At 43.2% G+C, this 66,393-nt stretch overlaps 1 protein-coding gene across 2 annotated transcripts; it reads right to left on the reverse strand.

The window, feature by feature from the left end:
- Positions 1–5,268: 5,268 nt before the first annotated feature.
- On the reverse strand, positions 5,269–36,254 carry LOC149437853 (uncharacterized). 2 transcript variants are annotated; one of them, XM_089660511.1, is made up of 8 exons: positions 36,150–36,254; positions 30,278–30,546; positions 29,514–29,681; positions 27,930–27,982; positions 23,334–23,616; positions 20,528–20,704; positions 17,935–17,969; positions 14,804–15,040 (listed from the first exon to the last, which is right to left on the reverse strand). In XM_089660511.1, the coding sequence occupies exons 1-8, from the start codon at positions 36,182–36,184 to the stop codon at positions 14,945–14,947; spliced, it is 1,116 nt and encodes a 371-aa protein (XP_089516637.1). In that variant the 5' UTR covers positions 36,185–36,254; the 3' UTR covers positions 14,804–14,944. The 2 variants fall into 2 exon arrangements, with proteins under 2 accessions (XP_089516636.1, XP_089516637.1); XM_089660510.1 differs by lacking the exons at positions 23,334–23,616; positions 27,930–27,982; positions 29,514–29,681; positions 30,278–30,546; positions 36,150–36,254 and adding exons at positions 5,269–6,183; positions 8,664–8,894; positions 11,662–11,838 and having other exon boundaries at positions 14,661–15,040; positions 20,528–20,628.
- Positions 36,255–66,393: the final 30,139 nt, after the last annotated feature.

Consider the following 66,393-nt stretch of genomic DNA (forward strand, 5'->3'; position numbering starts at 1 on the left):
TACATAAAGGGGATATGATCTCCATGTGTAATACATAAGGGGGGATATGATCTCCATGTAAAATACATAAGGGGGGATATGATCTCCATGTATAATACATAAAGGGGATATGATCTCCATGTGTAATACATAAGGGGGGATATGATCTCCATGTAAAATACATAAGGGGGGATATGATCTCCATGTATAATACATAAGGGGGGATATGATCTCCACGTATAATGCATAAGGGGGGATATGATCTCCATGTAAAATACATAAGGGGGGATATGATCTCCATGTATAATACATAAGGGGGGATATGATCTCCATGTATGTTACATAAGGGGGGATATGATCTCCATGTATGTTACATAAGGGGGGATATGATCTCCATGTATAATACATAAGGGGGGATATGATCTCCATATATAATACATAAGGGGGGATATGATCTCCATGTATAATACATAAGGAGGGATATGATCTCCATGTATAATGCATAAGGGGGGATATGATCTCCATGTATAATACATAAGGGGGGGATATGATCTCCATGTATAATACATAAGGAGGGATATGATCTCCATGTATAATGCATAAGGGGGGATATGATCTCCATGTATAATACATAAGGGGGGATATGATCTCCATGTATAATACATAAGGGGGGATATGATCTCCATGTATAATACATAAGGGGGGATATGATCTCCATGTATAATACATAAGGGGGATATGATCTGCATATATAATACATAAGGGGGGATATGATCTCCATGTATAATACATAAGGGGGGATATGATCTCCATGTATAATACATAAGGGGGATATGATCTCCATGTATAATACATAAGGGGGATATGATCTCCATGTATAATACATAAGGGGGATATGATCTGCATGTATAATACATAAGGGGGGATATGATCTCCATGTATAATACATAAGGGGGGATATGATCTCCATGTATAATACATAAGGGGGGATATGATCTCCATGTATAATACATAAGGGGGGGATATGATCTCCATGTATAATACATAAGGGGGATATGATCTCCATGCATAATACATAAGGGGGATATGATCTCCATGTATAATACATAAGGAGGGATATGATCTCCATGTATAATGCATAAGGGGGGATATGATCTCCATGTATAATACATAAGGGGGGATATGATCTCCATGTATAATACATAAGGGGGGATATGATCTCCATGTATAATACATAAGGGGGGATATGATCTCCATGTATAATACATAAGGGGGATATGATCTCCATGTATAATACATAAGAGGGATATGATCTCCATGTATAATACATAAGGGGGGATATGATCTCCATGTATAATACATAAGGGGGGATATGATCTCCATGTATAATACATAAGGGGGGGATATGATCTCCATGTATAAATACATCAGTGGTTCATATAGTGAACTCGGTGTAGTTATTCCCCCTGTGGTCATCACAGAGGACAAGGGGGCACTCTTACGTCTGGAGGAAAAGAAATGTAATCTCCAAACATGGAAAGGTTTCTTCACAGTAAGAGCTGTGAGAATGTGAAATAGACTTCCTCAAAACTTGGTTCTGGCCAGCTCAGTGGATTCAATTCAAATGGATACTATGCTATGTGAACCATTAAAACTCTGTGAGCACTATAGAGACCTTCACACCTCTGAAAAGTGTTAAAAATTTTAAAATAAAACACTGTAATAGTTAAATAAGTGCACACATATGCCCTATTAAGTCCCTCATCCCTCTGAAGGGTGACCAAAATAAAAAACAAATGAATTGAATAAGCGGAGTGAGTACGGTAATCATAAATACGTGCAAAAAACTGTGATATGTGGTCAAATTAAACTAAAATTTTATGCATTATCTATGAGCCCTATGAAGACCCTCACAGCTCTGAAGAGTGACAGTGGTTTAGGATAGGTCAAATCTCAATGTGCAAAAAATTCACCTCAAGTAGAAAAATTTCAAAAACAAAAAAAACCACAATAACAAAATGTCCATGTAGACATAAACCATAGTCCATAACTATGAGAAGACAAGTCCACAATGGATGGAAGTATTGTAGACAATGCTATAGGTGCATATGTGAGTAGACTTGCTTCAACTGGTCACCAGAGTTCACACCACCACCAAAGTACCGAATGGAGGCTTACCGGAAATGGAGACCCCTTAATTACAGGGGGTCCCAACCAGCTTTATAATGTAGAGCACTGGCAGGCTTCCCATATCACGCCCCAAAGCATGGAACCCTGAACTCCAACTCGAATGTGAACTCAAAGTGCAGTGCCAGACAAGGAACACTTCATGGAAGAAGAAACATGCCTCTCATAGTGCAAGACGTATCAAAAACTTCTTGCACAAATAGGATTCTACAAGCTGTAGAACAATCAAAAGCATTCACATGAACCGTAACCTAGATGGCCGAGAGCGCGATGATGTCAGAGGGAGGCTCTGCTTGACATGTTTCATCATTAAAAAGCCCCTAGAGGACGTCTTTTGATGATGAGACATTAGTGTTTTATTTTTAAATTTTGATCACTTTTCAGAGGTGTGAAGGTCTCTATAGTGCTCACAAGGGTTTAAGGGTTCACCTAGCACAGTATCCATTTGAATTAGCCTTTTGCTCTTATATACTTGCAGCTTTGTGACTTCAGTTGATTGGGGATTTGCTCGGTTTGATCTTACAGCTCAGTGGATTGCTGTAGGAAAGTCCTGGATTATTTCTTAGATACACAGAATATAACTGGATACTAGCATTTATAGGTAATGTTGATCCAGGGAATATCCAATTGCCTCTCTGTGGATCAGGAAGGAATGTTTCCCCTGCAGGAGCAAATTGGATCGTGCTTTGCTGGGTTTTTTTTGCCTTCCTCTGGATCAACTGTGGGTGTAGGTGTCAGAGTCTGGGTCCGAACCTTGTCTTTCTGCGGTGAGTGGCAATGTTTCTTCTTGCTGAGCCACCTGAAATGCTGGACAGCTACCTTGACAATTATCTGGATGATCCTACCTTTACCTTGTTTATCATGAACCTTGAACCCCTTGCTCCTCCCATGAACTTCCTGATATAAGCCCTGACTCTGTCTTCCTGTTTGCCAGATTATTGTGCTCTCCAGACAGCATCATGCTTCTTATCATCTCTGCTGTTATCCGTATTTTGCTACCACTTGTTATTGGCCCCTGGCTTGTCCTCGACTACGCTTCTGCCTGATCCCAACCTGCGACCACTCATTACCGACCTTGGCTTGTTCTTGACTATGCTTCTGCCTGATCCCAACCTGCGACCACTCATTACCGACCTTGGCTTGTTCTCCACTACGCTTCTGCCTGATCCCAACCTGCGACCGCTCATTACCAACCTTGGCTTGTTCTCGACTACGCTTCTGCCTGATCTCAGCCTGCAACTGCTCATTACCGACCTTGGCTTGTTCTCGACTACGCTTCTGCCTGATCCCAACCTACGACTGCTCATTACCGACTTTGGCTTGTTCTCGACTATGCTTCTGCCTGATCCCAACCTGCGACTGCTCCTTACCGACCTTGGCTTGTTCTCCACTACACTTCTGCCTGATCCCAACCTGCGACTGCTCATTACCGACTTTGGCTTGTTCTCGACTATGCTTCTGCCTGATCCCAACCTGTCACTACTCATTACTAACCTTGGCTTGTTCTTGACTACGCTTCTGCCTGATCCCAACCTGAGACTGCTCATTACCTACCTTGGCTTGTTCTCGACTACGCTTCTGCCTGATCCCAACCTGCGATTGCGCATTATTGACCTTGGCTTGTTCTCGACGCTTCTGCCTGATCCCAACCTGCGACTGCTCCTTACCGACCTTGGCTTGTTCTCAACTACGCTTCTGCCTGATCCCAACCTGCAACTGCTCATTACCGACTTTGGCTTGTTCTCGACTATGCTTCTGCCTGATCCCAACCTGTGACTACTCATTACTAACCTTGGCTTGTTCTCGACTACGCTTCTGCCTGATCTCAACCTGAGACTGCTCATTACCAACCTTGGCTTGTTCTTGACTACGCTTCTGCCTGATCCCAACCTGCGACCGTTCATTACCGACCTTGGCTTGTTCTCGACTATGCTTCTGCCTGATCCCAACCTGAGACTGCTCATTACCGACTTTGGCTTGTTCTCGACTACTCTTCTGCCTGATCCCAACCTACGGCTGCTCATTACTGACTTTGGCTTGTTCTCGACTATGCTTCTGCCTGATCCCAACCTGTGACTGCTCCTTACCGACCTTGGCTTGTTCTCCACTACGCTTTTGCCTGATCCCAACCTGCGACTGCTCCTTACCGACCTTGGCTTGTTCTCGACTACGCCTCTGCCTGATCCTTACCTGCGACCGTTCATTACCGACCTTGGCTTGTTCTCGACTACGCTTCTGCCTGATCCCAACCTGTGACTGCTCATTACTGACTTTGGCTTGTTCTCGACTACGCTTCTGCCTGATCCCAACCTGTGACTGCTCATTACTGACTTTGGCTTGTTCTCGACTATGCTTCTGCCTAATCCCAACCTGAGACTGCTCCTTACCGACCTTGGCTTGTTCTCCACTACGCTTTTGCCTGATCCCAACCAGCGACTGCTCCGTACCGACCTTGGCTTGTTCTCGACTATGCTTTTGCCTGATCCCAACCTGAGATTGCTCCTTACCGACCTTGGCTTGTTCTGGACTACGCTTCTGCCTGATCCCAACCTGCGACTGCTCATTACCGACCTGGGCTTGTTCCCGACTATGCTTCTGCCTGATCCCAACCTGCGATTGTTCCTTCCTGACCTTGGCTTGTTTACTGACCACGCTTCCGTTTGATCCTTACCTGTTCATACGCTACCGGACCACCTCTTGCTCACCTCCTGGTGGGGTGATCCCGGAGACCGCGATCTGGTGCCAACACGCAGCCAAATCCATCTCCACCATTAGGAGCTCTGGTGAACACCGATTGGGATTAGATTCCGCACCTCAGGTGATCCCACTCCTCCGCCACAGTGACCTACCTGTGTACCCATCCTGCTGGTTCAGGTAAGCCTTTCCAATGCTATAACAACTGGTCTTTGAGCCTGACCCCTGATCGTGACAGAAGGATTATAACTTTTTTTTTTGTTGAACTGGATGGACTTTTGTCTTTTTTCAGTCAGACTAACTATGTAACTATGAATAATACAGGTTTTATAGTAACTGTGTCATTTTCTCATCAGAACACTCAGCGTGCACCAGGTGATTACAATGAACCAGACCTCTCATTCAGAATTAATCTATACAAGAAAACAGCTGTTTATTCAGAGCAAGGTAGGGTAGGAATCTGATACAAAGTTTGATAAAATCCCTCCATAGTACATTGATCATCCAGAGGGGACTTTATTGTCAACAACTTTTAATCTTTAACTGAAGCAGCACAAAATATTGTCTCCTCCTCTGCCATGCAGGGCTGGACCGTGTGACTGAGCTTTGTAATTATCAGGACGGGATGGACGGAATGGATGTATATAGTGATGATTTCACAGAAAAAAATTGTTCCCTTATGGGAATTTCATCTGGGTGTTGCAGTGGTGTTTGGCTGTTTCCCCAAAGTTCAAAGGTCTGGGTTGTGGTAACACCCACTATATCTACTTTACTTTTCACTTTTTTGGCATGTGCATTTCCCAAGAATTTCATATTTCTCCTTGCTCAGCCTCTCTATCATCAGATCCTTCTCATTTATAATTTTCTGAATTTTGGGTATTAGCTCATCCATATTCATATCCTTGAGACAACTTGAACCTGCTGTTTCCTGCAGATGTTCTTTCAAATGATTTCCTTTGTCTGGGAACGTCTCCTGCCTTCTGGGTAGAGTCTCATGGCCATGTGCCCCTTCCCCTCCCTCCTGGGATAATATATCCAGTCCTATCTCTTTTCTTTGGGTTTCTTGCTGTTGTAACACATTTTCTCTCTCCCCTATCTCCTTTCTATGCCCACTGAAATTTAGTTCTTCCCTCTGAATGATTTTCTTCATCTCTTCTACTGCCCTATCTTTGTCTAAAGTCAATGACTTGACTCTGTTCTCTAGTTCTTGGTTTTTCTGTTGCAATTTCTTGTTGATCAAGTCAGGATGGAGATCTTCTGGCAGATCATATTTTTCTTTCATGGGATTGGTTTGGCCACTGGATAATTTCTTGAATTGGTGTTCTGCAATAAAAAAAAAAAAAAAAAATATATATATATATATATATGTTTGGGGTTCTAAGTAATTTTTTAGCAGAAAACAAATTGATCTTTACATGCGAGAAGTGTCAGAATTTGCCCGGTGAGAAAGTAATTAAATCTCACGTATTTGCTAGGCAGCCATAGATGGGGATTGTTCATCTTAAAGTGTTACTAAACTCAAGACTCTGCACTCACTATATCCGTTCTCCCCGGACCCCGCATTCACTATATCTGGTCTCCCCGGACCCCGCATTCACTATATCTGGTCCCCTTGGACCCCGCATTCACTATATCTGGTCCCCTTGGACCCTGCATTCACTATATCTGCTCTCCCCAGACCCGGCATCCACTACATCTGCTTTCCCAGGACCCCGCATTCACTATATCCACTCTCCCCGGACCCTGCATTCACTATATCCGCTCTCCCCGGACCCCTCATTCACTATATCCTCTCTCCCCGGACCCCGCATTCACTATATCCGCTCTCCCCGGACCCTGCATTCACTATATCCGCTCTCCCCGGACCCCTCATTCACTATATCCGCTCTCCCCGGACCCCTCATTCACTATATCCGCTCTCCTCGGATCCCGCATTCACTATATCCACTCTCCCCGGACCCTGCATTCACTATATCCGCTCTCCCCGGACCCCTCATTCACTATATCCGCTCTCCCCGGACCCTGCATTCACTATATCCACTCTCCCCGGACCCCACACTCACTATATCCGCTCTCCCCGGACCCCACATTCACTATACCCTCTCTCCCCGGACCCCGCATTCACTATATCCGGTCTCCCCAGACCCCACACTCACTATATCCGCTCTCCCCGGACCCCGCATTCACTATATCCACTCTCCCAGGACCCTGCATTCACTATATCCGCTCTCCCCGGACCCCGCATTCACTATATCCTCTCTCCCCGGACCCCGCATTCACTATATCCTCTCTCCCTGGACCCCGCATTCACTATATCCTCTCTCCCTGGACCCCGCATTCACTATATCCGCTCTCCCCGGACCCCGCATTCACTATATTCGCTCTCCCCAGTCCCTGCATTTACTATATCCGCTCTCCCCGGACCCTGCATTCACTATATCCGCTCTCCCCGGACCCCGCATTCACTATATCCGCTCTCCCCGGACCCCGCATTCACTATATCCCCTCTCCCTGGACCCTGCATTCACTATATCTGCTCTCCCCGGACCCCGCATTCACTATATCCACTCTCCCCGGACCCCGCATTCACTATATCCAGTCTCCCCGGACCCCGCATTCACTATATCCGCTCTCCCCGGACCCCGCATTCACTATATCCGCTCTCCCCGGACCCCGCATCCACTATATCCGCTCTCCCCGGACCCCGCATTCACTATATCCGCTCTCCCCGGACCCTGCATTCACTATATCCGCTCTCCCTGGACCCTGCATTCACTATATCCGGTCTCCTCAGACCCCGCATTCACTATATCCGCTCTCCCCGGACCCCGCATTCACTATATCCACTCTCCCCGGACCCCGCATTCACTATATCTGCTCTCCCCGGACCCTGCATTCACTATATCCGCTCTCCCCGGACCCTGCATTCACTATATCTGCTCTCCCCGGACCCCGCATTCACTATATCCGCTCTCCCCGGACCCCGCATTCACTATATCCGCTCTCCCCGGACCCAGCATTCACTATATCTGCTCTCCCCGGACCCCGCATTCACTATATCCGCTCTCCCCGGACCCTGCATTCACTATATCCTCTCTCCCCGGACCCTGCATTCACTATATCCGGTCTCACACAGTACACAGAACATGGAAACTGCTAAATCCCTTTTCCCATCAGCAATTAGAACAGTCTTGTGACTTCTATCAGCAGAGTACATGTTAAAGCTGGTAGGAGGAGTTTTCATTTTGCTCTAGGAGGATACAGAACCCATGATCTGTGTCTGGAGAGTGCTGATTGGCCCTGTGCTGATCACATGCACTCTCCCTAGAAAATAAAAACAATCTAGCAATACACAAAAAACTGAGCATGTGCAAAGTGTCTCCACACAATATGTCTTATCAGGAGAGCAAGGCACTGGAAGAAGGGGAGGATCAGAGAAGACAGGATCAAACAGCATTTTTACACAATGTAGAGGATTAACCCCTTATTTTCCACAGTGAGTATAACAAGCATGCTTTCCTGCATCTACAGACTGATTGTACTGTTGTGGGTTTAGTAACACTTTAAGATGCATTTGACAAAAAGCAGATGAGCTAAAAAGGGAATTTGAGTCATTTGATTCTGTAAATGTCCCGTCATAAACAGCCTGGTCAGCAATACCCATCTGTGAGTTTGTTCTTTCACCTAAAACTGAACTTCCATACATCTGAAGCTGCCATTTGTGTTTCATATTTCACAACATAAATAGACATTGGCCGATTCTGGCAGATCACGTTTTACTACCATAAAATTGGTTTTCTTACCGGACGATAATGTCCTGGATCTCTTGGATTCCGGTTCTGCAGTATCAGTGTTCTGAGTCTGATAACCAACAGATCCTGAATATGAAGATGGAGAATCCTGGGAGACCGCAGGCTTTGGTGGTGTTTTGTTCTTATAACTGTCAGCAGATCCATCATTTTTCATGGAGGATTCCCTTTCTCTGGGAGGTGCTGCTTGATGTTTTTTGTCCGGGCCATTTTGTTTATATTTACCTAAATGAAAGGAAAGAAGAAAGAATCAAATGTATCGATCTGTATCAGGGATACTGAAAGCAGGCGTCCAGTAGCAGGCATGGCCAGATCAGTGTAGCTGCTCTCAGGAAACAGAAAACCAGACTGTGTGTGTTTAATCCTCCTGGAGGTATTCCCGAGTGTAGCTCGGGGTAGAGTTTCAGTACCAGAAGCGGTAACCCCGAGCTACACTCAGGAATACCCTGCGGTGTTGCTCAGGGATTCCCTGCAGTGCTTACCTTGTCCTTCGCTCCCCTGCAGCGTCCCCGACCATCTCCTCCGGCTGATGCCGGCATCAAACTTCCAGGTTCCGTCCCCTGCGAGCGTCGGGATGTACGGGGGCCGGAACCGGCAGCAAATTTAAAAATTTTATAAACTGTCATTTTCTAATAAGCGCATATTACATAGTAAAACATTCCTGTATCAAACAATTTCACATACATTTTGTCCCGAGTGCTTTGTCCGGCGCCCTGCCTGCATTGTTACTGTTCTTTCTGCCTGGAAACTGAGAAACGTCCATGGCGTCCAAAAAGCGTCCCTTTAGGTCAGACGCGGTTTTAGACCGGCTAGAGAACAGCGATAGTAAATCAGAACCACTTGCAGAATTGAGTGATAATGATTTGTGGGGGAAATTCCTCATCAGACACTGAAAACGATTCTGCGACTTTGCTCAGCGATGTGCGAACTTGGCGCTATATTTCACATTTCAGTGTTTTTTGTTTGATTATATTATTGAATTACATTTATTATTATTATATTATTATTTTTTATGATTATTTATTATAATATAATTTATGATTTCATGTTTCAAGTTTTATCCTCCCCGGGATGTTTACTAGACTCTTGTTCGGACAGATTTCAGGGAGTTAATCCTAAAAATTACAGGCCGACAATAAAACAAATACATATTTCCATGCAAAAAAATGGTACCGCTTTCAGCACCAAAAATCTGAAATAATCATACTGCCAGGGAGGTTAAAGAATAAGTTCACATTTTAAAAAAAAAAATGATAAATGAACATTATATTGCAGGTAAAAAAATTTGCATTTATTATTTTTTGTTTCTGGAACCTCTAAAGTATTGCACCAGTGATCAGATGATCGCTGGTGCCATGCAGGTCTCCTGCAGACCTGACAGTGTATCTGTGTGCCTGTACATTCCATATGGGCAAGGAGATAATTACTGACAGGAAGACTCAATGAACTACCCCAGTGCCATGATAATTCATTGAGAACTACAAGCCGACAGCTGCAAAGGCTGCCGGAACTTGTAGTTGTTTCATTCACAGAATGCTGTGATTGAGTGATGTGGCCAGGTGGGCGGAGCCCCACATGGCCTAATTTTTTTTAAATTGGGACAGCTAGTGGGGGGGATTCCTCTGCTAGCTGTCACAATGGGGATCGGGGGGAGCAGAGACTGGTCCATTCGTAACGTGTTACGTGTTACACACTGAATATGGGTGTAACATGTTACAAAAGGTGAACTTATCCTTTAAATACGCTTATTAACAATGAAACAAAACCAATCCAAACACCAGCAAACAGAAAACACAGCAAATACGAGAAATAAGTGAATTTTAAATCAAGCGATAAAATACCCAATTAGCAACCTAACTGGGTTACAGAAAGCCTAACTAGCAAGCTAACTATATACAATACATACAGAATGGGAAGCACTGATGAACAGGGTAAAACTTAAGGTGTAAGAAACAGATAGGAAGGGGGAACCAAGACTGGGATCAGGTACAAAGCAAGGTACAAGATGTAGGTACAAGGAAAAAGCAGGCTCAATCAGGAATCATAGTCAGGATCAATAGCAAGCAGTATCTGGCTAGCAGTAATGGAGGAACTAAATACCCTCCCAGTAGCCAACATCAGGTGATGACTGATTCCCGGAGTATGATGGCTGCTGGGAGATACCTGCTGGTGGAGAACAGAACTATGACCTTCTGCTCTGGAATCCACAGCGCCTCCAGCAGGTGGTCCAGGTCCTGATAATCCAGCCATGTGACAGTACAGAGGTGGGCCTTACTCTTGTATGCCCTCAGCATTGTGACCACTGTTCAGAGACAGGTGATCAGGCATTGATCAGACAGACATATTGATCATGTGATCACTGTGACAGATAATCACAGTGATCACATGATCAGCGAGCCCATGAAATGCCTCCCCTAGGTTCAGGCTTTAAGATTTCTTTTAATGACCAATGGGAAAGAGGTTAAGGGTGCAATGGGCTTTTAATGGCTCCTGAAGGTTGGGGAAGCTCCTATAGGCTGGAACAACATCAATGTGACAGACATACATTTGCACTGCAATGCCTGTTATATTGCACTTTGCATTGCATGTGTGTAGATATCAAAACACATCAAAGTCAGATATTATTCATCTGCTGTTCTTTTAACATTTTTAAAAAACATTTTTTCAGAGTATTTTTCTCCTAATAAAATGTGAAATAACATACATAAAAATACCCGCCAGATACAAAGAACACTTTAACAAGCAATATGGGAAAGTTGTTTTCTTTTTTTTTCAGTTGAATTTCACCTACATCAACTTCTTGGCTAATTGTGGCAAAATTCCAGTGAAGGCAAAATTGCAAATTTTGATGTTAAAATCAATTTCAATGAAATGACTACTTCACCCCTATCCAGTAGCATAGAGCAGATGAGATATTCTGGCAGTAGGATGGAGGACACTGTATCTAGCTATATAAATACAGATTTAAAAACAATTCTGTCTGAAAACTCACATTTCCATATCATTTCTCTTATTGTCTTCAGGTTTGCTTTGGCTTTCTTGTGTTCTGTGAATAGGAACAAATCCTTTGCAAACTCATGAATTCTGGGCTGGTGTTCGAATATCCGTTCCTTATCTTCAGGCCCGCTGCTCCCCAAGTCATCGGCTACTACAATCACATTTTCTTTTCCTGGAATAAAGAAAAAAATAGTTTTTTTTTACACTCAGTACAAAATAGAAAACACCTTGAGGTTCCAGAGGATATGTGGATGACCTCAGCATGAGCAGCTCCAACAACTAATCCGACCAGCAATGAGACATTAGCACAAAACAATAAAGGAGCGCTCCCAACCCTGTGGAAGCCAATAAAATCACAATCCCAGGAACAGATAAAATCGAAATACATTTCAATATTGGGTTAAAAAGCATGACATGTAGGAGTGCCCAGACTGATACATCACCAAGCCAGTGGAAAGGAGAAACGCATATTCCCAGAAGCTGGGGGATGACACATGATCCTGGACCCAAAAGTAGGTTGCTCAGCCCAGGAGCCTCAGGATAATGAGAAGAGTGTGTGGATGGCAGCCATTCGGATCACTAAAATGGCACATTTCCCAGAGATAATGTGTCCCAGATCTGGTTGTAATGTCATACTCCTGGTGAGAAACCACCTGAACAATGGCAGGTGAGGGCAAACTGGAAGTGTAGGAGAGCACTCAAGCCATATCAAACCAAGGAGGGAAGCCAGTCATCATGATACAATGTTTTAGGGACTTGCACCTTCCTCAGATCAAGGGCTCCTTTATTTGTTGTTTAAAATTTTTAGCATGTAGCTCAATTTAAACAATATGGAACACCTTGTCCCAGACTCTGATGTTGCTCTACACTGATGATAGCCTAGAGAAAGGGGAAAACGAGGAGTTGGATACAAATGTTTGGCAGGTCAGTCAAATTAGCACAGGGAACAATAGCTCTGTTTTGGCCGCTCTACACAACGTAGGGGCACCCTTTGGGAAGGGGGATAACCCAAAGTTGAGAATCTCTGTCTATACAGTCTAAAAGAGAGCGCCAAACAAAGGTCCAAGAGTCCAAAATCTATAAATAATAACATTAGGGCACAGCAGTTGTGACACTTAAAATGGAGTCAGACCATCATATGCCATAGAGATTCAAGGTGTACTTCATCCTTCATACCATTATGAATTATCCCTGGTGGTTGTCATCTTAAAAGTCTTCCCACTTTCAAACCTGAGCCTTAAAGAAGGGGGAGCGTATTTGACCCTGGGAACATGGAGACTGTTTTGTTCTTTCCTGCTGTGGACACATTTTATAATTTTCCAATTCTAGACTCTTGGACGTTTGTCATGCTGCTCTTATATTTACATAAAGGGTCCTGATGCAAGACTGATGACTTGACTGATGAAACAGCAGGGAGAAATAAAATCAATTTATTACATGTTGGGTTTCTGACAAAGGATGAAGGAAATTCCTACAGAGGACTTCCTCTGAGGAAATGATTACCACCTTCATTACCTCCCTCTAAATCTGGGGTGTCAAACTGAGGGCCCTCCAGCTGTTGCCAAACTACAAGTCCCATGAGGCATTGCAACACTGACAGTTGCAAGCATGCCTCCCAAAGGCAGAAGCATGATGGGACTTGTAGTTTCACAACAGCTTGACAGCCGCCAGTTTGACACCCTCACAAGTATGGAAGCATGCAGAATTTCTATGCTGATGACACACAAATCTATCTTTCTACTCCTCAGCTCACCCCATCCGTTTCCTCACATATCACCGATTTACTAACAGACATATCAGACTGGATGTCACACCACTTCCTAAAACTCAAACTATCCAAAACTGAGCTCATAATATTTCCTCCCCCATGTGCCTCTTCCCCTGATTTCTCGGTCAGGATCAATAGCACCACTATAAACCCATCTCTGCATGTCAGGGTGCTAGGGATAACTCTGGAATCTGAACTATCAGGTCCACATCCAATCCCTGTCCAAATCATGCAGCCTCAACCTTCGCAACATCTCCAGAATACACCCCCTCTTAACTAATGACACCACAAAGCTCCTAATTCACTCCCTGATTATCTCTTTTATCTCTCACCTCGACTACTGTATCTCCCTCCTCATTGGCTTACCTTTACATAGGCCACCCCCCTCCAGTCCATCATGAATACTGCTGTCAGGCTCATCCACCTTACCAACTGTTCAGTATCTGCTACCCCTCTCTGCCAATCCCTCCACTGACCTCCATTCAGTGTCCTCCACCCCTCTCTGCCAATCCCTCCACTGATCTCCACTCAGTGTCCTCCACCCCTCTCTGCCAATCCCTCCACTGGCCTCCATTCAGTGTCCTCCACCTCTCTCTGCCAATCCCTCCACTGGCTTCCACTCGCCCAACAAATAAAATTCAAAACACTAACAATAACATACAAAGCCATCCACAACTCTGCCCCCAGCTACATCACCAACCTGGTCTCAAAATATCAGCCAAACCACTCTCTTCGATCCTCCCAAGACCTTCTGCTCTCTAGTTCCCGTGTCACCTCCTCCCATGTTTGGCTCCAGGACTTCTCCCGAGCTTCTTCCATCCTATGGAACTCCCTACCCCAATCTGTCCAGCTATCTCCTAATCTATCCACCTTTAGACAATCCCTGAAAACCTTTCTCTTTAAAGAAGCCTATCCTGCTTCTACCTAGTAAACCGCCATTTATTTCCTCCATCAGCTCACCCCCCCCACAGCTATTACCTTTTGTATCACTCAACCCTTCCTCCTAGATTGTACGCTCTAAAGAGCCGGGCCCTCCTATTCCTCTTGTATCAAGTTGTATTGTAACTGTAATGTCTCCATTCATTTTGTAATGTGCTGTACAAACTGTTGGTGCTATATAAATCCTGTATAATAATAATTTTGAATTTGCAACTACTGAAGAGTGCTGGATAGACATGGGGAGGTGAAGACTTACTTACATTTTTGCTAGGACAGTGAGCACTCACCAAGGTAATTTGACATGTCCCGGAGCTCATTGTCATACAAGGAATTTTCATCATTGGTAATGTTGAGTCGTCCGTGGTTTAGCGTGTGATACAGAATAGCGAACCGGCATGTTTGCAGTGCTGAACTGAACGTGTTATTATTATTAGTTATGCGGACTGATTTGATGTCAAGCGATCCCGTGTGATCATCTTCCTTCAGGCTATCAACAAGCCATGTGTAACTGCTTTCTGCTGACCTTGAGAAAATGCCGATCTGGTATGGCTGAAGTGGTGATGGACTTGGCTTACTTGATTTGCCCTGATGTAGAACCAGCGGCATAAAGCCCCTCATGTTTCCCTTTAGAATTGTTTATTGTGTCACGATGCTCAGTATCACCAAACTATATGAAGGGAAAAAATATGTTAATGTTTGAATAATATGAATGGATACAATTATTAAATTATCTTCCTACTACAAACTTGGAGAAGAAATGATATCAGTGTCAAAGCAGCTTGATGACATCATTGTCCTGCACCTAACGTGGATCTGAACTCAAAAAGTTTGCTGTGTTATAGAAATCTTCTAGTAGTGTTAACTGTGCATCAGCAGACCATGAAAACCTTTGTTTTTTATCTAGAATTCCATCTGAAAAATATCAGTGCATTTCCTGTACCTAGGAACTTCTATTCCATGGTCTCACTGCTGTTTACATGCAGTGTGAGGTCATCTAAGACACTGCAACATTGTCGCACCAGATTTGGAGTGAGATTTGTGAGATCGCTCCCAACCCTGTGGAAGTCAATAAAATCACAATCCCAGGAACAGATAAAATCGAAATACATTTTAATATTGGGTTAAAAACATGACATGTAGGAGTGCCCAGATTAATACATCACCAAGCCAGTGGAGAGGAGAAACACATATTCCCAGAAGCTGGGGGATGACACATGATCCTGGACCCAACAGTATGTTGATCAGCCCAGGAGCCTCAGGACAATGAGAAGAGTATGTGGATGGCAGCCGCTGGGATCACTAAAATGGCACATTTGCCGGAGATAACGTGACCCAGATCTGGTTGTAATGTCATACACCTGGTGAGAAACCACCTGAACAAAGGCAGGTGAGGGCAAACTGGAAGCGTAGGAGAGCACTCAAGCCATGTCAAACCAAGGAGAGAAGCCAGTCATCATGATAACATGTTTTAGGGACTTGCCCCTTCCTCAGATCAAGGGCTCCTTTATTTGTTGTTTAACGTTTTTAGCATGTAGCTCAATTTAAGCAGCATGGAACACCTTGTCCCAGACTCTGATGTTGCTCTACACTGATGATAGCCTAGAGAAAGGGGAAAATGAGGAGTTGGATACAAATGTTTGGCAGGTCAGTCAAATTACCACGGGGAACAATAGCTCTGTTTTGGCTGCTCTACACAACGTAGGGGCACCCTTTGGGAAGGGGGATAACCCAAATTTGAGAATCTCTGTCTATACAGTCCAAAAGATAAATTGTGGAACTTGCAACTACTGTAGAGTGCTGGCATTATATATACTGTATGTGAGATTTGTGAGATCGTTCTCATGCTGCTCTCTGTTCTCCTTGCTGGATAGAAAGATACACCTGAGTAGCTGTAGTGCAAGGATTCTCCTGTTTCTGTTCTGTGGATCTGTACTTCCTCCATCTCTGTCATTGCCCCACCAATAACCAGATTACCAGTCATCAGGGGAAAGGAAGGGGAGCTCTGACATGAGGAAGCAAAGCCCTGCCTCTACCAAGATGGCCACCTCCACAAAGAGGCACAGTAAACCACGAATCATGGTAAACCAATAATAGGGAAAAGATCAGCTGCACGTAGAACTCAGCAAATACTGGTGACTAGTTCTTTCTGTCTGGCTTCTTTATGGGCACAGCTTCCTCAATACAGATCCACTTTAATGTTGCCCATTATTTCCATTCACAGTGAGGCACTGCTACATTTATTTTGTTTGACTTGGCTTGGGAGGAAGGAAATTGTCAATTCTGGGCCCATGTTTTGCCAGTAGCCAGCACTCCGGCCAGTAGTGGGCCTAGTGAGGAAAATAATGAGGACAGGGGCTACAGACATACGCTGATTCCTATCACCAATGCACCTTCTTAACCCTTGTACATTGCAGTGCATCAAAAGCATCATAACAAAGAATCATGCACTTTGATGTGGAACATTTTTAAAAGGTGCATGCACTACTTTGGTGTAGTTGTTGCATGTTGGGCAGCCAATTGAAATAAATGGGCTTCCCAAAGATGCTCCACCTAACACATGTGTATCAACCCTCTAGCTAGCCAGGGGGAACTAGCTAAGTCTTTAGTTTGAGGCTGAATATCAGCCGCGGATGAGGCAGCCTGGGTATGAGTCACCCAAGTCATTTTTAGGACATGACTGAGGGCTCTACAGATCAGTTCCCTGCTACTTGATATCTTGATACTTGAAAAGTTTCTAGAAGGCAGTGGGGGGATGAGGAGGGGCTGATCTGCATACTTAAGGGATCTTGGCCAATCCCCAAGCAAGAGGCTTAGCATGGGGCTAGGACAGCCCTTAAATATGAGCAGAGCCTGATCAGCATTAGGAGTAGTGTCAGCTGGAAGATGGAGTTAAGGCTGGAGTGTGGTGCCTGGAAGGGAGCCCAGGAGAGGGGCCTATCTGCAGACAGGAGCTGGAAGGGAGGATCTCTCAGCCTCAACCATCCCCTGAGAGAGGACAGCCTGGGAAAGAGGCAGCTTAGTGTAAGACCTGAAGGGAGCTACCAACCCACAAGCTTACAGGAGAGGACTGAGTGAGTAACCCTGGGTCAGATAATTGGAGAGGGCAGTCAGGTGGTCAGCCCAATTAGCTCCTCATCTGGAGCTGCTCGGCTATAGTGACAGTTTCTGGGTCCCCTTTGCTCAGGGATTCCCTCAGGCAGCTCGGTGAAGAGGAGAATTCATCTGAGGTCTGAGGTACTACACCAGGAGGGCTGGAGAGCTCTCAAAGAAAAGAATTTTTGTCTGTGGACACACATGTAAAACGTGCATACACCCACACATGTGGGAACCCAGGCTAATAAAAGGAAAGAAATATAAAAAATGGCAGCAATCTTCCTGAATGACTGCTTTTGTCTGGCATTTCTGTACTAAATGGGGCCTGAATGTGTTTATCAGGGATGGGTAGCACTGCACTTTGATGTCCTGCATTAAATATCTGAATGAATTCTGTTCTTTATCATAATCTCATCACACTGCAATTTAGAGTCCTTATAAATAAAAAGGCTGAAGTCTGATACATACAGGTCCGTATCCTTTTGAAGAAGATTTCCTCGCACCTAATATGGACAAACACAGAACGATCAATAACACGGCAACCTCAGCAAGCAAATACAATTTTGGCTTGTTCTACAATGTTAAAGCTGATGTTTAATTCTTGGCTCAAAAGCGCGCTCAGAACTCTGGTTTGACAGCTCTCCACTAAACAAGGGCACCAGTTGGGATGAGGCTAAAGGAATCACTTCAATCTTCAACCACAAAATATAGATATAGATATGCCCGGTGCTTAAGAAACTTTGTGTGTCATCAGGCTGGAAGATTTCTGCACCCGAGCAGATAGGGAGGTCTAAGTGTAAAAGTGGTTAGAAGAGGGCAGATGTAGGGGAGAAAGATAAGTTGTTAATGATTATAGACGAAGATTTAGAGAGAGAAGATGAGGTTATAGCATGAGTGATGGAATTCTAATGCTGGGTACGTAGGATGTTTGTTGATGTCACCTGAATATCTGCCACCAGCCTACCGATAAGGATAAGTGTAAGTAATAAACGTAGATATGTAACCGGGGGCTGAATAAAAGTATAGAAAAAGCAATGGGTGTATAGAGGGAAAGGTGTTGGAAAAGGGGAAGAGAAGAGGGGATTGTGAAATAGGGAGATCTACCAATACAAAGGAATGATGAAATCAGGGGGGGGGGGGGCAAATGAGAAAGCCGAGGTTTAAGTTAGGAATGAAGAAATACAGAAGAAAGGGCAGGAATGAAGGAAGGGAGGCAAGGGGAGCGCAAAGGAAAGGTCAAATGTTACCCGGGGATCCCGATGATCTGGAGAGGGATGCAAGAAAGGTAGTGTAGAGGGTATGCAAGGTAGAGGTGAGTTCAGAAAAGGAGTAGTGAATTGATTGGAAGCAAAAAAAAAGAAAGAAGAAAAGATGCAGGAAACAGAAGTCAGACCTTAGTGGTTCCGGGTTCCACTAGGGGCCATGTAAGTGGAATGTCCAGCTCTCGATGTCCTGTGTAGACCTATGTTGTGTGAAGATTTAAGGCTCAGCTTGCCCAGTGTTTGTAGTCATAGGAGGAGCTTTTTCATAAAAGAGTAATATACAGAGAGCGCACACGGCAAGGAATAAATGCTCATTAGGTTTTTTTGGGTAAGGAATAAGGTGTATTGGTAATCCTATTCCTCACTCTGACAGGCTTCCAGCACTCAACTCTTCTCTTTGATGAGCCGGGTTGAGGGTCAGCCATAGCTGTAGTCACACACAATGCAGGACCACAGGTCCTGCACTATCTATGATGAGGTCGGAGTATGACCACTGGCTGGAGCACCAAAGAGAAGAGGCTTCTAGGGAATGGTGGCATGATGTGGAGGAAGCCTGCTAAAATGACTGAAAAGGTAAGAATACCAGCCAATTCCTGCATCCAAAGACTCAATGAGTATTTACACCTGCAGAACAGGGAGGCCTGTTACAGCAGAATGAAAACTCCTCCTACAAGCTCTGCTGGACACTGATAGAAGTCACAAGACTGCTGTATACTGCTGATGAGAAAAGGTATTTAGCAGTTTATATTTACTAAACTAATTGCACTTCCATGTTCTGTGGGGGACCTGATATAGTGAGTGCAGGGTCCAGGGAGAGCAAATATAGTGAGTGCAGGGTCCGGGGAGAGCGGATATAGGGAATGCGGGGTCCGGAGAGAGTGGATATAGTGAATGCGGGGTCTGGGGAGAGTGGATATAGTGAATGCGGGGTCCGTGGAGAGCAGATATAGTGAATGAGGGGTCTGGGGAGAGTGGATATAGTGAATGCGGGGTCCGTGGAGGGCGGATATAGTGAATGCAGGGTCCAGGGAGAGCGGATATAGTGAATGCGGGGTCCGGGGAGACCAGATACAGTGAATGCGGGGTCCGGGGAGAGTGGATATAGTGAGTGCAGGGTCCGGGGAGAGCGGATATAGTGAATGCGGGGTCCGGGGAGAGCGGATATAGTGAATGCAGGGTCCGGGGAGAGCGGATATAGTGAATGCGGGGTCCGGGAAGAGCGGATATAGTGAATGTGGGGTCCAGGGAGAGCGGATATAATGAATGCAGGGTCTGTGGAGAGTGGATATAGTGAATGCAGCGCCCGGGGAGAGCTGATATACTGAATGCAGGTTCCGGGGAGATCGGATATAGTGAATGCAGGGTCTGGGGTTTAGTAACACTTTAAGGCGTCCTCAGGGTGTTTGGTTCATTAGTTTTGAGGAATCCTATGCTGCCATCACCCCATCCAAGTTCAACATTCCAATAAAACCCTAAAAAGACACCCCTAGACTGTACCTTGAAGCCAGTAAAAGAGTAAAAGATGCTGTGTGCCTGGCTGTGTGTGCTTTAACTGGGGGAATGGAACAAAGTTCATCGGCGGCTCTTTAGGAGGTTAGGCTACAATAGGGAATTTGCTTTTGTATGACTAATTGGGGCTAATTTTTCCAAAATCTTGCATCACAATCAATCCCACTGAAATCACTGCACTCACCCCTTCCAATGGTTTTTTCCAATATCATAGAGCAGATGAGATATTCTGGCAGTAGGATGTATCGGTTTATATAAACAGTATGAATGATTTATGTCTGAAAACTCACTTCTCTGTATGATTGCTCCTATTTTCTCCAGGTTTTCTCTGTGTTTCTCCTTTTCCTTGAATAAGAACAAATCGTTAGCAAAGGTATGAATATGGGGCTGGAATTTCAGAATCCGTTCCTTATCTTCAGGCCCGTTGCTGTTCAAATCATCAGCTACTACAATCACATTTTCTTTTCCTGCAATAGAGAAACAAATGTTTTATTCCATTCAGAAAGAAATAGAAAACAAAGTTATTAGCATGCAGCTCAGTTCTGAACAAAATGGGACACCTGATCTGGGACATTGGATAGGTCCAGCCCTGGAATATCACAGATGGTAGCCTACAGAAAAGTGAGGATGGCTCGCTGGTATTCCATTTTCAGTGGGTCATTCAAATAACCCTTGGACACAATAGCTCTAGTTTAGGAGTTCTCCACAAAACAGGGGTACCCATTAGAAAGTGGGGTAACCCAGAGATGGGAACCCCCATATATGCAGTCTAAAATAGAGCACCAAACAAAAGTCCAAAAGTGTTTTAATAAGAAAATTAGTGTGCAGCAGGAAAACACCAAACATCCAACACATTTCAGGAGTTAGAATACAGTGGGCTTGATTACTAAAGACAACCAGACTGTGCACTTTACAAATGCAGTTGTTCCAGAGCTTAGTACATGAGGAGAAGCTTCAGTTCACAAAAAATACCCAATCACAGGCACGGAAAAGAAAAAACAGCATTTTTTTGTGATTGGATGATGGAAGTCATCAGAGCTTCTGCTCATTTACTAAGCTGTGGAGCAACTGCACTGCTGTGCAAAGTGCACGGTCTATTTGTCAATAAATCAAATATATGTCATATTGGTCAGCCAAAATACCACTGGTCACAATAGCTCTGGTTTGGCTGTTCTCCACAAAACAGAGACATCTGTTGGGGAGGGGGGTAACCCAGAGCTGAGAATCCCCATACAGTATATACAATCAAGGAAAGTGCCAAACAAACATCCAAATGTCCCAAAACTATTCATGAGAAAATTAGATCACAGCAGGAAAACACCAAACATCCAATACATTTTGGGGGTCAGAACACCATGGGGGGGATTTACTAAAGCTGGTTCAATTAAGCTTTAGCAATAAAACTTTGAAGCTGATTGGTTTCTATGCAGAAGTGCACAAGATTCTGAGTGACTCAACTTTAGTAAATAAACCCCCAAATGTCATACAGATTCAAAGTGTTCTTCAACCTTCACACCGTTATGAACTATCCCTGGTGCTTATCAGTGGTACATTTAGGTTTTGTGCTGCCCTAGGCAACACAAAAATTGTCTGCCCCTATGGACACTGACCAACACCCCCACTTCCCACTCTTGGCCTGACATTGACCAACAAGACCCCTGCCCCCCACCTGGGAGAGTCTTCCACTACCCTTCCCCCCTCGGCAATAGAGAGACGCTCATCTTCACAGCTCCAGACATCCCTGGGAACAAGAGTCAGGCTCTTCATACATCATGAAGCAGCCCACAGCCTCTCTCAGATCCCACCTGATTCCCATATCCCTTCTTTCATTCCTTCTTCTGGAGAGGAGGTGCTGCCCCCCTAAAAAAAATACCACCCTAGGCAAGTGCCTTGTTTGCCTTGTGGTAAATACACCCCTGGTGCTTATGGCATCTTAGGAGTTAAACCCAAGTCCTGAAGAAGCAGGGGTTTGTTTGATCCCTGAAACGTGTTGTTGCTTTTGTGTTTTCCTGCTGTGGACTAATTTTAAAATTTCAAGATTCTGGACTCTTGGACATTTGTTTGTTTGGCTCTCCCATTTAGATTGTATATGCTGATGGTAGTAAGTCATGATGCTCTTATATATACATAAAGATTACAGACTATCACTGCACAGAACCATTCTTGTCCTGTGTACTCCCTTCTCATTGATTGACAGCTAGATTCAGTAAAACAATTGACCAATAAAAGAGCAGAAGAGAAAGGATTGGGTAGTAAGAAAATCCATCTTTTACATGTTGGATTTCTAAAAAAAATCAAGGAAGTCCCTACAGAGAACTTCCTACAAGATTATTATATCACTCCCTTTAGATGGTAGCACCACCGTTATTTCCCCACCTTAAACTCGGCCTATGGATATATTGTAAAGAGCTGAGCAAACTGAGCAAAACCCTATATAAATCCTGTATAATAATAATAATAATGGATAATATAACATATCAGTAATGCAAATGGTAACAAAAATGACCAAGTATGGAAGAAGGCACAACTTTGAACTTGCAATTGTAGAGTGTTGGCATTAAAAAATATATACAATTTAGCTCTGCTGTAATGACCCGGGTATCTTGAAGGTTGGACATAGATTTTGAATTTTGGACAGAGATTTTGAAGATTGGACAGAGATTTTGAAGGTTAGACAGAGATTTTGAATGTTGGACAGATATTTTGAAGGTTGGACAGACATCTGGAAGTTTGGACAGAGATTTTGAAGGTTGGACAGACATCTTGAAGGTTGGATAGACATCGTGAAGGTTGAACAGAGATTTTGAAGGTTGGACAGACTTCTTGAAGGTTAGACAGAGATTTTAAATGTTGTACAGAGATTTTGAAGGTTAGACAGAGATTTTGAAGGTTGGACAGATATTTTGAAGGTTGGACAGACATCTTGAAGGTTGGACAGAGGTTTTGAAGATTGGACAGAGTTTTTGAAAGTTGGACAGACATCTTGAAGGTTGAATAGACATCTTGAAGGTTGAATAGACATCTTGAAGGTTAGATAGACATGGATGACTCAGAGGTGAAAATGCTTAAATGTTTCCTAAGATAATGAACACTCACCAAGGAAATTTGCCATGTCCTGGAGTTCCTTGTCATACAAGGAATCTTCAACATTGGTGATGTTGAGTCTTCCTTGCTTTTTTGTGTGATACAGAATGGCGAAACAGCATGTTTGCAGTCCTGAACTGAACATTTTATAATTATTCGTTATGCAGACTGCTTTGATGTCAAGGGACCCCGTGTGGTCATCTGCCTTCAGATTGTCAATAAGCCAGGAGTAATTACTTTCTGCTGACCTTGAGAAGATGCCGATCTTGTATGGAGGAGGTGGTGATTGAATTTGCTTAAACGATAGTAAAAATATAATGATTTTGGAGTCACTATACGCTCAGTATCACCTGACTTAATAAAAGAAAAAAAAGTGTTAATGTTTGAATAATATAAATGGATACAGTTACTCAACTATCCTCTTACTACAGACCCGAGGAAGAAAGAGTATCAGTGTGAAAGCAGCATGATATCATTATTGTCTGGCACCCTAAAGTGAACTAAAAAATGATATGAAAAACAGGCAGCAGAGGTTCCTGGGACATCTCCAACTGGTAATATGGAAAACATACAGAGGGCGCACAGCTAAGTGTAACACTCTGATTCGGTCCATTCGGTCCGCATTTGCTCGGGCATGGTAGGCCATTCATTTGAATGGACTGCTGTGCTTCGTTTCCCGCAGGAAAAAGCCCATGCACTTTTTAAAAAATGCAGCTGCAGGGAAACCACATGGTGTTTTTGATTATGTGGTTTCGCTGTGGTTCCCATACCCACAATTGCACTGTGGGATGAGATGTGTAGGAGTGAATGAATGGTAGCCCCATGCATCTCACAAGTGCAGCGTGATTCAGCTGTGGGAGTGGGCAGAGCTGCTGTTAGAAACCATACAGGCAACCTGAAAGGACCTTCCCAAATAAACACAGCTTACAATGCTTCAGTTATGAATGAACATTGTGAGTGTTCGAAACAGATCACTCATTGAGTTCATTCAGGAAAGGAAGCAGCTGGTAAATGTGCCATATTTACCAGACCCTTCCCCCACTCTCCATCCTGAAGGAACCTGTTGTGTGCTTGCAGCTGCCAGTGGAAAGGAGAGGAGGGAAGCCGAAATCCCTGTGGGGGTGAGAGGCGCATGGGGGCCTGGGCAGCAGGGGGAAGCATATGGTGCACAGGGAGGGTGATTGGTGTGGTGGGAGGGAGAGGAGAAGCCAGCTTTCAGTTGCAGCAGAGAGAGCCCACCCCACAATGGGGAGGGGAATTGCCCACCCCACAATGCCAGTCACCCTCCCTGATCACATCCAATTGACCCAGCTGCTTGGGCCCCCCTGCTGGCCTGGACCCATACAGGAGGACAGGTGGTACCCACTTATATACAGCCCTAGGTGCAGGAACAGAACCGATTCCCCCTAAACATTGCTGGTTTATTATCAGAGTAGGCAGCCTCAGCACTCCAGTTGTGCTAAAACTACAAATCCCATCATCCTTCTGTCTCTGGGAGTCTCTGGGAGTCATACCTGTAGCTATCAGAGTCTTGCAATGTCTCATGGGACTTATAGTTCCACAACAGCTGGAGTGTTGAGGTTGCCTTCCCCTTGGCCTAGATAAACAGACTAATGCAGGCCATACATGGGTCAAATTCCGAACAAATTTTCTTTAGAAAATCAGAAAATGTGTGCATTTTGTAATGTGATGGTGCCACCATTGATTTCTCAATTCAACCAAATAAGCCTTCTATTTTACCTCATGTTGCTACAGAAAGGAATTTTCGTGACCCCAAGAATTTTATATTCTTTCCAGGTCACAGGTCACGCTCATTTATTTTTTGTTTATATTTCCTGCACGATTCTCCCATCACCATCACCCTCAGGCTCACCTGCCCTCAGTCTATCCATTATGATACGTGTGCTTCTACTATGGAGGCTCTCAAAATGTATAGAGTATAGAGACTGCTGAATATTGGGTGCCGTGAAGAGGCTCTGCAGCTTACACATGTATTTGCAAATGTGTGCAAACTAAAATCCTGTTTGTAGAGCAAACTGTTAGACAGGACAATTCGGTTGGTTGCAGGCTGGTCGGTACGTTGAGCTGGGAATTTTTCTTTTTATTGTTTGACAAGCATCACCCTTCCATGTGCTCCTTGCGGTGAAGGCCAGTTATGGATTAGGGCAGTGACCATTTCTTAGTACTGTTCCAAAACTGGTGAGGGGGCGCCCTGGACACCTTGGCTGCCATTGTGCTGTATGCTGGCTGTCCAGTGAGCCCCATGTTCCTTTAAGCAGGGGTGCCTCAGTCCCTCAGTCTGTCCATTATGATACATGTGCTTCTACTATGGAAGCTCTCAAAAGTTCCAGAGCTAGAAACTGCAGAATATTGGGGTGCCATGAAGAGGTTCTGCAGCTTAGGCATGTATTTGCAAATGAGTGCAAACGAAATCCCTGTTTTTATCGCAAACAATTCAATTGGTTGCAAACTGGTTGGTAAGTAGAGCTGGGAATTTTTCTCTTTCATTGTTTAGCACCATCAAGGCATGAATAGTGATTGGTTTAAGTAATCATTCACACCTGTGAATATCATCCTTAATGGTACCAAAAAGGACTGTTTCATGCATTTTTACTATGGCATATTTTTTAAATCTTCATGCACTACTTTTGTGCTATTGTCACATGTTGGGCAACCCATCAAAATGAGTGAACTTCCCAAACATGCTGCACCTAATGCATGGAAATTGTACATAAACACTTACATGTGGGAGCCTAGAATAATGTACTGTAGGAAAAATAAACATGAAAATAGCTGCAATGCCCATATGGAAGAAACATATATTTGAAATACTACAATTTTGGCCATATTCAAGATATTTCAAAATAATTTCAATAAATATATATATATGCATATATATATATATATATATATATATATATATATATATATATATATATATATACTCTGTATGTTGAGTTGCGTTTTTATTACAAAATATATGAAAAATATATGAGAAATACATTTCCAATATACTGTATGCCTTTAAAAATACAAATCTACATTTTTGGAATGTATTTACAAATATATGTAAAAATATATGTTAAAATTTGTTTTTTATATGTTAAAAAAAATTGGAAGAATATATTTAAAAAATATATATTTTTAAAAATATTTTCATGTAGTTTGTGATATATAAAAAACACATTTCAACGTGCAGTGTATATATATATATATATATATATATATATATATTGAATATATATTTTTAAATATATTGAATATGGCCAAAATTGTAGTTTTTCAAATATATGTCAATATATTTGGGAAGAATATTTTTAACATATATTTGAAATATATTTTTCTTCCATGTATGTCTGTACTGATTGAGGCCTGATGGTATTCAGCAGGGATAGGTAGCCATGAGGTCATATAAATATAATATGATAATTTTTAGGACTGTACTGTGAACCCCTAGACCACTCACAGAGAGGAAAAAAACACAAAACTAACAGGTAGGTGCCATTCCTGATGGAATCCCATTAAATGAAGAAATCTATACATGTGGAACAGCACTGCTCACTGATAGCTAATCCAAAAGATGAAATATCTAAAAAATCTATAACAAATTATATAGAGAAAAATTCCCTTGTGAAAAATGTGCAACAAATTTTGTGCAAAAAGCTGATAAAATGTAACAAGCCTTCCCAGGGGCGGACTGACCATTCGAGAACTCGGGCACTGCCCGAGGGCCCTGGGTCAGTAGGGAGCCCCATGAAATGCCCCTGGTACCTTTTATAAGCTTTTTTTGAGCTTGGGCAAGGACACAGGGGCCCCATGATCCCCTATTGCCCAGGGGCCCCATGAGTTATCAGTCCGCCCCTGAGCCTTCCTAACCTCCACTACACATATGGTCTAACGCAATGTAATCTGTGACTGATACATGACATTCTATCTCATCACACTGAAAATATATAGAACACATTTCTGAATTATAGAGTGATTAGTGCAATTTATTCTATAGTTCTCAAAACTTTATTAAAAAAAAACAATTTAAATCCAAATCTATATTTAACCCCTGTGGACATAAAGTTCTTAATTCAAAAATCCAAAAGATCTCTCTTTTAGACACTTCCTTCCATATCACTCCCCCTCCAATTATTTTTTCAATACCAAAAACTCTTAGCAAACTGGGATCCTTATTACGTTTCATCTGGAAATGTCCAGAGACATCATGTTTCTCAAATCCATTTTAATATTATTAATATGTTCCCCAATTCTCATTTTTCATTTCCTTGCGGTTCTTCCCACATATTGCTCCAGGCAGGGACATTCAACAATGTTAGACCATATGTGTATTGGAGGTTCGGAGGGTTTGCTACATTTTATCGGCTTTTTGCACACAATTTGTTGCACATTTTTAACAAGTTGATTTTTCTGTATATAATGTTTTAATATTTTTTAGCTATTTCATCTTTTGGATTAGATATCAGGGAGCAGCGCTGTTCCACATGTACAGATTTAGCCATGAGGTCATGCCTTAAATATTTGTATGAATTTTGTCTTTCATCATTTTACACTTTATTCTTGTTATCTTCATACATGATAAGGGTGACGTCTCATACATACATGAGTTATAGGTATTACTCCGGTGCTCTTCTTCTTCTGAGATGTCTTCACACCTAATGTAGACAAACACAGAGCTATAAGTCGCACTACCACCTCAAAGAAAAACAATACTAGACTTTTACTCCTGCAAACTCCAAGGAGGTGGTGCCGTGACTGGGATTTGAAGGGACAACCCTAGTGCTGCTAGGCGTAAGTGTGAACTACGTAGACACTGTGCTGCCCCCTGTTTGCATAACACCCAGCGTCATTCACCCCAGAGAATCAAGGCCATACAGTGAATGAAGGAAATCACCGCAGTGGTCATAGTGCATTCGTAGTGCATGCAGAAAGTGGATTTGATGTCATCATATTAGCACCGCTCTATGTGGTCATATCAGGATCATGGATGCAGCTGTAGCCCTGATTCTGGTACCTTTTTCTTCAGCTGGAGATGGGCTGCCAAGTGAAAGTAATCACATTTACAGCTTTTGGAAGCCCCTTCCTGCACCTCTGCAGGAAGTGGATCCTGGGCTCTGCTGCTCCTCCCAGGAGCCTAGGGCCACAGTCAATTGCCGGGATGGCTTCCCACAGAGGAGATGGAGGAACATCTCTTCCCCATCCCCTCTGTGACAAATTATGTCAAATGTGAGAAGGATGTTATCATTTCCAGTTTCAGAGCAGTCATTCCCTGGCCAGTACAGCCAGAGAAGTAGCTGATCAAGCACAATCTGTGTTTGATCAGCTGCTTAGGAGGGCAAGGGGGGCATCAGGGGTCTAATAGAACCCATTGTCTCCATAAAGAATGCCTGTCACTGCCCAAAGCTATCACAAGGGGGCTTGTTGCTTGAGATAGCAATAAAGTTAAAAAGTACAAAGAAAATAAACATATAAAGATAACAAAGCAACAAATTTAAAAGCACCCCATTACCCCACCCCATCCCGTACATACATGCAAATGCAAACATGGATGACAACTGTTCCATACAAGGGGGTGGGGTTTCCTAGGTGATATCACCATGTATGGTCAATGACATCACTGCCACTTGCGCTCAGATCAAACCATTAGCTCATCCCTTCTGAATAACCGGGAATTTTTAGCACTTGTAAAAGGAGATATTCCGAATAGAACATTTCTGGTAAAGACATGCTGGGAGGTGAATTGGCTCCTGTATAAATTGTCCCTAGTATGTGTATGTATGTATGTGAGTTAGGGATCTTAGATTGTACGCCCTTGAGGGTTAGGGACTGATGTGACTGTACCAAATATCAGGGGCAGACTGACAACTCATGGGCCCCCGGGAAATAGGGGATCATGGGGCCAAACTCAAAAAAGCCTATGAAAAAGGTACCAGGGGCATCTTTTGGGGCCCCCTACTGACCCCGGGCCCTCGGGCAGTGCCCGAGTTTCCAAATGGTCAGTCCGCCCCTGCCAAATATATGATATATATATAAATGTAGAGAATTGCGCAAATTGCCAGCGCTGTACAAGTACCTGGAATAAATCAGTAAAGAGATAAAATGATGTAGCTGAAGAAGATGAAGATATCTCCAATCATTATGAATCAGCGCCATTGTTTGTTCAACACCTTCAAATATACATTTTACCTTTTGAAACAGCCTCAAAGAATTCAGTTAGTTCCTTTTTTGTGGCTTCAGATTTGTTTTTTTCAGGAATGAAGATGAGATGAGCGGACAGGGATTGCGGTGTCTTCGGAATTCTGCATCTCTCCTCTTCACTGATATTATCCAACATGACCAGCACCTTCTCTCTGCCTATAGGAACACAGCATGGGGGGGATGTTATCCATGATGGCGGGATTTCAGTGCTGGGGAGGAGAAGAGAGGAGGGGAGGGGATGGGAGGGGAGGGGAGAGGAGAAGCGAGGGGAGGAGAGGAGAGCAAAAGGAGAGGGGAGGGGAGAGGAGAGGAGAGGAGAGGAGAGGAGAGGAGGGGGAGGGGAGGGGAGGGGAGGGGAGTGGAGGGGAGGGGAGAGGAGAATAGATGGGAGTGGAGGAGAGGAGCAGATTGGAGGGGAGGGTTTGGGGAGAGGAGAGGAGGGGAAGGAAGAGGAGAGGAGGGGAGGAGAGGAGAGGAGAGGAGAGGAGAGGGGAGGGGAGGGGAGGGGAGGGGAGGGGAGGGGAGGGGAGAGGAGAATAGACAGGAGTGGAGGAGAGGAGAGTAGGGGATGGGAGGGGAGGGTTTGGGGAGAGGAGAGGAGGGGAGGGGAGAGGAGAGGAGGGGAGAGGAGAGGAGGGGATGGGAGGGGAAAGGAGGGGAGAGGAGAGAAGATCTAGCATTTTCAGAATGAGTAGTCAGCCTCCAAGTTTTTCTCAGGAATTAGTTTCCTTTAAATAAGAAGCATTTCTTACCCAGAATAGTATTCATGTAATATAGTTCACTGTCATATAAGACTCCATCTACATCGGTGATATTAAACTCTCCTTGGTGTTCGGTGTGATAGAGAATGACGGCAGAACACAGTCCCACATCCTCCTCCCATTCTTCTCGGTTGTAGTCGGAGATTGGAAGATATTTCACTTCAAAGAGATTTGAATATTTCTGCGTGAGAAAGAACTTCAACCATGAGAAGTCACTTTCAGGTCCTCTGGATGTGATCCCCAACACCTTCATCTTCCTGCTGAACAGTAAATGTATTTATTATCATATACACTGCTCAAAAAAAAATTAAAAGAAGATTTTTCAGATCTCAATGGGGAAATATATCATGCTGGATATTTATACTGACATGGACGGGGTGATGTGTTAGGAACGTAAGGACGCCCCATCGTTTGGTGGAAATGAAAATTATCAATCTACAGAGGACTGAATTCAAAGACACCCCGAAAATCAAAGTGAAAAAATGATGCAGCAGGCGAGTCTATTTTGATTGACCAAAAACATATTATCCCAGAGGTGGGGGCCATCAATTCCTTCATCTTCCAGGAACTGCCTGAATACTCTAACAACATGAGGCCGGGCATTGTCATGCACCAGGAGGAACTCAGGACCCACTGCACCAGCGTAGGGTCTGACAATGGGTCCAAGGATTTCATCCTGTACCTAATAGCAGTCAGGGTGCCATTGTCTAGCCTGTAGAGGTCTGTGCGTCCCTCCATGGATATGCCTCCCCAGACCATCACTGACCCACCACCAAAACGGTCATACTGAACTATGTTACAGGCAGTAGAATGTTCTCCACGGCTTCTCCAGACCCTTTCACGTCTGTCACATGTGCTCAGGGTGAACATGCTCTCATATGTGAAAAGCACAGGGCGCCAGTGGAGGACCTGACAATTCTGGTGTTCAATGGCAAATGCCAATCCAGCTCTATGGTGCCGGGGCAGTGAGCAAAGGGCCCACTAGAGGATGTTGGGCCCGAGGGCCACCCTCATGAAGTCTGTTTCTGATTGTTTGGTCAGAGACATTCACACCAGTGGCCTGTTGGAGGTCATTTTGTAGGGCTCTGGCAGGGCTCATCCTGTTCCTCCTTGCACAAAGGAGCAGATACCGGTCCTGCTGATGGGTTACGGACCTTCTATGGCCCTGTCCAGCCCTCTTAGAGGAACTGCCTGTCTCCTGGAATCTCCTCCATGCTCTTGAGACTGTGCTGGGAGACACAGCAAACCTTCTGGCAATGGCACGTATTGATGTGCCATCCTGGAGGAGTTGGACTGCCTGTGCAACCTCTGTAGGGTCCAGGTCTGGCCTCATGCTACCAGCAGTGACACTGACCCTAGCCAAATGCAAAACTAGTAAAAACAGTCAGAAAGATGAGTAGGGAAAAAAAATGTCAGTGGCCTCCACCTGTAAAGCCATTCCTGTGTTAGGGGTTGTCTCATTGTTGCCCATCTAGTGCACCTGTTGGTAATTTCATTAACACCAAAGCAGCTGAAACTGATGAACAACCCCCTCTGCTACTTACCTGACCAGATCAATATCCCAGGAGTTTCATTGACTTGATGCTAGACTCTGATCAGGGGCGGACTGACAACTCATGGGGCCCCCGGGCAATAGGGGATCATGGGGCTCCTGTGTCCTTGCCCAAATGGTCAGTCCGCCCCTGACTCTGATTAAAAAGTCTTCCTTTAGTTTTTTTGAGCAGTGTATATACACTTCTGCCCACACACCAGCTCCTCTGGGAAATGTAGTTCTTTACTACACTGTTCCTCAGCAAAGTCCTGCGGTTCAGCATACAAGTTCCATGGGGATGCTCTACAAAGCTTGAATGCCATTGTTCTGCAGGACACTGCCATCTTGTGTTTGTTGTAACATCCTGCACCCACTTGTAAAAGGGGTTACACATAGGTGAAAAGAAAAGAAAAACCAGACTAAGGCTCAACCTCAGTGTATCTGAGTCTCTATTGTATCCCTAAAACACGTATGTGTACAGGAGACCCAGCAGGAAGCCAGCAGTGTTTTTGCAGAAAAATGGCTGACATTTGTAAAAGTATCTAACACTTTTACAAGCGTTTAGACATGTTTACAGGTGTCAAGCGCTTTGGCATTAACTGGATTTTAGTGAGTTTTTGTATTATTAACAAAAAAAGATCTATAATTTCGAAAAAAAAAATATATTTTTTTTATTTTCTACTATAAAACATATCCAATAAAATGTTTAAAATTAATGGGGGTGGGGGGGCAGAGCCTAGCCATGGGGCAGTATGGCTGCCTAGACAGGGAGATCTGGAGGGGATCAGCTACATCAGAGCGGCGCCAAGCACCGGCCACGAGCACACACACCCAGCGCAGCTCCCTCTCACAAGTGCCGATCGGTGGGCTCTACACATCCTAAAATCGGTCATACACGGGTCGAATTCCAAAAGAATTTTCTTTCGAACATCTTTCCTAAGAATTTTCGCTTGAATTTCGCACCATTAGTGGGCCACAGCAACGGCCGATTTTTTAGCGCCAATCCAATATATGTTGGAAATTTTTTTAAATTAACAAATTTCTAATCAATGATGGAAATTGTGAGAGAAATGCTATAAAAAATGAAAGTAGAGTGAGCTGTGACCTGGAAAGAAAAGTAAATTCTGAACACGAAACTTCTTTTCTGCAGCAACACGAGGTGAAATTTTGTTGAATTTTGAAATCAATGGCGGCACCACCAGATTACAAAACACACAAAAATTTCCAATTTTCTAAAGAAAATTAATTCGGAATTTGACCCTTGTATGGCCTACATAAGAGGCTCACAGATTTCTTCCTAGGTGCCAGCAACATGGCGGCCCCAGGAGGAGGAGAGGAGTCAGGCATGGAGCATGCTCCCTCCGCACAGCACTCTCCCCAGAGCGGTCTCGGTCACCAACACTCAGCAGCTTCTGTACAATCTCTGTATAATGAGGATAAAGGCTCACAGAAGCGCCCTGCTTTCTCCCCAGCTGCCTCTCCGAAATATAAAGGTTTGGTGATTAAAAAGCTAATGTCAAGTAATGGGACTCAGAAACTGTTTGCAACCCTGAAACACTATAAACCAGGGGCGGACTAACCATTTGGAAACTCGGGCACTGCCCGAGGGCTCGGGGTCAGTAGGGGGCCCCATGAGATGCCCCTGGTACCTTTTCATAGGCTTTTTTGAGTTTGGACAAGGACACAGGGGCCCCATGATCCCCTATTGCCCGGGGGCCCCGGGAGTTGTCAGTCCGCTCCTGCTATAAACTTTAGCAGAGTTTCCAACCAGCCGGCATCTGCTAACACTACCAAAGAGATGCTGCTTCCTCTCAAACATACAAGAAGATCAATTGAAAACCTTTCCAAACCTGAAACACACATTGAGCGAGTGGAAGAACGGGTGGACATGGAAAGAAAAATGGGGGATTTGCAGAAGCACATAATAGCTTAGTGGATGGATTGAAGAACAGAACTCTGACATCCAATGGTTGAAAACAAAAATTGGGGATCTTGAAGATACGTTGAGATGAAATAATTAAAAACTCCGAATCCGTCTCCACAGCCGAGCTCATCTCCTTTTTACAGCAATTACTAAAAGCTCTTCTTCCAATGGAAAATCCCAAAGACTTTGTCATAGACTGAGCCCATAGGCTGATTAAACCGACCTCATTACCATACGCAATTCCCAGGGATGTAAGTGTGAGGATACACTTTTTCCACATTAACCCCCCTGGCGGTATTCCCGAGTGTAGCTCGGGATTAAAGTTTTAGTACCACAAGCGGTAACCCCCCCAGCTACACTCGGGAATACACTGCGGCGTTGCTCTGGGATCTCTTCTTCACTTACCTTGTCCTGCGCTCCCGCAATGTCCCCCCTGCAGCGTCCCCGGCAATGTCCTCCGGCCGATGCCGGCACCCTTCTTCCGTACGGGACGTACGGAAACTGAAATGGCGGGAAATTTAAAAATGTTAAAAAGTGACATTCACTAAATACAGTAAAATCACATAGTATAACATTCCTGTATCAAACCATTTCACATACATTTTGTCCCGAGTGCTTTGTCCGGTGCCCTGCCTGCACTGTTGCCGTTCTTTCTGCCTGGAAACTGAGAAACGTCCATGGCGTCCAAAAAGCGTCCCTTTAGGTCAGACGCGGTTTTAGACCGACTAGAGAACAGCGATAGTAAATCAGAACCACTTGCAGAATTGAGTGATAATGATTTGTGGGGGAAATTCCTCATCAGACACTGAAAATGATTCTGCGACTGAACTCAGCGATGTGCGAACTTGGCGCTCTATTTCACATTTCAGTGTTTTTGGTTTGATTATATTATTGAATTACATTTATTATTATATTATTTTTTATGATTATTTATTATATTATAATTTATGATTTTGTGTTTCAAGTTTTATCCTCTCCGGGATGTTTACTAGACTCTTGTTTGGACAAATTTCAGGGAGTTATTCTTAAGAATTACAGCCGACAATAAAAAAAAATACATATTTCCATGCAAAATAATGTACCGCTTTGAGCACAGAAATACTGACATCATCAGACCGCTAGGGAGGTTAAGGAATGGGTTTTCCTAGTGGCCAAACAAATGGGGAAATTATCAGACCCCTTCGCCAAATTCCAAATCGGCAACAACGCAAACAATTTCCCCCATAACTACACAATTATGGGAGCGCAATATCACCCGTCAGCGGGGTTTTCCTACAAAACTTACCATTACTCCCCAAGGTCACACATACGTGCTACGATCCCAAGAGGAAGAAACCAAACTTCTGAGCCAATGGGGTATCAACACAATTCGCAGCCATAACCTGACCCGCACTGAACCGCTTACTCGTGTTTCTAGTGGCTGGTCTACAGCCGGCAGCGATGGCAGATGAATCTGGGACATAATTGTTCTCTAACATTTGTATATTGAGTGCCAATCAACGTACCTTAATGGCGCACATTACAATATCAGAATCCCGCCTGCCGTGATCCGTATTCACTCCCCTCCTCCAGTCACATGGATTATGTGCCTTTTTTCAACAAGTTCAGCTACGTATGGCCTATACATTGCTTAAAATTGCCTTATGTAAAGTCTGTATGTACTTTGTTTCTCATCAGTGACTGTTCTACAGTATATAATGATACAGAATGATACATTGGAGAAGTCACTGTTACTCTTTCTCCTGCCTTTCTGTTTCCTGAGTAATCAGCAGTGGAAAATCAGCAGAGTTCCAAGCTGAGCTGTGTCCTGGGGAAGATCATATAGAGAGGACTCTGCTGGGAATTCTGTGGAATATTCCTCATTGGAGCGGCGGTGAATGAAAGGAGCAGAGTTTTTACTGTTTTGGTGGAGCTCAGTCTGTGTTTCTCAAGTCTTCACAAATGTGAACTGAGCGTCATGGAAATGTTGGCAATAAAAACTCCGCTGTCCTTGTTTACCTTCATTGTAAGGCCCGTGATTGTCTCTGCGCCTGATGTATATATATATATTCCAAGACATGCTGGGAGGTTAATTGGCTCCGGTCTAAATTGTCCCAAATATGTGTATGTATGATGGGAGTTGTTATTATTATACAGGATTTATGGCGCCAACAGTTTGCTCAGCACTTTACAATATAGTGAGGGACCTTAGATTGTACGCCCCTTGAGGGTCAGGGACTGATGGGAATGTACAACATATATGTAAAGCGTGGCATACATTGATGGTGCTATATAAGTACCTGAAATACATTATATATACTGTGAACTGAGTTCTCTCTCTTCCCCTCCCCCTCTCTTCTTCTTCCTGCTCCCTCCCCCCCCCCCCTCCTCCATACACAGTAATACAGATAGGAGATACAATGTGTTACCTTGTCTTTTTCTTTCCCCAGGGCGGCCAGTCCATCTCTCGGGGAGATCTGTCAGATCTGTGCTCTTCTGTCGGATGTCCCCTCTATAAGGATCAGATCTCTTCATCCACTTCTTTCACTTTCACTTTAGTTTGAAAATCTGCGTCATGTCTGCCCCTCCCCCATAGAAGGATCTGGAGTGTCAGTATGACAACGCTCACTGATCACTGACAGGGGATGACGGTGTGAGCCCCCCTCCTGTCCTTATATATTAGTATTATGTATCACTAAATCATTGTTTTATTATATTGTTATATCATTATATCGCTTTTGTCAAAGCTTCATTGAACGAGCTGAAGTCAGAAGCTGATTGGCTGCCAGACACAACTGCACCAGATTCTGAATCTCCCCCCCCCCCCCATTGTATCATTATATCATTGTATTGTTATATCATTATATTGTTGTATTATATTATATTATATTATTACATCATCTTACCATTGTATCAATATATAATTATGTCCTTGTATTATTATGTTATTATAATGTATTATTATTATTATTATACTGTATTGTATTATATTGTATCAATATATCATTATACCATTGCATCATTTTATTATTACATCATTATATCATTGTACCATTATATCCTTAAATCATTGTATCATTATATTTATTTATTTCAGGTACTTATATAGCGCCATCAATTTACGCAGCACTTTACATATATATTGTACATTCACATCAGTCCCTAACCCTCAAGGGGCGTACAATCTATCTTTGTATTATTATTTTATTTTAATGTATTATTATTATTATTATTATTATTATTCCGTTGTAACATTTTATTATATCATTGTATTATATTATATTATATTATTACATCATTATAACATTGTATCATTATATCTGTGTATTATTATGCTATTACAATGTATTATTATTATATCATTATACCGTTGCATTATTATATCATTGTATTATTATATCATTATATTATTATTATACAGGATATATATAGCGTCAACAGTTTGTGCAGCGCTGTACAAAATGAGGGCAGACATTACTGTTACAATACAATTTGGTACAACAGGAAACAGAGGGCCTGGATCTTTAGAGCTCACAATCTAGGATCAGTATAACTTTGTATTAATATGTTATTATAGTGTATTATTATTATTATTATTACTATTTTATAATTATATCATTTTATTAATATATCATTATATCATTGTATCATTATATCATAGTATTGTTATATTAGTATATCATTGTATCATTATATCATAGTATTGTTATATTAGTATCTCATTGTATCATTATATCATAGTATTGTTATATTAGTATATTATTGTATCATTATATCATAGTATTGTTATATTAGTATATCATTGTATCATTATATCATAGTATTGTTATATTAGTATATCATTGTATCATTATATCATTGTATTGTTATATTAGTATCTCATTGTATCATTATATCATAGTATTGTTATATTAGTATATTATTGTATCATTATATCATAGTATTGTTATATTAGTATATCATTGTATCATTATATCATAGTATTGTTATATTAGTATCTCATTGTATCATTATATCATAGTATTGTTATATTAGTATCTCATTGTATCATTATATCATTGTATCATTATATTATTGTATTGTTATATTAGTATCTCATTGTATCATTATATCATAGTATTGTTATATTAGTATCTCATTGTATCATTATATCATACTATTGTTATATTAGTATCTCATTGTATCATTATATCATTGTATTGTTATATTAGTATCTCATTGTATCATTATATCATAGTATTGTTATATTAGTATCTCATTGTATCATTATATCATTGTATTGTTATATTAGTATCTCATTGTATCATTATATCATTGTATCATTATATCATTGTATTGTTATATTAGTATCTCATTGTATCATTATATCATAGTATTGTTATATTAGTATCTCATTGTATCATTATATCATAGTATTGTTATATTAGTATCTCATTGTATCATTATATCATTGTATCATTATATCATTGTATCATTATATCATTGTATTGTTATATTAGTATCTCATTGTATCATTATATCATTGTATTGTTATATTAGTATCTCATTGTATCATTATATCATTGTATTGTTATATTAGTATCTCATTGTATCATTATATCATTGTATTGTTATATTAGTATCTCATTGTATCATTATATCATTGTATCATTATATCATTGTATTGTTATATTAGTATCTCATTGTATCATTATATCATAGTATTGTTATATTAGTATCTCATTGTATCATTATATCATTGTATCATTGTATTGTTATATTAGTATCTCATTGTATCATTATATCATTGTATCATTATATCATTGTATTGTTATATTAGTATATTATTGTATCATTATATCATAGTATTGTTATATTAGTATATTATTGTATCATTATATCATAGTATTGTTATATTTGTATATCATTGTATCATTATATCATTGTATTGTTATATTAGTATATCATTGTATCATTATATCATAGTATTGTTATATTAGTATATCATTGTATCATTATATCATTGTATCATTATATCATTGTATTGTTATATTAGTATCTCATTGTATCATTATATCATTGTATCATTATATCATTGTATTGTTATATTAGTATCTCATTGTATCATTATATCATAGTATTGTTATATTAGTATCTCATTGTATCATTATATCATAGTATTGTTATATTAGTATCTCATTGTATCATTATATCATAGTATTGTTATATTAGTATCTCATTGTATCATTATATCATAGTATTGTTATATTAGTATCTCATTGTATCATTATATCATTGTATCATTATATCATAGTATTGTTATATTAGTATCTCATTGTATCATTATATCATAGTATTGTTATATTAGTATATCATTGTATCATTATATCATTGTATCATTATATCATAGTATTGTTATATTAGTATCTCATTGTATCATTATATCATAGTATTGTTATATTAGTATATCATTGTATCATTATATCATTGTATTGTTATATTAGTATATCATTGTATCATTGGCCCTGATTCACTAAGATGTGAGTCTATCAGCAGAGACTGACCATTCAGGCAGACTCCGGTCAATCATTCAGTCGTCTGACCAGCGTCTAGCAAGCTCATTAACGAGCGTCTACTGACTACTTTGCTATTACTAAATGTGGTATCCCGTCTGGCACGTGTTTAGGTGCAATACCGGATATGTTCGCTAGATGGCGCACAAGCGCGGGCTTTATTAACATTGGCTTTCTTATGATGGCAAAAGAGAATTCTTAGAATGTAATAAATAGTACACCTGTATTAGAATTTTCTATTTTCTTCTATTTCTTTTTTTTGCTGTGTCTCCAAAATGATCAGGAAACTAATGCATTTACTAATGAATGTCATACATTCTGTATTCAAATGTTAAACATTTTCACACTTATATCTCAAATAATTTATATACTTCTAATTTCCCAATATAATTATATATCTTCATTCTCTTTAATCACGTAACTATTCTATGTTAAAGACAAGTGCAGCGCTATAAATGCATGTGATCAATAATGAACGCATGTAAAAACCAAAAAGTGCAAAGAATTGCAACAATGATGTAATATTGTAAATGGTGCTAAAATAAGTTCATAGAATCATTCCTGAATAATGGAATGTCCTTGGTGTGAGAGTACCAACTCAGAGAGTGCCTATGAATGGCACGTGTGATCTCTCCGTGACGGACAGTAGTGCATGAACTCGTGAAAGGTAAACCACCCTTGGGACGGGTCTACACTCACCAGAACAAAAGTATTAATGTGCATGGGTTATACACATCGCACATCTGGGGGTGCAGCGGTATGCTGGCAGCTATGGGTTAGTCATCTAGCTCCATCCATCCATCCATCCATCAGGGTGGGTGCCCAAATGGTCCTGGGGAGGAATTAGCTCAGCCACAGGAGCCAGAAAGGTGCTCAATAGTGTAGTACACTGTCACAGGGGTGGATGACCCTTCACGAGTTCATGCACTACTGTTCGTGGTTATATTTATCTTGTGTAATACCATTTTACTAGTCTATATCATTTGACCAGCGCTCGCTTTATCAGTTTTAAACAATGTAACTATTCTACATTATAGCTCAAACTGTGTCTCCCACAGTGGTTTAGTGGTTAGAGCTCAGAACTTACAGCACTTGGGTCATGGGTTCTAATCCCAGTCATGGCTACAGCCTAAAAAATGGAGATCAACTTTCTGGGTTGTGTCAGTGCCAGGAATATTGATCAATCAATTATGATTTTGCCTAATGACTAGAAAGTGGATGAATGTTACCTATGTATTGTTCTTCTGCCAGTTAGGAAATGTGCAAGTTTCATGCCGTGTATATTTCATTGTAACATTTTTCTCTTTTAAATCTGTCTCCTTATACAACTTGACCCCCTCCCCCACCCCATCATCACCTGTCCCATATGCAAATCTATGGATCACCGCCCCACTCTTTAACTATCTATTTACTGATCAAGTGAATGTGTCTCATTTTCTATCAGCTACAGCTCAGATCTCACATTATTATACAATTGCTGATTGTATCTCACCACTAGTCTGATTGAATTCACAATTCCTGGTCAGTCCCGTTCCCTGACCTCTAATAACCTTTAGGGCCAGTTCACACTACATGTGTTTCAGTTGCTTTTTCGGCATCACAAACGCACAGAAAGAAGGTTATGTGGTTGTCAATGTCATAGTTCACATCAGCGCTTGCATTTTCAGTGCATTGCAGGTGCTGTAAACAAAGTTGACCACGCTGCATTGTTTCTGCACAGAACTGTACTGGAACACATTGAAACGTCCTTGAATGTACTAAAACGCACATGTCCCTAACTACATTGAATACAAAGAAAATAGAAAAAAATAAGTGGAAGGGATACAAAAATACAATGTAAACATGTCCAAAACGCATCCAAAATGTACTGGAACACACTAAACATGCATCCCAAAAGGGCATGAAAAAAAACCATCAGGAACACATCTAGACTGTTTCTATAGTGTGAACCGGCCCTTAGGACTTGTTCACACCATTGGTGGTGCAGAAACGCATGCAAGAACACACATTTTCCAGCACAGCAAAGAAATGCAATGCCCTATGTAGATGTGCGCAGGTACCATGATGAAAACGTTGTTGCACCTACACACGTCTATTAAAAACAGCCCCATTCACAGCCACAAAAACGCATGGCACCACACTACTGTGCGGTTAGGTGCAACACACTTGGAAAATAACATGCCTGCAGTATTTTGGCATGTTTCCACATGTTAAGCAGTCCATTGAATTCAATGGGCTTTGTGAAAAAATAAATATAACAAACACAAAATGCCACATTCACACAGGTCCTCTGACCTGTACAGCATGAATGAGTGGGTTGTTTATGTGGCTAGAGCCACCTGTTACACTATGGGGACACAGCAGCTGTATGAACACAGGTTTTAATCTGACAGGTGTGAAGGCGTGGAGAAGTGGCCCTGAATGCAGGATCTGCAGTATTCACATAGTGTAACATAGGTTGCATGCTAATGGCAACAGCCACGAAAACCAACCACTGATTCGCACTCTACAGGCCAGAGCACCCATGTGAATGAGCCCTCAATTACACAACGTTTGATTTATTAACTCAGTACAGTTTTATCATTTGGATTGAACAGGAATTTGTTTGTGATTGTGTCCATGAAGAAAATGTTGTGTATTGTTACCATATATATATATATAATTTGGATATTTTCTCTGGCGGTGGGGGGCTGTCAGGTATGCTGTATGGGGCCCCATGATATCTAACAGTGGCCCTGGGTGTATGCTTGTGTCTGTGCCACCTGTATAGTTAGGAAGAACAATAAGTTCTTCTATGGAGTATCTTGAACCTCTGCTATGTACCGCAATGCATCTAGGGATCGGCCATGTTTTCCTATGAAAAATAACAAAATTGGTTGTAATGTTTCCCCTGAAGCAAGCGTGAACTGACCCCTTCATATTATAAAGCATCCGAATCTGCATTTTCCACAATTATGGATAGGCCAGATCTGTGTGCCCAGATAGGACCTCCTAGTGGCCATTCTATGGACAAGGTACACTTTTCTGTATGCCTGATCTTTATTGAGCTGCAATAGTCAATACGCTGCAATGGGCAGAAATATTTGGAAACAAACCACATGAGCTGAAGTATCCAAACGTGAATGTTCCTTCATAGCAAACCTCCATGATGTACTGTATGGGCCTGGCCCACTACAAATGAATGCATTGTTCTGGTAGGTCCTCCTATGACAGACTTTAGCTACTTGTGGAGGACATTGCACTGACTTTTCCTCAGATTGCGTATTATCTGGCCATCTGAAGTCTCAGGAATACAATCAAGAGGATCTGACACTTTTTTAAGGTAACAAAAAATAGTCTTTAATTGACTGAACATAAAAATAAGCCAACATGGCTAAAACATATCTTGAAAATATGGGGACTCTGATATCCGGCGACAGTCCGTTCACCAACGAGAAGCAATTCTGCACCCTAAAACCAACACAGAGGAAAGGGATGGTCAAATCGCTGTGCTGCTTCCAAACCACCTCTGGCATGCCAGGGTCTTTATGCAGGTCCTCGATGCCAGTTCTTGCCTGGGGCCACAAAATATCCACTGGCCACAAGTGAAGGTGAGTGGAGGACGTGAAGGTGGATTTCTACCAGCTTCAACCGCAAGCAGTACCACTCCTGAAAAATGAGAGCAAATAATCATTGACACGTCATCATGACAGTCAATTCTCAGTGCAGGCTATCTAGAGGGTCTTTCCTTTTTAACCATTTCAAGAGTTGAAGGAAACATTCTTGGAGCATCTACTGTGTTTGGAAAGGCCCAAGGTCCCCCCCTCCCCCAGGCACACTAATGCTTACTTGAAGTGGAGCCCCATCCTGATTTCATGATGTGCTTGAAAAGCCGGCCTCTCTGGTCTACGTGGCTCATGAAGGAGTGTTCTTGGGATCACACCTAACAAGGTGCTTGTTCGGGGAGCAATGGACAGGAGAGAGGGGCCAAGGAATGCTGGCATAGGAGCAGCTAAATGAATGATTTTGGCTGCTCTGTGGTAAGCGGCTGCTTTTTAAAAGTCAGCAGATACCGTTTTTGTAGCTGATGACTGTTATTTTTTGATAGGTGGAGTGTAAATCCGCTTTAAATGTACTGTACAGCATTTCTGACAAACACGGCTTAAGATATGGTGTGGCCCTAGGGTCAATGTGTGTTTAGAATACTTCCAAAATGCACATACAAAAACACTCCATCCAAATGCATGTTGCATTTCTATAGCATGTTAAACAGAAGAAAAATGCACTTACATAATGTTAACATGCGCAAGTAAAAGTAGACAAAATCCACATCCTTTTATTCTGGCTTCACATACATGCATTGTGGTCTAACACCGCACTCCTGGGCAAATCACATGCAATTTGTGTGCGTTGCAATTAGAGACAAACATTTTGCACACCTCAAATTGCACCGCATCCGGGCCAAAAATGTGCAGGACCCTTTTTCAGGGTATGCACATGGGTGTGAATAGGCATGCCATCCAATGTGGCAAATCGCAATACGCTTTGTGTACCAATATTGGTGTGTTGGTAACTTCACCTAGAAAGCCACAGCAGGTGGCATGAAGGGGTTGCGGTTGTGATGCGGTGCAGCGCTTGCACAGAAAACACTGCAAATTTCACATGGCATCTGTGTGATACCAGAATGTGCCAATATGTGGCTTGACAAAGCACAGTGGTCACTGCAGATTATTTTCAATCCATGTTTTTTTACACTTTTCATTCACTGGTTTAACTCAGGTGATCGTTAATCACAATTATCTCCGGAGATCACATGCAGCCCCTCAACCATCTACACATATCTCTGGAAATCTATACAGATCTCCTTGAAAAAATGTCTCCTCTCTTCTTCGGAAAACAATTGTCCTCCACCTCATAAACAGGGGGACAGAGAAGACTTCTCCTTGATAACTAAAATCAGATGAATTATCTGTGCTTCATAAACATACACCAATACTGCAAATGCATTGTACTGTCCAAGGCATTGCACACTAGAAATGTCAAATGCGTTAGTGTGTACAGTGCATGAGTGTAAAATGCTTTAGTGCACACTGCAGTGTACAACGCATTGCACACTGTAATATACTGTACAATGTAATACCGTGTACACCCACACATTGTAGACTGTAATGCAGGCCATAGATGGGTCGAAAATCGGCCGATTTTTCGGCCGAAAATAAAATCGGCCGATTTTCGGATCGTTAGTGGGCTATTTGTTCGGCCGTTTTTCGGTATTTTGGCAGATTTTTTTAATCGGTAAAGTTGGAAAAAAAATCGGCCGATTTTGCCGATCTTCGCGGCAATAATGGGCAAATCGGCCGATTTTTTACCGATAAAAAATCTGCGCATGAGCAGTGACCTGCAAGAGGAAGACAAAAAGAAGAAAAAGAAGAAGAGGATGAAGAAGAGGATGAAGAAGAAGAAGAAGAGGATGATGATGATGAAGAAGAAGAAGAAGAGGATGATGATGATGAAGAAGAAGAAGAAGAAGAAGAGGAGGATGATGAAGAAGAAGTGGAAGAAGAGGATGATGATGATGAAGAAGAAGAAGAGGATGATGAAAAAGAAGAAGAGGAAGAAGAGGATGATGATGATGAAGAAGAAGAAGAGGATGATGAAGAAGAAGAAGAGGATGATGATGATGATGAAGAAGAAGAAGAGGATGATAATGATGATGAAGAAGAGGATGATGATGAAGAAGAGGATGATGATGAAGAAGAAGAGGATGATGATGAAGAAGAAGAAGAAGAATGAAAAATAAGAGGAATTCCAGCCCAGCAAAAAGTGTCCCTGCAGAGAGCTCTGCTATTTCTTTCACAGTTCCTTGACAGTTACAGCGGTTGCAAGATTGTATCTATTTGTTTCCGTATAAAAACATCTGTATCCTAAATGGATACAAATAGATACATTGTTGCAACCGCTGTAAATGTCAAGGAACTGTCAAAGAAATAGCAGACCTCTCTGCAGGGACACTTTTTGCTGTAGACGGGATGAAAATTGCCGATTTTTTTTACCATTGCTGGTAACATCGGCCGCTTGAACTACCGATTTTTCGTTTTTTTAAAAGAAAAATCTGCCTTTTTTCTCCCCGTCTATGGCCTGCATAATGCACTGTACACTGTCATGCAGGATAGAGCTACGCATTGCACACTGTGATACGCTGTCCACTGTCATGCAGAATCCAGCAACGCATTGCACACTGTAATACCATGTACACCAACACATTGTAGAATGTAATGCATTATACGCAGTATACATGTCCAGATATTCAAAGATTAGCCATGAAGGCCTAGCTGGTTACCTATTGGGCGACCGCAGATAGCCGAATAACGCTACACTGCATCCAGGCAGCTCTGGGAGGGCGTCATATGACATCCTGGCAGAACGCGCTCTCCGTGATTGCTGTGTCTTAAGGACACAGCTGATCGCGTGATGTGGTAAAAGGCCAATCACAGCGGCTTTTTACCATGTGATCAGCCACGTCCAATGACACGCTGATCAGCGGGAAATGCATTTGCCGGGTCTTGGCTGCACTTTCATCACGCTGTCAGAATGTGTGGAAAGTACTGCCGAGAACCAGCAGTTATCAAAGCATGGGTCGGCCCCGATGATCAGTGCCCACCAGTGCCACCCAACAGTTCCGCCCACCTGTGGCCAGCAGTGCCACCCACCAGTGCTGCCTCATCAACGCACATCAGTGTTGCTAAATTACCAGTTTACCAAATGTTATAATATAAACAGACTTTTATTCATTATGAGCTATTTTGTGGTTTATCGAGCAAAAAGTAAAACACACAGCAGCAAGTCAATACCACCCAAAGAAAGCTCTATTTGTGTGAAAAAACTGATATAAATTTAAGATGGGTACAATGTGGCATGACCGCACAATTGTCATTCAAAGGGTAACAGTGCAGAAAGATGAAAATTGGCCGGGACAGGAAGGGGGTAGGAGTACCCAGTAGGCAAGTGGTTAATATCATTGACCCATCAATACCCAGGAGCTAATGTACAGATAAGTAGCATGTGCACCAAGTGAGATTCTGCTAGGCCCCACCCACAACATTACAATTACCTGTCCCTCACATGTTATTAACATATTTGCAATGGTCACACTTACTGTACATATAAGGATCATCTCCTCAGCTGAGAACTGTGCTCTCACCATGTCCAAATGCCAACCAAACTTACAAAATATTTCCAACTCCAGAAACCTCCAACCACTGTCATCCACTTACAGTCCCCACAACCACTTCCGGGTGCGCACGCACGTGATGACGGACTTCCAGGATGATAGCCGTTCATGCGCCATGGGGACACCTGTTTGGCGCTTGTTTGCAATCGCACATTTTTTTGTGCGCGGTCGCGCATTTCTATGCGCGACTATGATAGCTTTCGCGAATATGTGTTTCTTATTGATTTGTTTTTTTAACCTTGGCTAATATTTGTTGCCAAAGGCCAAAAATCAACAAAGTGTGGACTATTTTATTACTGTAAATCAAATTGTAGAAAACCTGTAGCTGGCTGCACAGTGAATGTGACATTCATTAGTACATAATATTGTGGTGCAAGCGGGTTTTTTATTTTTATTTTTTTTATTTTTTTTGGTTTTGAAAAAGCCAGTTTGCACCCACTTGCATATTCACGCTCTTACAAGCTACATTTGAGCAGATTATATAAGTATACAAAGTAACTATTAAGGTTGTTCATATATTGAACATAAAATAAACACAAAAACATCGGTCAAACATTTATTGATTAAATATATCTTCATTTATTTGGTCAGCAGGAACAAGTAGGTACAGTCAATATCTTGGTGAGTCACAAAAATAGGTATCACGTGGCAAAAATAAAACACTCCTGGTCATAAGAGCTTACAATCTAAAGATACTTCTAGTGAACTGTGTGTGCTCAGGTTATAGCAGGAAACTAAGGGGAAGATGAATCAAGTAACATTTTCGTGCACATAGGATTTACTTACACAATCACTTAGTATAAAGATCCATTCACAAAAAAAGTCTACAGATCAAAATATCAAGAAAACAAAGCATGTGAAAAAAAAACCCTCCCACCTCTACAAACCCCCTCCCACCTCTACAAATCCCCTCCCACCTCTACAAATCCCCTCCCACCTCTAAAAATCCCCTACACATACATTTGTCAGCAGGTTTGTCAGAAAAATGCATTGGAGTCTAAATAAGCAAACAAAATTAAAACAAGAGCAGATTTTAAACAAAACGATTGACATGTGTGAGGCTTTCAATGCAAAGAGAAAAAACAATCATTGTGCAATAACACACAAACACTTTACAAGGCCAAAAACATGCCAACATTTCCAGCCCACTTCCAAACACAGCCTGAGTGGTGTCTGGGGCGATTCAGCACAAAATCTCTACTTCCCCCAAACCACACCATGCAAGGACTTAGTCACAAACCACCCGGCCTAGTAACAGGCCAAATCACTCCCTACTGCACATCTTTATATAAGCTAGGTTGTATTTGGAGCGCCAAACAAGGCCCCACACCCAATGAAGCCACACCCACCACTGACCTTAGTTTGGTCAGTGAAAGTGTTTTCACCTGATGAATCCCCTTCCTACCTGCATTAACCCTTGGTATACAGGCCCCACCCCCAATGAAGCCACACCCACCAATGTGAGTGAAAGTGTTTTCACCTGATGAATCCGCTTCCTACCTGCATTAACCCTTGGTATACAGGCCCCACAAATCAGAAAGATATATACAGTGAAATGTACGTGTGCAGCATACCACAGAACATTGAGCAGGGATGTGAAAGGGAACCCCAATTGGAACCTTTATTGCTACTATGGTCACAATTCCCTCCAGATTCTCGCATGAGTTAAGACAGTCACATGACCACATCTTGTATGCAATACTGAAAATGACAAATCGATTTGACTAGTATGGTGAATTTCCCATCAATTGGCAAAACACTCCAGAAATCAAACATCACCAAACATTACACTCTGGGCAAAGCTGATTTACAAATCCTGCGACTTACAGTAAAGTTGACCATTTCAATGCAATTTTCAAGACATCTGACACAGATCTCTATGCAAATTGCCACTAAAGTAGTACATGTACTACTATAGAAATCAGTGTTTGAAACGCACCCATGTGGTCACTCTAATAGCAGACAATAGGGTGCGACTTTGCAGACTTTCTCTCTCTCTGTCAGCTCTTTGCTTGCCAAATCCTTCACAAAAGTGGGTGGAGTGTAAACCATCATTATCAAATCTATTAGTGCTCCAGGCTCTTATCTTACCCCATTGTATGACATTCACATAAGGTGCAGCTTTGAAGGTGTTTCAACAGACAAGGCCTCATTCTAATTCACATTTTAGGGATCACTTAGACAGAAAGCAAAGATGTTGCCAGAACATGTATGTGAAGACAGCCACACACGGAGATCATGCTACTTCCTCACCAGGGTTGGAATTCAAACCGACAACCCTAGAGTTGTGAGGCAGTAGTGCTAACCACTAATCCACGGAGCTACATTGCTAATCCAGCCTGTATTTCTGTGCTGTGAATCAATCCTAGGTCCCTGGGCAAGGTCAGTGTAACTAGCCAGATATCTCCAATGTGACACAAATGTTGTGCTATGTTGCCAATTCACATGTATGTTGGTTCTATGTATCCCAATACAAAGGATTGCAATACCAATACAGGCGTACCTCGGTTTACCAACGCCTCAGGGAACGTCATATTTGGGGTACAAATGTCAAACCATTTCAGTTAATTGGTCTGTTTACAAATGTTTGAATAATTTGGTATGGGCATGTGGCCTGGTATGGTTCAGGAGGGGGGGGGGAGGCGCTCGCTCATCCCACCCCCCTTTCCTGACCTGCTGGGCTGCATGCTCAGATAAGTATCTGTTATGGATTTTGGGGGGTACCCCATGCTGTTTTTTATTTAATTTCAGCGTGGAGTTACCCCTTAACATCCATACGAGACCCGAAGGGCTTAGTTTGGAAAACCCGGCGTGGGGTCCCCCCTCTCATCCAATCTAAGGGCTTAGTTTGGATGAGAGGGGGGACCCCACGCCGGGTTTTTTACAAATTGTTTATAATTCCCTGCAATACTTTTACATCAACTGTCAGTGGGGAACTCCGCCGACAGCTGAAACATGAGCGCTGCATTGGTTTTCACTACTAAAATGCTGCATGAGTTGATAACATAACTCATGCGGGATTGTAGGAGCGACAGCCATGTGTTAATGTTTCATCTGTCAGCGGGGTTCCCCACTGACAGCTGAATGTAAAAAAAAAAAAGCGTGGGGTCCCCCCTCCCATCCGTACCAAGTCCTTCGGATCTGGTATGGATATTAAGGGGGAACTCCACACTGAAATTAAAAAAAAAACAGCTTGGGGATCCCCCCAAAATCCATACCAGACCCTTATCTGAGCATGCATCCCGGCAGTTTAGGAAAGGGGGGGGACAAGCGAGCGCCCCCCCTCCTGAACCATACCAGGCCACATGCCCTCAACATGGGGGGGTGCTTTGGGGCAGGGGGGCTCCCCCCAAAGCACCTTGTCCCCATGTTAATGGGGACAAGGGCCTCTTCCGTTATTGGGATAATTGGTCGGCCATTTTTGGGGATTTTAGCATATTTTGTTTACCAGTAAAGTTGGAAATTTTTTGTTCCAAATTTACTGATAAAAAAAATGTGCCAAAATCCCGAAAAACGGCTGACCAATTAACCCACTAACGGCCCGAAAATCGTTCGATTTTTTTTTCGGCAGAAAAATCGGCCGATTTTAGACCCATCTATGGCCTGCTTTAGATGGGTCTAAAATCGTCCGCAAAAAAAAATCGGCTGATTTTCGGCCCGTTAGTGGGTTAATTGGTCAACCATTTTTGGGGATTTTGCAACTTTTTTTAATTGGTAAATTTGGATAAAAATTGGCCGATTTTGCAGATCGGCCGATTTTAGCTGCAATGATCGGCAAATTGGCTGATCTTTTAACAGATAAAAAATCTGCACATGAGCCATGACCTGCAAGAAAAATAAGAAGAAAATGAAAAAGAAGAATAAAAAAAAAGAATAAGAAAAAGAAGAAAAAGAAAAATGCAGGCCATAGATGGGGTGAAAACTGACCGTTTAAAAAAAAAGAAAATCGGTTGTTCAATGGGCCGACGTTACCACCAATGGTAAAAAAATTGTTCGATTTTCGCCCCGACTACGGCTGGCAAATATAATAGCAAAGTAATTACTTCTGTCCCTGCAGAGAGCTGCGCTATTATATTTGACATTAAAAATTATAAAGGTTGCAACATTGTATCTATATGTATCCGAATAAAAACATCTATATCCGGAATGGATACAAATAGATACAATATTGCAGTCTCTATACTTTTTAATGTCAAATATAATAGCGGAGCTCTCTGCAGGGACAGAAGGAATGTTTCAGCTGTCATCGGGGTTTCCCACTGACAGCTGAATTTTAAATTATTTCCATGAATTAAATAAATAATAAAAAAAAACAGCGTGGGTCCCCCCCTCTCATCCATACCAAGCCCTTCAGGTCTGGTATGGATATTAAGGGGGAACTCCACGCTGAAATTTAAAAAAAAAACAGCGTGGGTCCCCCTCAATATCCATACCAGACCCTTATCCGAGCATGCAGCCCGGCAGGTCAGGAAAGGGGGGGGACGAGCGAGCGCCGACCCCCTCCTGAACCATACCAGGCCACATGCCCTCAACATGGGGGGGGTGCCTTGGGGCAGGGGGGGCTCCCCCCCCAAAGCACCTTGTCCCCATGTTGATGAGGACAAGGGCCTCTTCCCCACAACCCTGGCCGGTGGTTGTGGGGGTCTGCGGGTGGGGGGCTTATCAGAATCTGGAAGCCCCCTTTAACAAGGGGGCCCCCAGATCCCACCCCCCCCCCCACGTGAATGATTCTGCGGTACACAGTCCGCAGACTCATTCACAAAAAAACTAAGTGTGGTGTAAAAAATAACACAGTACAGGGTCTTTGACAAGTCCTTTATTAGAACAATGTCCCCCGAAGTAGATCCAACGTCAATCGCGGCGGCAGGGACTCGAGAAAAAAAAAAAAGGTTCCGCTCCCGTCCGAGGCTTCCAGCCTTGTGAAGAAAAGCCTAGCTGACATTTCTTATATAGGTATGGGGCGGGGCCAGCCGGGAACAGCAAGCATGTGACATGGGGCGGGTCACTGGGATGATGTCCCCGGCTGGCCCCGCCCCATACCTATATAAGAAATGTCAGCTAGGCTTTTCTTCACAAGGCTGGAAGCTTCGGACGGGAGCGGAACCTTTTTTTTTTTTTTTCCTTTTTTCGGGTCGCCGCCGCCGCGATTGACGTTGGATCTACTTCGGGGGACATTGTTTTAATAAAGGACTTGTCAAAGACCCTGTACTGTGTTTTTTTTACACCACACTTAGTTTTTTTGTGAATGAGTCTTCGGACCGTGTACCGCAGACTCCTTCCCGTAGGGGGGGGGGGCCGGGATCTGGGGGCCCCCTTGTTAAAGGGGGCTTCCAGATTCTGATAAGCCCCCCACCCGTAGACCCCCACAACCACCGGCCAGGGTTGTGGAGAAGAGGCCCTTGTCCTCATCAACATGGGGACAAGGTGCTTTGGGGGGGGAGCCCCCCTGCCTCAAAGCACCCCCCCATGTTGAGGGCATGTGGCCTGGTATGGTTCAGGAGGGGGGGGGCGCTCGCTCGTCCCCCCCCTTTCCTGATCTGCCGGGCTGCATGCTCGGATAAAGGTCTGGTATGGATATTGAGGGGGACCCACGCTGTTTTTTTTTTTAAATTTCAGCGTGGAGTTCCCCCTTAATATCCATACCAGACCTGAAGGGCTTGGTATGGATGAGAGGGGGGACCCACGCTGTTTTTTTTTTTTTATTGCGGACCTTTATTTTTACATTCAGCTGTCAAAATAAATATTATCTAGACCTTCAAAATCAGTTAAATCATTACAGAAATAATTATAAAGGATAAGAAACAAAAATAGAATCACTAGAACAAAGGAAATCTAGTTAGATTACATGAAGATATGCCGAGTGCTGTTTATTAAACACAATAGACGCGACCGAGTGCCGGCTGTCAGAGGACTCCACAGTAAGATTCACTATTAGTCAGTGGCTAAAAAACAAACGCTCATGGCAGAAGTCTAAAATGTGTTCTGCACATGCTCAGTTCTATCTGCCAAAGACACTGCACGGGCGTCTAGATTTTTACTGTGTCGATTTCCTTGAAAAAAACGATTTTTAACACATTCTTAATTTTTTTGGAAATAGCAGATATTGTTTAAAGTGAAGTCCTGATATTTGGCAAAGCAAATTTCTAAGTGAACGTCTCTGCAGTGATTTTTCATGGTGTTAGACGTGCTTCTTAGCAAGTCTGTTTTTGTGAGTCTGATTCCGGGCGTGTGTCTTTTTGTGAATTAGATTGGGCGTCTGCTTATGGGCGCTGCTCAATAGTGAATTAGGTTGCAGGGTAAAAAATAGACGGACGCCCATGAAAATTGGGCTTAAGCCCATGAATATGCGCCCACGCCCAATAGTGAATCAGGGCCTCAGTGTTAATCATCTTGTGACGGTGGTCTGGTTAGATGGGTCTGAGATGAATTATATCTGTGCAAAGTAGTTGAGCAGGTTGGTGTAAGATTTACAGATGTTTGAAGAGTGCTGCGTGAAGCTTGCAGTGTTATTGTGAACCGATGTTTAGATTCCATGTGCGGAAAGTTGGTACTCGTATGCTGGTCTTGTGAAGGTATTTGCCAAGGAAGTGTAGGGTGGTGACGGAGTATTGAAGACTGGATAGGGGTAGTAAGAAGAACAAGAAAAACTGCAGGTAAAACAACTTGTTAACAATGCAAGAAACATGGGTAGTCTGGATGACTACTGACATAGCGGGGCGTGAGGAAATATTTGAGAACAAGTAGTTGTCATTTAGAAATGTCCACAAAGAACTAAACAGAGCTGTAGTTATAGATAGGCCTAATCTCTACAGCAGCGATTGGGATGAATTGCTTGGGACTCCGACTTGCTTGAAGATAGCGTTCAGGTCCAGTCACCCTCCATTTGGTGGAGCTGGTTACGGTCAATCCTACGGTCTTCGACTGGGACTATATTCCATTCCTTGAGGAGATTTATGCCGTCATCTATATTTTTGATAGCGAATGATCTGCCTTGGTGTCTGACTATGAGTTTGGTTAGAAAGCCCCATTGGTAACTTATACCGTTGTTTCTGAGAGCTTTGATGATCGAGATCAATTTCTTCCTGTTAAGGAGGGTTTCTTTGGAGAGGTCCGCATATAGTTTAATTCCTTTATGAGATGCAAGGAGGGCTGCAGGGTTTCTGGCAGCCGCCATTATTTTTTATTTAATTTGGTAATATGGTAGAAGTGAACCCTGATTAGTACGTCTCTTGGGGTGGATGCTGGCAAAAATGAGGGTTTTGGTATTCTATGTGCTCTGTCAACTGCGATTTCAATCATGTTGATTGAAGGGATCAGATGCTTGATCAATTGTTGGTAGAAGGGCGTCGTTGGTGATTGATTCAGAGATTCTGTGTATTTTTATGTTGTTTCTTCTGGAGCGGTCTTCTAAGTCCGCTATTTTATTTTTCATTTGGAGGATTTCAGATTCATGATCTGTGTGTGTGTTGGATTTAAGACACATATAATACTTCTTCTAGTGTCTTGAGGCGATTATGAATGAAAGAGCCATTGAAATAAAAAATGAAGTGTGATTTTATTCTATCACACAATGGTGTAAAATAACAATGTAAAGCGTATTATGAACAGTTCCATGGAGATAAAACTACTGTAAAAATGACAAGCAAACGTTTAAAGAAAGAGTCACCATTATCTGTCATGGCTGTCCTTGCCATGTGCGATTCTCATGTCCTTCTTCCAACACAGAGTCCGAGAAAGAAAAAGCTGGACGTGACGTTAATGATGATCTCTTGTCTTGCAGCACCTGTTCCAGCATCTCATCCGTGTGTGTACGTGTATGTCAAAGTGTCAATATTAGTGTGTGAGTGTGAGCGAGTGAGCGTTCCTCCTTGTTCGTTATCTGATGGTCTTTTATGAGGCAAATGTACGTCATAGTTAGTGATCTTAATACCTTCTATGGAAATTATTACTGCTTAGCAAAGCCATTTCATATAAGGAAGGGATGCTATACATATGATGTTTGATGGACAGGAACATATGTATGCTGATGTACTAATGACGTAACCCTCAGCTATATATTTAAAGAATAGTATAGCTTAAGAACATATCAATGTAGAATCACTAAACTATATATGTATCAATGTTAGAAACGTATACTAAATATACACAGATACCATTAAAATACATAATGTAATAGTAAGTCACTTCTAATAACCTTGAAATATGCTACCAGCCTAAATATAGTATACTCAGCCTTCAGCTGGTATATACTATCTCAGCTTAACTTGTATATCTTTTGGTCTCAGCTATAATTGAAGAATAGTAAATACTACCATTTGTCAAAGACCATTCACACATATTAATATTAATTATGACTAATCATAAAAACCAAATATTTTGCAAGCTTGCCATCAATATAAGTGCCGAATCATAATTTAGATTTAACAGTGTGTAAACTACTGTGTTATAGGCTGTGAACATTGCAGCCATTTTGTTTTCAATGTGGTGTATACGTTTGGAGTGATCTGTTATGGTGTTTGAGATAGGAGATATTACATTTGAAATGTCGCTATGTAAGGTTTGCCTTAATGAGAACAACATATTTTTCATCGCCAGTTCTGACAAGGGTTGATCTGAAGCTGGAAATTCCGCAATTGCGGATTGTAATTGTAATGTAGGAATAGGAATGGCATCTGAGGAATTAGGATCTGGAATTACAGGGCCTTCTATTCTTGGTCTAGATTTGGCAGGACTTCTGTATGTGGGGGATAGAGGAGGAGAGGACTCAGCTGGATCTCCATCATACAGGGGAACCAGGAGCCTGGGGTCCGGAGTATAGCTGTGTGTGGCTGGATCAGTAATGGAGCCTCTGTGCTGTGAGGTGCTGGCATCATTTTGGCTCCTTGTATACAGGGCCAGGTAAACGTCTGTGAGCCGCTGAGGGTGAGCAGGGGACTTTCTTCTCCTGGGCATGATGTTGGAGGGTGTCGGGGAGTTATACCTCTTAGCGATTTATGTCGGAGTCCTCTCGTCACTCTTAAAACTCGCTGCTGTAGCGGTGAGGCAGTGGAGCTGTGCTAGCAAGCAGCCATCTTAGGTGCCAGACGCCCATGCACCTCATAACATGCTTTAAAACTGTGCATGCCCCATGCAGTGGCGACAAACTGCATACATTTTTAATATCCATAGGCAACACTTTAAAAGCATTTACAAGCTACCATTTTAGATTTACAGAGGAGGTCTAGTGCTAGAATTACTGCCTATGATCTGACGTTCACGGCGATACCTCACATGCATGGTGCAACCGCTGTTTACATACTGGCACAGGGTCAACGCTCACGCACACAGGTACAAGCGTGCGCGGGGGGGCGAGGGTGCTTTTATTTTAAGCTATTTCGATTTTTTTTACTATTTTTACACTGTACCTTTCATTTTTTTGATCACTTTTAATGCTATCACAGGGAATGCAAGTATCCCCTATAACTTCAATGGGCATTGTTATATATTCTTTTTTTAGGATTCTGGGGTCTTTCAGACTCTGGATATCTCCTCTGCCCTTACATTATCTAATCTCACCGAGATCGGTGTGATCAGATGCTTTCCCAATTTACAAATGGCGCTGTTTAAATTGCAAAATTGAAGTGATGAAATGCTTGTAGCTTCTTATTTCTTAGACTATAGAGATGATTGGCACCATTCTCATCTCCAATCAGCTCTATGGTCAGCTGGCAGAAACACCGGCTGCATTCTCAGGTTCCCCCGATGGCACGGGACTGCCCGAGAAGGCTGTGGAAGGCAGTGCTTGTAAAAGCAATCCTGTAGCTAATTTCATTTCACATGAAATCCGATCGCCAGCTGAAAAAAACGATACCAGGAGGATGCCTGCAGTTGTAGGCATCATCCTGGTATAAGCAAGTCCAGTGATGTACCAGTATGTCGCTGGTCCTTGTTGGGTATATATGCTATGTTTTTTTTTTTTTGTATGCAACCTGTGGGCTGAATGAAAAAAAGAGAAGAAATCTGCCAGAAAAAAGTGTGTAGTATGCCCACCATTAGAATATACCACCCTGCATCCACCCACTTCTAATGGTGGGCATTAGGTCACATGGTGCCACATGTGCCAGTTCCAAGACTGTACAAATGTCTAAATAGTGGCACGCTTGAAAAAAAATTGTCCACGTATAAGTGGTACCCCATATGGAAAAAGGATGACACCAAGTCCCAAACTGTCTTTTCACTGCTCCCCATGCATTCTGGGCATCCGGGGGGCTCTCTTCCCTTGAAAATCCAAAACTTATAGTATAGCCTGTTGCCCTCTCACAGGTCTTATGCATCTTGACCCCATATCTGGCACGCTTGCTGGGGAGAAATTGTTTGAATGAAAGGTGGCCAGAAAAATTAATGAGGGACTCATCAACATAGATTTTTTGCTGTGTAGTATAGACAACTGTAAATTTTTGGTTAAGGTGATTTACGAGGGGCCGAACTTGTGGAGACGGTCAAATTCAGGCTCACCCTGAGTACGACAGAGTGTGTTGTCGTTGAAATGCATAAAACACATTATATACTCTCATATCAGCAGAGCAGACGGGCATGTGATGAATCGGGTCTGTGGACCAATACAAATGCAATTCATTTTTTTATGCCCATGTCGAGGGTTAGGCCCCCAAAAATTTTACTTCAGAAACCGTAATGGGTTTCCATGCGAATGGTCTGGCAAGGTTTGAATTTGGGTTGGCGGTGATAAATTGTTGTGTATATAAATTTCTTTGATCCACAATCAATGCATAGAGATCTTCCGTGAAAAGCAGCTCCAAAAAATCAAATGGAGTAATTAAATTTGCGGTTTCCACCTGAATTCTGGGTTGGGCAGTGAATGGGGGAACTATGGGTGCTGCAGAATTTGTGGGCTGCCAATCAGGATTTTCAAGCACATCCAGAAGGATAATAGGGGCTCTACGGGCCTGTGTGCGAATTCTTGGTGGTTGTGGGACAATACTTGTGCTCACCACCGCACCGGCTTGTACTGCGTTTATGGGAGTCACCAAGCCACCAAGTGATACTGCAGTACTGGTATGTGAAAGACCAGGATGTACTAGGCCGCTGGTGCTCGCTAGTTCACCAAAAGGTAGCGTGGCACTAGTACTGGCACTTTGCTGCATATGAGAATCATCAAAATTTACTCGCAAATGCAAGCAGAGATCAGGCTACATTCTGCCAACACTGCGGTACTGTGTGCAATGTATCAAGAAGTGACAGCAACCTACTGACACTGCACTTGCTGGGGGAGAAGGGGGGGTAAGCATAGGGGCTAAATGCAGTTGCTGGCAGGTGCCGGGGCTGATCCCGCTAATGCTGCATTTTGTAGGACACTATACTAATGTGAACGCTGGTATAGTGCTGATCTGACCAAAGATATTGATCCGTTTAGACACTATACTAGCAATGGAGGTTTATTGTGTATGAGCATCTTCCTGGCAATCAAGGGGTTAAATGTGATGACTGGCGTACTGACGGGCAATCTGACGCCATCTGGGAGGGGAGTAAAAACCAAGGGAGCGTGAATCACATATATATATATATATGTGATTTTGAGCACCCGTGCCGCCCTGTAGCAGTATTTCTGCAATAGGGCGGTCAGGAAGTGGTTACAGAAGCTGTTTGTGTTAAGGTGCTGCATTATTTTAACTGACAATTGTGCGGTCATGCAACACTGCACCAAAATTAAGTTTATGTCCTTTTTTCCCCATGAATTGGGCTTTCTTTTGGAGGTATTTTATCACATGTGTGTTTTTTATTTTATGTGGTATAAAAAAAAAGCCCGACAATTTTGAGAAAAAAAATAATATTTTGGACTTTTTGCTATTAAACATGTCCAATAAAACAATGTAAAAAATCAAATTTTATCATAAATTTCGGTCAAAATATATTCTGCTCTGTGTCTTTACTAAAAAAAACCCAATACGTGTAAATTGGCTTACGTGAAAGTTAAAGCGTCTATAAATGGCGGTATAGATACTGGATTTTGTTTTTCAAATACTAATAATAGCGGCGATCAGCGGCTTATGGCTGGACTGCAGTGGACATTCTGACACTGGGGGGGGGGGGGGGGATTGACTTCACTGAGATCCCCAGTGACACCAATACAGTGATCAGTGCTAAAGAAAAGCACTGACACTGTACTAATGATACTGAGGAGGAAGGGGTTAACAATGAGAAGTGTTCAAAGGGTTAACTATGTTATGGGAGTGTTTTACTGGGGGGGGGGTGTGCTTCACTGTAAGCACACTGTTCGAGACAGCTATGCTCAGCCATCCCGAGCAGTGTGCCCAAACTGACAGGGAGGAGAGCTGCATTGTAAACAATGCAGCCGTCCTCCCTGTCGGTGTTTGCCAGCAATCACTGGGCTCCGGCGGGTAATCACCTGCCGGGACCCGGTGATCGACTCCCGGGGCCGTGATCAGCCTGCACGTGCCCACTACCCGGAAATGCACGATCACGTTTATATACATGATCCTGTGCACAGGGGCTGCCTTCTCACATTATATGTACTGGGGGCAGTCCCCTATTGGTTAAATAAGAATCAAAATGAAATGAAACAAAACAATTTTTTTTTCAATCTGCACCTGACTAGTCTTTTTATATACATGCAAAAATCCTGGTGGGACATCCTGGACCATGTACACTTACCTGTGGGGAAGTCTTATGAAACTTGAATAATAAACCGATTTTTCTACATCTGCCAAGAGAATGGATTTGTTGAATTGAGAGTAGCGATGTGGGGAATCCTACCTAAAGAGAACCCAGATAAATCTAGGAGAAGAGGCCGACATGAGTACCTGTTTAATCAAACCCTATGGTGAAAAAGCATTGTTTGACCCACTTAATGTAATTATAGGGGTCAGTACTTTCTGGGGAGCCTTTATTTTTTTTTCCGAAAGCCCACAGAGCACACTGGTGGAATATTTTCTGGGAGTTGAAGACTTTGGTGACTATAAAGGATAATTTATTGATCACAGACTTCACTATTGAGATCTTTGAATGTCATCATATAATAAATGTTATATTCATTTAAGTATTACACTACATTGTATGTGAAGGGAATTGGATGTAATCACTTTAATATATGAGAGGTTTCAATAGCTAGTGCTGATATTTTTGTGTTCGCTTTGTGAATACCAGGTACCAGATACCATTGCTTTTGGTAGTCACATGACAAACTAAACAGACAAAATATACAAACAAATAGACAGTGCTTTCTTTATTTAGTACAGACTTAGACATGAAAGAACCTCCTTGGACCAGTTGGATAGGGGTTTCAACACAGTAGTCTGGAAGAGGTGCCGCTTCTTTCCTCCATGTAGATCTCTCCAGAGGGATATGACTTCTCAGTTGCAGGACTGTTAGGCTTGTACCTGAAAGACTAAACAGTCTACCCTCTGGGCACACGTTAGGAGGTCGCCTCTTAGGGGCAGGTTAGGTATCCACAAGCCATATTAATATAGCACTCCACACCATTGCATTTTCTGAGAAGAAAGCTCTTTATGCAGCGAACCCAGGGACACGTTCTTCTTGATGCTTACAGGACTACATAGCATTTCAAGGCAAGAAGGCAGAACTTGTCCCCTTTTCATCAGCTTACTGCGTCTCTCCTTTGACAGCATACAATGTGCACATATGTAAAGGCCCACTCCCGAGACCCACAGCCTAGGTTCCCAGGCCAACCCTGAACTTCAGTGGGCTCCAGGATGTGCGGTGGAGGACAATAAACACATAAGTCCCCAAGTACCATCCTGGATGCCAAAACCTGCCCCAGTCATCCAGCTCCTGTCTGTCTGGCTGCTATATTTTACCATTGTTCCTGACTCAGAAGGATGTATGTGTTGTATCAGACACACTTAGTATGCTCTAACCCAGAGGGATAAATGGCATTGACTCTGAGTACAGGTAGTCCCCGAGTTACAAACATTCGACTTATGTACAACTCATACTTACGAACGGGGGCAGCGTGACATACCTTACAACTGATTGCACTCCACACTGGTACCAGAAACTGCTAGGCGACCATCTTGCTGCTCCCCACATGCTGCCATCTACTGTCCGGTGAACCTGTCCACAATCCCACATCACTGCATGGCCAGAAGCAGCCGGAACTCATGTAACTGGTGAGATACGGTTTATTATAACAATCCCGACTACGTCTGTTCTCCCTCGGGCTGGAAGAACTTGTGCATTGTAGGCACTGTGTGTGGCCATTACTCCGTGCCCACTACAATTGGGAGTATGCCCTAGTTTCCACCTGTAGCTTACTGTACTGTATATAGTTGGTTAATAAAACATTTTTTGTACTTTATGTTGCTTGTTCCTGAATGTAAAAACACTCACACTTGGGATGCCGGCACCGGGAAGCGAGGACAGCCAGTAAGGACTGCTCTGGTGGGGACATTGCTGGATCGAGGGACAGATGAGTGGCTGTTTTTTACAGTTTTTAGTTTGACTGGAGCTCCGCCTTAAGCTTTGACATTAAACCTGGAAGCTGATTGGTTTCTATGCAGAGCTGCACCAGATCTCGCACTCTCCAGTTTTAGTAAATCACCCCCAATGTTCACTTTGAGAGGATTTTTTTACTTAGCTTAGTGAGTGAGGTGACGTTATACTAACTTCAATCATTCAGGTATTTATAAATGTTACATCTCAAACCAATGGCTTGCAATTTCCCTGGGACTCCAAAAGATGTGGTCCAAATTTCCATGCAATGTACAATAGTGTATTGACTAATTCTGTGAATGTGAAAAAAGAAAAAAAAGTGGTTTATTGCCACACAGTAAGGTAAAAATCAAAACCTATGATTAAAAAAAAATAATAAAAAAAGGAGAGTTCCTTGTAAAAAAAAAAATCATTCTCCATTCTGGAGTGTTTTTTCATTGCCTGTGACAAGAGAAATAGCTAAAGATGTTTAAACTGGCTGGGAGTTTGCTGGACAGCAAGTCTGATAGAACAAAGTCCTTGGTTTGCATTATTATTATTGTTGTTGTTTCTGTTGTTGATATTATTTTTACTAATATTATTTTTGTTGGTAAAATATTGCTGTTAAATATATTGTGAATAATAATAATAATCATTTTATTAGTTTTTTTGTTGTTGTTGATGTTGTTACTATTATTAGTAATATTTTCATGGTGGATTTTGGTAGTCAGCTTACTGTGTGTCAATATGCCTTTTTCTTTAGTTCCCATGTTCACAGAATTATGTGCACGGTGACGGATTATTATTTGTAATTGTACGCACAGATTTGGGTAGACAAAGGAAAATGTGTACTTCCCATAAAAGTAATGACTAATTTCATCTATACCCTTAACAGCAGACAGCATACCTGGAGATTTGGATACCCGCCCTATATTATGGGATCCAATGCTTTATATTATACGTTTTGAACAAAAGGAAATAGCTGTAGGCAGCGGTCAGGATGAGAGGTCATTTAATGAACAGTTATTTATAATTACAGAGATTCTACAACCTTTCACATATCACAGGAAGTGAGTTTGGCTCATGGCTGATAAAAAGGTGGATCAACCTAACAAGATCAGACAGTAAGATATTGTAGTAGCACCATAAACCATGGCCGGATCTAGGGGGGTGCTGGGGTGGGTGATACCCCCCAGATATCAGTTGTGACCACCCAGGCAAGCTGTGGATGATGTCCATCAGATGAAGCTGTGTGCAGCGGTTGGCTGCATCTATCAAGTCCAGTGTCTGTGCCAGAGCCCAACCAGCACACTCCCCTTCTCTGCATGGATGGGAGAGGAGAGATCAATGTGCACTTCCTCCTCCTCCCACTCCTCTCCTTGTGACTGCCCCGCCCCTCTCCTTGTGTCTGCCCCTCCCCCTCTCCTCAAGTATTCCCCACTGCAATTCTCAACCAGTGCTGTACTTGAGAAGATGTGGGCAGGAAACTTGAAGCTCTATAGCTGGCAACTACATGGTGGCTGCAAGACTGAAGACTGCCTGAGCCACCTGACCAGCGTGGAGTGAGAGAGCTGTGCCCATCTCCCTCCCTTCTCACCCCCATCTTTCTCCCTCCCCCTCCCCCTCCTCCTCGCCCCCCGTCTTTCTCCCTCCCCCCTCCTTCTCGCCCCCGTCTTTCTCCCTCCCCCCTCCTTTCTCCCTCCCCCCTCCTTTCTCCCTCCCCCCTCCTTCTCACCCCCGTCTTTCTCCCTCCCCCCTCCTTCTCTCCCCCGTATTTATTCCTCCCCTATCTTTCTCCCTCCCCCCTCCTTCTCTCCCCCATCTTTCTCCCTCCTTCTCTCCCCCATCTTTCTCCCTCCCCCCCTCCTTCTCTCCCCCATCTTTCTCCCTCCCCCCCTCCTCTCCCCCATATTTCTCCCTCCTTCTCTCCCCCATCTCCCCCCCCCCCTTCTCTCCCCCATCTCCCCCCCCCCTTCTCTCCCCCATCTTTCTCTCTCCCCCCCTCCTTCTCTCCCCCATCTTTCTCCCTCCTTCTCTCCCCCATCTTTCCCCCCCCCCCCTCCTTCTCTCCCCCATCTTTCCCCTTCCCCCCTCCTTATCTCCCCCATCTTTCTCCCTCCTCCCTCCTTCTCTCCCCCATCTTTCTCCCTCCTTCTCTCCCCCATCTTTCTCCCTCCTCCCTCCTTCCTCCTTCTCTCCCCCATCTTTCTCCCCCCCTTCTCTTCCCCATCTTTCTCCCTCCTTCTCTCCCCCATCTTTCTCCCTCCTTCTCTCCCCCATCTTTCTCCCTCCCCCCTCCTTCTCTCCCCCATCTTCCCCCCCCCTTTCCTTCTCTCCCCCATCTTTCTCCCTCCCCCATTCTTCTCTCCCCCATCTTTCTCCCCCCCTCCTTTCCTTCTCTCCCCCATCTTTCTCCCTCCCCCCTCCTTCTCTCCCCCATCTTTCTCCCTCCCCCCCCCTCCCTGTTCATGTCCAGTTATCACTCAGGGAAAACTTTAGTACTATTGGGTATGGCTGGCAATCTTCTAGTTGGCTAAACTGCTGGAGTTTTCACTCACAGGTTTGTGATGCTTCTGTTTTAACACCTTTCTGCCCACCCCCAGCATGGCTTTAGAGGCCTGTTTACATGTGCATTGGTCTCTGAAGAGCGATCTGCATTCAGAACGCTCTTCAGAGCATTTGGCAGGCAGTGATGAGGTGTTGTTTCATCTCCTCACCATCTGCTTTAACCGCTTCCTTTCTGCCCGTAGAGAGGGACGGATGGATGGATGGATGGATGGCTGAGCAGGAGCAGGGTCATACAAGCCGGGTCGGTAACTATGGGGACGGTGCGGTACAGAGCAGCGGGCAGAGAATAGTCGGGTCACACGCCAGGTCAGCAACAGCAGGTCAGATCCAATAGGGGGCATTCAGGAGAGAGGTCAGGCAAGCAAGGGTCAAAACAGGAGAAAACAGCAAGGTCAGGGCACAATCCGGGTCAGCAACTTACTTCAAACAGGTTTCACAGGTTCACAGGATACAGAAGACCAAAAGGCACTGAATGACAGCTCAGGGCCGTTTAAATATCCCGCCCTGCGCTGTCATTGGTGCCAGGCACGCGCCCGCGGTCACTACTGCGCATGCGCGAACCTGATTGCCGCGGTCGGCCAAGTCCCAGGAATTGTCCTCAGGACCATAGCCCTTCCACTTAATTAGGAATTGGGTCTGGCCCCCCCTTCTTCGGCACTTAAGGATCGTTTCCACCTCAAATTCCTCTTGTCCTTCGACCGTTATGGCCTCTGGGGGTCTGGATTCTCGTTCTGGGAAGGCATCTGGGATCACTGGCTTCAGCAGAGATACATGGAAGACTGGATGAATTCTGAACGTGGCCGGGAGGATCAGCTCATATGCCACTTCGTTGACCATCCGCTTTACCTGAAAAGGCCCCACAAATTTAGGTCCCAATTTTTTTGAGGGACAAAGCATCTTTAAGTTGGTTGTGGCCAACCACACCTTCTGCCCAGGCCGCAACGCCAAATCCCCTCTTCGTTTCTTGTTAAACTCCTTCTTATTGTCCTCTTGGGCCCGAGCGATGGCTTCCTGGAGTAATTTGTTATTGACGGAGAAGAAGGTCAACGCATCCTGCGTTGCTGGAACTGGGCATTCAGAGACCAAATCAGGGAGAAAGACAGGGTGAAACCCATGATTCGAAAAGAATGGGGACTGCCCCGTTGCCGAATGGCTTGCATTGTTATAAGCGAACTCCGCCAGGGGTAGAAGAGACAGCCAATCATCCTGCAGGAAAGACGTGTAGCAACGCAAGTATTGCTCCAGGGTCTGGTTCGTCCTCTCGGTCTGACCGTTGGTCTGAGGGTGGAACGCGGAGGAGAGGGACAACTTGATGTCCAGGGCCTTGCACAGAGCCCTCCAAAACTTACAAGTAAACTGGACCCCTCGATCGGAGACGATGTCCTCTGGTACTCCATGAAGTCTAACGATCTCCCGGATGAATATTCGCGCCGTCTCGGTTGCTGACGGAGTCTTCCTTAGTGGCACGAAGTGAGCCATCTTGGATAGGCGATCAATGACCACCAGAATTGCTGTGTGGTCTTGTGACGGTGGGAGCTCGACTATGAAGTCCATCGCGATCTTCTGCCAAGGCCGTTCGGGAATCGGCAAAGGTCGCAACAGCCCCCAGGCTTTGCTCCTTGACGGTTTGCTCTTCTGGCAGATGGTACAGGATCTCACGTAGCGCTTGCAATCCTTAGCCATGTTTGGCCACCAAAACGAGCGCCGGAGAAGCTCCAGAGTCTTGACTGGGCCAAAGTGACCTGCCAGCGGGTGATCGTGGCAATGCCCCAAAACCAGGGTCCGGACTTCCTCAGGAACCACGATAGAATCCTCCTTCCACAGGAGTCCCCCTTTGTTCTGGAGGGATACCCCAACTGGGGTTGGTGTGGCCGTAGATGCTTCTATTAACTTGGAGCGAAGGTCCGTCTGGAGCGCCAAGAAGTTCCCTGAGGACAAGATAGTGTCGGGTACCAATTCTTCTTCGGAGTCCTCAAACATACGAGATAGCGCGTCAGGCTTCGTATTTTTAGATCCGGGCCTGTAAGTAATATGAAAATTGAATCTGGAAAAGAACAGGGCCCATCTTGCCTGCCGTGGGCGTAGACGCTTGGCAGTCCTCAGATATTCCAGATTCTTGTGGTCTGTGAAAATCAATATAGGGTGTGAGGCACCTTCCAGCAGGTATCTCCATTCTTCCAGCGCTGCTTTGATAGCCAGCAGCTCTCGATCCCCGATATCGTAATTCTTCTCTGCTGGGGTGAGTTTCCTCGAGAAGAATGCTACGGGATGGAGTAACTCTTTGGTGCCTTTCCGCTGAGACAGGATGGATCCTACCGCATTCTCCGATGCATCTACCTCCAAGATGTAGGGCAGGGCCGCGTCCGGGTGGCCCAGGATGGGTGCCGAGGTAAACAGCTTTTTCAGAGCTTCGAAGGCTCTTTGAGCCTCTGGTGTCCATTTGAACCGGGTTCCAAGTTTGGTTAGTTGGGTAATGGGGGAGACCAGACCCGAGAAGTTTTTGATGAACTTCCGATAAAAGTTCGCGAACCCTATAAACCGTTGGACACCTTTTTTGTCCGTGGGTTCAGGCCAATCTAAAATCGCAGAGACCTTCTGGGGGTCCATCGCGACCCCCGCAGTGGAGATAATCAGGCCTAGAAACGTGATGCTAGATTGCTCAAAGCAACATTTCTCCGCCTTAGCATATAACCCATGCTGCCGCAATCGCCCCAAAACTTTTGCCACATGTATCCTATGATCCTCTAGAGAGGGTGAAAAAATTAGTATGTCGTCCAAGTAGACGATAACGAAGACATCCAAAAAATCCCTGAAGATGTCGTTCACAAAGTGTTGGAAGGTGGCTGGTGCATTGCACAGCCCAAATGGCATGACCAAGTATTCAAAGTGGCCAAACCG

Source organism: Staurois parvus, unplaced genomic scaffold (genome assembly GCF_062004578.1).
Source record: "Staurois parvus isolate SC_StPar_1 unplaced genomic scaffold, SC_StPar_1.0 ptg001252l, whole genome shotgun sequence".
Lineage (NCBI taxonomy): Eukaryota > Metazoa > Chordata > Amphibia > Anura > Ranidae > Staurois > Staurois parvus.

What these genes read in the sequence shown, in the direction of transcription:
- LOC149437853 (XM_089660510.1), bottom strand. Translation starts at nt 14,991, where the DNA reads ATGAGGGGCTTTATGCCGCTGGTTCTACATCAGGGCAAATCAAGTAAG. An exon ending in GGACATGTCAAATTACCTTG is followed by an intron (nt 11,839 to 14,660) that starts GTGAGTGCTCAC and finishes TCTTTATTCCAG; the next exon opens with GAAAAGAAAATGTGATTGTA. An exon ending in ATCCAGGACATTATCGTCCG is followed by an intron (nt 6,184 to 8,663) that starts GTAAGAAAACCA and finishes TTTTTATTGCAG; the next exon opens with AACACCAATTCAAGAAATTA.